This window comes from Tachypleus tridentatus, chromosome 8, assembly GCF_004210375.1.
Source record: "Tachypleus tridentatus isolate NWPU-2018 chromosome 8, ASM421037v1, whole genome shotgun sequence".
NCBI classification, from domain to species: Eukaryota; Metazoa; Arthropoda; class Merostomata; order Xiphosura; family Limulidae; genus Tachypleus; species Tachypleus tridentatus.
This window is the reverse complement of record NC_134832.1, coordinates 140,852,621-140,913,568: the sequence shown is the minus strand read 5'-3', so window position 1 is coordinate 140,913,568 and position 60,948 is coordinate 140,852,621. Positions and strand designations below refer to the sequence as shown.

Below are 60,948 nucleotides of genomic sequence, written 5' to 3'. Positions count from 1 at the left end.
GCTGTTTACACTTCATAAAACTTAACTTCAATGAAACATTAAGAGTAGTTCTTGGTATAGTACCATGTAGCTAGTTGATGGGTATTGTTATATGTTATTTCTCTCTGTTCACTTACTTTAAATGAGCTCTTTGTAACCGACTTAATATCTGACCATTTTTTTCCTACGATATACATTGATTACCAAGAAACGTGTTCGGAATAGAAACAAGACGTGAATCGGATATATACATATAAGTATCTATAAATCCTAACAGAAATCACAAACGTACGTACCTAGTCGGTTTCCTTTAAACTAAAGGTTGAAAACAATAGAGAACGTAAATCATCTGCTCGTTTTAGCACAAAACCACACACTATATTATGTGCTTTCGTGTATACCGCGGAGGAATCGAATCCTGGTTTTTAATCTTATAGGTACATAAACTCATCGCTGGACCAGAAGTTGGATACTAAAAAAATAAATGGTAAAGAGAAACTTCTAAGAAAAAGGCGTATATTGAAATTCAAACAAACATCTACACTAATTAAAAACTAATTTTAAGAAATAATACAAAGATCATATACTATTTTGTTTGAAATTCGCGCAAAGATACATGAGGGTTATCTGCACTAGCCGCCCCTAATTTAGTAGTGAAAGACTAGAGGGAAGGCAGCTAGTAATCACCACCACCTGACAACTCTTGAAACTACTTTTTGCCAACGAATAATAGGATTTACCGTTACATTATAACGCCCCAACGGCTGAAAGGACGCACATGTTTAGGCACGGCATGGCCAGGTAGTTAAGGCAATCGACTCGTAATCCGAGGCTCAAAAGTTCGAGTTCCCCTCAACCAAACAAATTCGACCTTTCAGCCGTGAGGGCGTTATAATGTGTGAATCAATCCCACTATTCGTTGGTAAAAGAGTAACCCAAGAGTTGGCGGTGGGTGTTGATGACCAGTAGCCTTCCCTCTAGTCTTACACTGATAAATTAGGGACGGCTAGCGCAGATAGCCCTCGTGTAGCTTTGCGTGAAATTCAAAACAAACAAACAAACATGTTTAGTGGAACGGGGTTTTAAACTCGCTACCCTCGAACTGCAAGTCGATTCCTAAACACGTGACTATATTAGGCTCAAATTCAGTCAAAAATATGATCTAAGTCATTCTGTACGTTCTTTGAATATTATACATGAATGGATCAATGGCTTCATTATGATTTTTACTAGAAAGAAACTATTCTATAAAACAAAGAGTCTTATAATAAACGCACGGCATGGCCAGGAAGGTTAAAGCGTGCGACTCATAATCTGAGGGTCGCGGGTTCGAATCCCGGTCGCACCAAACATGCTCGCCATTTCAGCCGTGGGGCGTTATAATGTGACGGTCAATCCCACTATTCGTTAGTAAAAGAGTAGCCCAAGAGTTGGTTGTGGGTGGTGATGACCAGTTGCCTTCCCTCTAGTCTTACACTGCTAAATTAGGGACGGCTAGCGCAGATAGCCCTCGCGTATCTTTGCGTGAAATTCAAAACAAACAAACAAACATGTTTAGTAGAACTGGGTTTTAAACTCGCTACCCTCGAACTGCAAGTCGATTCCTAAACACGTGACTATAATAGGCTCAAATTCAGTCAAAAATATGATCTAAGTCATTCTGTACGTAATTTGAATATTGTGGCCAGATAGGTTAAGACGTTCGACTCGCAATCCGAGGGTTGCGGGTTCTAATCCCGGTCGCACCAAACATGTTCGCCCTTTCAGCCGTGAGGGCGTTATAATGTGACGATCATTCCCACTATTCATTGGTGAAAGAGTAGCCCAAGAGTTGGCGGTGGGTGATGATGACTAGCTACCTTCCTTCTAGGCTTACACTGCTAAATTAGGGACGGCTAACGCAGATAGCCCTTGTGTAGCTTTGCGCGAAATTCAAAATCAAACCCTTATAATGAACCATATTTCTTTCTTAGTCTTAAACATTTTGTCACTTCAGTGTTCGATCGTCGTACTATTTTATTATCTCTTTACCAACTCATCAAATCACTGTTTGTCTCTTTAATAAATCATTTTACCTATCTTTATATTTTCACTGGTTCATCCTGCTACTTTTCACATATTTACTTACTCGGGTTGTATTTCTTTATCTCTTTAGAGGCTCATGTTATTGCCACTAATTTATCTTGCTTAAATTTCTTATTCTTTAACCAGCCACAATACATTTTCTACTTATTTATTAACATTACTTATCTACCTGTCTTTATCCAAATATCTCGCTATATTGTGACCATCTTACTGACTTATTTTCATGAGTGTCTTCTTTGAACTAATTCAGTTTGCTAAACTGTGCCAGTTTTAACATAGCTGAACAACTCTAGGTATCAATTTATAAATTACAAGCTATCACGCGAAATACTTGCTTTGCTTTCACCGAATCATCGTGGTATCACAAGATTTAGTGTTTTTACTCGGATCTCTAGTCAATAATTATTGAACAATTTCAGAGCAATTTTCACGACCTCACAAAATCAGTAACATACTTGCTACACAACATGGGAAATATAAATTCATATAGCACGAACAAATGAACATGTCTAACGATATGCAACATTCGTAAAATCAAACAATAATATATCCAAAATATACAGAAAAATCTTACCATTTCATACTAAAAAAACACAATACAGATAACAAATCAAAGAAACAAATATTGTTACAGAATGTAATCCCCACCTTGGTAACAAGCCATAAAATGAAATTAAAAAACATAGTTACTGTTTGTTTTGAATTTCGCGCAAAGCTACTCGAGGGCTATCTGCGCTAGCTATCTCTAATTTAGCAGTGTAAGACTAGAGGAGAGGCAGCTAGTCATCACCACCCACCGCCAACTCTTGGGATACTCTTTTCCCAACGAATAGTGGGATTGATTGTAACATTATAACGCCCCCACGGCTGAAAGGGCGAACATGTTTGGTGGTGACAGGGATTCAAACCCACGATCCCCCGATAACGAGTCGAGTACCTTAACCACCTGACCACGCCGGGTTATTATTTTTGAAAAAGGATAAACCGCAGGATTCAAATCTATAGATGATTTACTTTATAAGGTGGGCCAACGTTTTGGTCTCTAAGTTGAAGACGTAAAGCAGCCTGAAGATTGAAAGAGAAGCGCCATCTCATTCAAGAAAAGAAAAGATGCAGCCAATTAACTATTTCAGTTCAAAATTCAAGTTAAATCTTTCTGTTGTGTGCTTAGAATAAGAAAGACAAAAAGTGTTCAACCAATACCGCTGCTACTTATTGAAATTATAATTTATCTATGAAACAAGTTTCCACTGTTTTGTTAATTTATTTATTCTAATTTTATGAGAAGTAATTAGAGCATGGTTTGTTTGTTTGTTTCAGAGCTATTTGCTGTTTTCACTACGGAGGGAGAATCGGACCGCAGATTTTAGCATTGTAAGTTTGTAAGGTCACCGCTGTCCCACACCTAACGTATCGGAATGTAAAACACCATAGTTAAGTATTTGTGATATATGGAGACTACCAGAATATATGAAAAAATGTCATCTTGAAATAAATATTACTTACATATCTTTGCCTGGGTTTTGTAGAAGTAAAACTTACATTACAGTAAAGAAACACCGTTTATCAACCTTGACCTCTGTTCGTAAGTCTCACTTAAAGAAATTCATAAAAATAAAATAAACAGAGAAATATAAATTAGAAGAGCGAGATGCAGGTGCTCAAACCCACAACGTCCATCATCTTCGTATCACCCTTCACTGTCTGCAGACAGTTGTGGAAAGGTGACTACTCTCTAAAGTAAAAGAAGAAAAAAATGAAGCACAAAATGAAATAAGGTGCTGCCACTTAGGGATAAGTAAGATAAACTTACCTCTTTAGGTTGGCATTCCAATCTCCGTTATAGTAATAAAGCACTAACTAGTATACTTTACTTATTGTGCTACTAATTGGGTTTGAGAACCCACATCTCGCTCTCCTAATTTCTATTTCTTTTGATTATTTGATTTTTATGAATTTCGTCACGTGAAACCAGCAAACTGAAGGAGGTTGAGTTTGGTAAACGGTGTATCCCCACCGTAATGTAGGCCCTACATCTATAGGCACCTCTAAAACCTAGGACACATTTTATATCCCACATTATGGCTTGTACCATAAGGATTCTTTTAATTTATGCAACGTCTTTAATACAATTTTTGTTTAGGTTCGTTTTTGGTCATGCATAAATTTATATATATATATAAATTTGAACTAAACACGTCGAAACGCTAATATAATACTACTTAAAACGTTAATATAAGAATATTAAATATCAGTATAAAATTATTGAAATGCACCTACAACAAATTTAATATATTAATGATACTAAGATTCATAAATATACAAAATATCAATATTAACATAGCAGCTATTTGTTTGTTTTGAATCTTCGAATTGACCGCCACATTATAATACACCGGCATGGTCACGTGGGTTAAGGCGTTCGAAACCCCGTCACACCAAATATGCTCGCCCTTTCAGCCGTGAGGGCGTTATAATGTGTCAGTCAATCCCACTATTCGTTGGTAAAAAAGAGTAACCCAAGAGTTGGCGGTGAATGATGATGACCAGTTGCCTTCCCTCTAGTCTTACACTGCTAAATTAGGGAAGGCTAGCGCAGATAGCCCTCATGTAGCTTTGCGTGAAATTCAAAACAAACCAACTTCACTTCTTGGTGTAGTACTTGAATACATTCACTCCTTGAAGCGTAGTACTCGAATACTTTCACTCTTTAAAGTATATATATCTATATTTGTCAGGTGTATAAACATTCTTTACCAACAGAATAGTTCATCTATCCCTACAGCACACATTAATTAATGTATTGTCCAATAGTTGATTAAACGAACAAATACAATGAGTATAATGTTCACACGCTTCACTACTTTGTGTGTAGCCTTCCTTGTGACTCAGCGGTAAATCTGAGAGGTAATAACTCAGAGTTCAATCCCTGCTGTGGACACAGCACAGAGAGCACATTTCGTAGTTTTACTCTTTAAACAAAATTTATATTTGTTATTCTGAAGTTTATTTACCTTCGACAATAGAGGTGCTGACAATAAACTTTATTTTTTTCCGTATGAACATTTAAATTTTAGATTATCTTATCAAATATATACTTCATATGTGTATTCACCCTTGGAAGGACACTGTTTTATAAATTATATTAATTAACAATAATTACACCTCTAGCATATTTATTTTCAAGTGCTACATCTCTTTTTACCCAAGCAGTAAAGTTGAGTATGATTTTTATTTTGTTATGTTGCCCTTAGTTAAATAAGCATACTTAAACATTTTGATTATACAATAAAAGTTTGGGGATTACTTAAGTGAGTAATGAAGGAAACGTTAATATTAATGTACAACGTCTTCATAAAATTATGTACATTTATAATAGAGTTTCTTCATTACCGTCTTTAAACTTTGATTTATAAAAAGTAGATTTTTCGTTATTAAATGTAATTATACAATAATTTGAATATTATTTAACAGAAATATAACCTTCCTCCTACGATCGTTTAAATATCATTATAGTGACTTTGTAACCATTTTGTTAGCATCTTACTCAAAAGGCTCAGCGGTAAGGCAAAAATCGGGGTTAGATACACGCAGTGGACATGGCCCAAATAGTCATTGTGTAACGGCCCGGCAAGCAAGATTAGGGCACTCGACTCGTATTTTGAGGGTCGCGAGTTCGAATACCAGTCACACCAAACACGCTCGTTATTTCAGCCGTGGGAACGTTATAATATAACGGTAAATCCCACTATTAGTTAGCAAAGATGTAGTGTAGTGCAAGAGTTGGCGGTGCGTGGTGATGACTAACTGCCTTCCCTCTAGTCTTACACTGCTAAATTAGTGACGGCTAGCGCAGATAGCTCTCATGAAGCTTTACGCGAAATTCAAAAACAAAATAACTTTTCATATACGTTGTATGTCGCATTGTTGTTTATTGTCAGACGTCAGTAGTTTTATTGTTATTACTTACTTCTGATGGTTCGTCCAAAATTCTTCAATTTTATCGTCATATTTAGTTATTACAATTTAAAAGCCTTTGGCAGAAGTTTTTATTTATTGCTGTTTTATTGTATTTTGTGTAGTTCCTTCACATACGCTCAACTCTTCCATTTAGGTTGGATTGTTTCCTCATATTCTCTTGACTACTTATTTTTTGCATACCTTAAACGGGCTTTGCACTCTGACGTTATATTAAATTTTTTGTTTGCAGTTATTCCATAGAATCCATTCGAAGTACTTGTATGTATTTCTTACTCGTTTGATTTACTTTGACAAACGTAACAATACGTTGTTCTACACGTTTTCAGTTTGGTGAAATCCGACAATTTTTATTCCCGAAGATGTTTACGGAGTTAAGCCGGAAAAACGGTGCCAGACAAGAATAAACGTTACGAAAGGTTCACAGAGAAAATAAAGTATTAAAGACGAAACCTTAAAGGATGACTGACGTTTTGATGGTCTTTATTAGACTCAGGCATCAGAAGTTATACAACTCTCGAGCGAGAGACATTCATGATTAATATTTTACAAGAGTTTCCTTTTAAGAAAACAAAGGGTTGGAGGACATATAAAACATTTTAAGATCACGTAAAATCAAACGGTAAATCAACTGCTTTTATTCACCGTTTCCAACCAAAATTGAAAATATTTATGAGGATTCTCTGAACTAATCAGAATCAATATGTTGTAAACATTTCTAAAGAAGCTTTTTTTTATTATAAATATTCCTATTTTATAAATAAACATTTAACTACGTTCCTTTTGACCTTTTGTAGATGAATTGTCATTATTTTAATCTACAAAAGCATACTTCGTGACTGACGGTAACTATTGTTCTTCAAACAATAATACGAAAAAAAATGTAATTTTCTGTATAAATAATCGAATCCTGTTATTCTGCTTTCATATCTCCTTAAAATCCCACAACTTGTGAGAACAGTCTCAAACTTGAAAAGAGGAAATTAGTTTTCGTGCGTATCTGGCGTGTTTAAACATAAAACCCCAAAAGGCTCTGGCTTTGTTGGTATTTGTCTCACCAAAACAGTTTGAATTTATATGTGAATGCTGTTTGAAGTAAAAACAACAACAAATAAACTGGGTTTTATTATTGTATTTTTTAATCCTTTTTATGCTTTATTTGATTTCATGTACAGCTACTACGAACTCAAAATGATTTATTTTCTAAACACCTTCAATAACTCACTAAACTGTCGAATTTGTATTTTTGCTATGTACGTAAGTTGTACATGCATTTTTTACCAGTAGAAAGAGATCCTTGTGATGACATTTCTCAAAGTTTCTTTGCTCACCTAAAATTGCAAGAGCAGATAAGCTGTGTGTTACAATTTTAGAATTCGTAAAAACGAAATAAAAAATCTAAATTTATATCTTATCTGTCTTAGAGTTATTTTAACTACATCTTCTGAAATGAATCTGGTTCTAATACACTAGGATTTAAAAAGATAAATAAATATTTGTCTTTGTGCAAGTTTGACGGCTTATATTTCCAGACATCAGGGATCGATCATCAAATACAGCAAAGTGCCAGATTTTGTGTGAACGAAAAATGAAAAAAACACATTTCTCTTAATCCGGAGTTCGATTCCTCGCTATGAAAAGAGCGCAGTTATCCCAACAATAAAAACTAAGATTATAAAATTGTTTATTACTCAGATACAAATAGATTTTCGACTTTACTTAGTATTATTTAAATATGGACAATATAAATTTCATATTTCGCGCACTGAGAAATGTGTCATTTTGAACATGTGCTAGCCACTTTGTCAGAACCCTAGAACTTTTCACCACAATAATGCCATGAACTCGGTCGTGGTGTTGTAGATTTCTAAAAGTAACGAAAGTCGTTTTGTTCGATGTAGTCCATTCGTCGAGGAGTGTGGTTTCAAGTAGTTCATAAATATTAAAAGAGAATTAACGTGGTGAATTCAAGTCTGTTCTAGAAATTACCAGTCAAATTGACACTAGATGGCGCTGCTGGATAAAAAGGATGATGAAAGTGCTATCGAACGAATTTCGGACAATAGTCTTGCTTTGCCCTTCCAGAAGTAAAAGAAGTACAGCAGGGTGGACATGGTCAAGAACAACGTCCTGGGGTTTCTAACTCTTCCCCCTAGTGGCTCAGCATAAGTCAATGGGTTTATAATAACGCTAAAAATTGATGTTTGATACTGGCCATGGGCAGCGCACAGATAGTCCATAGTGTAGCTTTGTACTTAACTACAAACATACGAGACAAAATCGTCTAGCGAAGATTTGCATTTCTAAGAGAGTTAAATGATTTACCCCAAACATCACCCACAGCATTGCATCATGTACAAGAACTGGCTTTATCGTAAGCACAAACACTCTATTGCACATGCTTCCAGTCATTTAATGCCCCCTCCCTGCCCTCCATTTTTTACCTTAAGCACAATTGAAGTGTGCTTTCTTATGCTAACCTGAAAAACGTGACTTTTACTTGGTACGATTGAAGAACCTCTAATATTGCCAGATGTGGAAGGATTCGGTTTATTCGAACAAAACCTGATGTCTGTTGTAATTCACAAGCTTGTCTAATTTTCTTCGCGGTTAATCCTGGCCACTGCAATGTTTACAGTGAAAGATGACCCGGCATGGCCAAGTGGTTAAGGAACTCCGAGGGTTGCGGGTTCGAGTCCCCGTCACACCAAACATGCTCGCCCTTTCAGCCGTGGGGTCGTTATATGTGACGGTCATTCCCACTATTCTTTGGTAAAAGAGTAGCCTAAGAGTTGGCGGTGGGTGGTGATGACTAGTCTTACACTGCTTAATTACGGACGGCTAGTGCAGATAGCTTTCGTGTAGCTTTGCGCGAAATTCAAACAAAAAACAAACAAACAGTGAAAGATGTATTCTCTTCCTCTTGATAACTTATGTTACTGTCGTAGAATAGTAATCTTTGATAATGCCGTTCTCACTAGACAGGAACTGACTGTCATGTTACTTTAATGTGATGATACTGTCGCGTTGTGAAAAAAACTGGTTCTGTTTTCTTAATCTCTGATAATGTTAATGTTAATAATATGCAACCGCTTGAGTAAATTTGGACTATATGTGCTGTCGTCATCAGATAATGCGTGCGTACGTCAACAGCTAAGTCTTAAAAGTCAAGATGGCAGCCATCATGACAGAGGCCAATTGGGAAACTTTGAAACTTCATCTGTGAGCCCAATGTAAATGATATAGAAAACAAAATTATATAATGAAAATATCAGTTTTAAAAGGACTTCAACAATTAATTAGAATAAAACTTAAAATATAAACACGGACATTCAGACAATCGTGACGTCACCAAAGATTGTTTAATAAATTAATAGAGCATTTTAAACCGTTGTCATGGCAACTAGTCTATACGATCACCAGTCTAATTATAAGTTTGCGCCATTTTATTTTGTAACTAGACAGTAATTACTAACTAGATTTTACCTTATGCTTCGTTCCTCGACTCGACAGCAAGTCTGAGGGCGTTTCACACTGAAAATCGAGTTTCGATATTTGCGATGGGCAGAGTATATGTAGTTCACTGTGTAGCTTTGCGCTTACGAACAAACAAATAAACCCTACGTTATAGTGGTTGATTTGCTGCTGTCTATATAGAAGTCCTAGTGAGGTCCATTAATTTGTTGGAAAGACAAAGCAATTAATATAAAACCATTAAACGAGTTCATAATGGCTAATAAGCGGTGATTACAAATAGTTATATAAATGTTACTGAATTAAATTATAAATCGAAAGAACTGTCACAAATAATTATATAAATGTTACCGGCTTAAATTATGAAATTACTTTGCAATGGTTAGTAAGGAACTAAGCATCTGATGCAAACAGACTAAAGAGTACAGAACTAAATAAAAACAGCTTTAACGAACTTGTGAAGGAAAAGGTAATCCTAAATAGCCGCAGCATTTGAAATTCTTTTAAACATGATTAAAGTAAATTAACCTATGAGACGTCCCCCCGTTTTATTAAGTACTTTTTCGGGAGGACTAGCGTATACCAGGTTTGATTTTATTACTTATCAGGATCTCTGCCAGCTTACCCTCATATTAAAAGTGTTTGAAGCTGGATTAGAGTAAATTAATATATCATATCTTTGGCATCAACAGCTACATGAATAAAGAGTAGAGACCTGTAATTAGATCTCAAATCGGTCAAGAGATGACAAAGGCGTGTTTGTTTTTGTTTTGAATTTCGCGCAAAGCCACGCGAGGACTATCTGCGCTAGCCGTCCCTAATTTAGCAGTGTAAGACTAGAGGGAAGGCAGCTAGTCATCACCACCCTCCGCCAACAATTACGAGTCAAATGCCTTAACCACCTGACCATGGCGGGCCGACGGAGCTGTGAGCTAAAAGTTTGTACTTGAAACAAACAAAAAAAAAAGAGTCGTAGCCGTTCTATGAGCCGCTATTTTAAATATGATTCAAGATATAGCTATTTTTACTATTGGTAATAAATAATACATGGAAGATACAATATAACTGTTCTACAAATTCAACTGTTTTAAGTTATATTATACAGTTGGATTAAAAAAAACACTCGTATTTTAATGTAACAAGAAATACTTTTCATTACTATCAAATTCCCAGTTTTTAAACCTATATAAACAAGATGCGTTATTATTCAACATGATAAACAGATACAACCGATTACGTTAACAAGTAAGTCTGTTAACTTACTGCTGTACTAGCGGGGGACTACAGATAATAGAGCTGAACATTTTAAACTGTTTATAATATGATATGATTTAGTTCTGGTAAAACACAACAATTAAACACGTTGTTTAGTTTTATGCGAAACTGAATAAAACCTTGAAAGGAATTCACAGAATCAATGTTAGCCTAATATACATGTACTTAAGGATGATCAGTAAACTAAGGTTTGTATTGAAGGATGATCAGTTAACTGAGGTTTGTATTTAAGGATGATCAGTAAACTAAGGTTTGTATTGAAGGATGATCAGTTAACTGAGGTTTGTACTTAAGGATGATCAGTAAACTAAGGATTGTACTTAAGGATGATCAGTAAACTAAGGATTGTACTTAAGGATGATCAGTAAACTAAGGTTTGTATTTAAGGATGATCAGTAAACTAAGGTTTGTATTGAAGGATGATCAGTTAACTGAGGTTTGTACTTAAGGATGATCAGTAAACTAAGGTTTGTATTGAAGGATGATCAGTTAACTGAGGATTGTACTTAAGGATGATCAGTAAACTAAGGATTGTACTTAAGGATGATCAGTAAACTAAGGTTTGTGTTGAAGGATGATCAGTTAACTGAGGTTTGTACTTAAGGATGATCAGTAAACTAAGGTTAGTATTGAAGGATGATCAGTTAACTGAGGTTTGTACTTAAGGATGATCAGTTAACTGAGGTTTGTACTAAAGGGTGATCAGTTAACTGAAGTTTGTACTCAAGGATGATCAGTCAACTGAGGTTTGTACTCAAGGATGATCAGGTAACTGAGGTGTGTACTTAAGGGTGATCAGTTAACTGAGGTTTGTACTCAAGGATGATCAGTTAACTGAGGTTTGCATTCAAGGATGATCAGGTAACTGAGGTGTGTACTTAAGGGTGATCAGTTAACTGAGGTTTGTACTCAAGGATGATCAGTTAACTGAGGTTTGCATTCAAGGATGATCAGTCAACTGAGGTTTGTACTCAAGGATTATCAGTTAACTGAAGAACGTTCTTACATGTGCGAGATTCACTCGACTAATGTTATATGTTGCCGTTTTCTTACGCTCTTGTTACTGGTATGGATCAAAGATTTAGCTTTCTGAGAGGCAAAGTGTGTCTACTGCCATATAAAACGATTATCCAGTGACTTTCTCTAACAGATGTATCAGATCCTCTGAAGACTAAGCAGTATGTTCCAGTTATGACCTAACCTTATCGTTTAACACAAATCAGGTACACGGGGGGTCATATATATGGTTCTCCGTTTGAGTTGGAAGAAATCATGGAGAAGTCCCCCACCGCTCGTACTTGTGTCCTACATTGTACCACTGGCAAGCGTGACTTACTGTGAATCTGATGTTATGTGGTTCGCGCTCTGTTACCGCGATGTACATCGAATACTGTTACAGAGGGTGCATTATAAAAGTGAAGGTGACCTAGGAGTGCGTATTACTGACTATTCTGCTTGACTTGTAACCTGTCACTTTCAAATCATGGATGGCTAGAGCAGGTAGCCCTCGAGCAACTTTGTGCGAAATCCAATAAACAAATTGGATCCCAGATTAACATTTCTTTTCCACTCATGCGACCACTCTATTATAACTACGACCAGGAAGCCCAGTGTTAATTTTAACTCAATTTTAACAACTACGAGGAGTAAAAACAACAAACAGTATTGTTTTTATAAGTACAACGATTTTGTTATCCCTCTCGAATGTTAATAGACGATACAACATTTGCGTGACAACGTAGTTTCGTTCTTAACATGACGTGAGACAAGGTTGTATCGATTTATTTGCTGAGTGTGTCTCAGTGCCAGAAAAGTACGGCGTATTTAGCAAGGATATTTGTGGCTGATGATACCTTTGTATTTCGGTTCTCCGAATATTTCTTCTTTTTCGTGTTTAATTATGACTTTAATTTGATGTTTCCGCCGCCAGACTGGTAATTTATCACTTGTTTCCAGGTGTATTTCACGATACGAAACTGGAACAATGAAGGTGGCAGAGTTATCACTGAAACTATGGAACAATAAGGTTAGTTTCTATATTACGGACGTATGGATTTGTTGCTTATTACGATTTTATTTTATTCGCACGATGGTTAGAGTGCTTAAATTTTCACTTGGTCCTTTTTTGTTTTACGGTATTTCTTTGTCTGAATTTCTTTGGAATTTTTCACATAAATTACACAAGTACATATTAACATACAATAAATACACACACAACAGTCAGCTCCATGATTGACCTAAATCACCTTAATTGAGTAAAAAAGTAAGTAAAAATCACACCCACAATTAAGTGTCTACGGCAGCCATGACTAGAGAAAAAATAGCTCCCCAATATTGGTGTGTATTCTTAAAATATCACTACCGTTCACAACTCTTCCTCACACGTGGAAAACAACAACATGACTATCAATAAGAGTTCAGCATGACCAGTTGGTTAAGGTGCTCGACTCGTAATCCGATGATCGCGGGTTCGAATCCCCGTCACACCGAATATGCTCGTCTTTTCAACTGTGGGGGCTTTATAATGTTACGTTCAATCCTATTATTCGTTGGTAAAATAGTAACCCAAAAGTTGGCGGTGGGTGGTGATGACTAGCTGCCTTCTTTCTAGTCTTACACTGCTAAATTAGGGACAGCAAGCGCAGACAGACCTCGTATAGCTTTGCGCGAAATTCAAAATCAAACAATTAAATAAACTAAGTCAAAGAAATATTAATTATGAAATTGGTGACTTTATTGGCGACATATATACACTACATGGCCAAAAATACGTGGACACCCCTTCTAATTAGTGGGTCGGCTACTTCAGCCACACCCATTGCTAACAGTTTCATAAAATCAAGCATACAGCCATGCAATCTCCATAGACAAACGCTGGCAGTACAATGGGCCGTACTGAAAAGCTCAGTGACTTTCAACGTGACACTGTCATAGGATGCAACATTTACAACAAGCCAGTTCGTTAAATTTCTGCCCTGCTAGAGTTACCTCGGTCAACTGTATGTGCTGTTATTGTGAAGTGGTAACGTCTAGGAGCAACAACAGCTCAGCCACGAAGCAGTAGGCCACACAAGCTTACAGAACGGGACCACCGAGCGCTGAAGCGCGTAAAAATCGTCTGTCCACAATTGCAACACTCACTACCGAGTTCCAAACTGCCTCTGGAAGCAACGTCAGTACAAGAACTGTTCGTCGGGAGCTTCATGAAATGGATTTCCATGGCCGAGCAGCCGCACACAAACCTAAGATCACCATGTGCAATGCCAAGCGTCAGCTGTAGAGGTGCAAAGCACACTGCCGTTGGACTCTGGAGCAGTATAAACGCGTTCTCTGGAGTGATGAATCACGCTTCACTATTTGGCAGTCTGACGGACGAGTCTGGGTTTGGCGGATACCAGGAGAACACTACCTGCCTGAATGCATAGTACCAACTGTAAAGTTTTGTAGAGGAGGAATAATGGTCTGGGGCTGTTTTTCATGGTTTAGCTAGGTTCTTTAGTTCCATTGAAGGGAAATTTTAATGCTACAGCTTACAATGACATTCTAAAAAATTGTGTGCTTTCAACTTGGTGGCAATAGTTTGGGGAAGGCCGTTTTTTGTTTCAGCATGACAATGCCCCCAGGCAAAAAGCGAGGCCCATAAAGACATGGTTTGCCAAGGTTGGTGTGGGACAAAACCAGACTGGCCTGCACAAAGCTCTGACCTCAACCGCATCGATCACCTTCAGGATAAATTAGAACGCCGACTGTGAGCCAGGCCATCTCGCTCGACATCAGTGTCCGACCTCACTAATGACTCTTGTGGTTGAATAGGGGCGAATCCCCGCAGCCATATTTCAAAATCTAATAAAAAGCCTTCTCAGAAGAGTGGAGACTGTTATAGCAGTAAAGGGGGGAACAACTCCATATTAATGCCCATGGTTTGGGAAGGAGATGTTCAAGAAACACATATAGGTGTGATGGTCGGGTATGCGCATACTTTTGGCCATGTAGTGGATATATATGTATATATATACATAACTTTTGCAATTATTTACTCAGATTCACATATATATTTAAATAAACGTTCTGGCTGTAATAAGACATTACTTTGAAGTTTAATAAAGAGTTTGTTAGCAGACAAGGCTGCAGGCCAGTCAATTTTTATTTACCACATGTATTTTAAACTTAAACGACACTAGCGTCCTCACAGGAGCTAAACCAGGTCGGAAACTTAATTTTGAACTGTTAATTAGAAGGAATGCACTATTCTTCACCACATAACGGGATTAACTTCCATCTTTCAGCTTGGAATATTCAACATGCAGTTCGCGACGCTAACTACTAGGTGACACCCGGTCCCTCTACTGACAGATAGATCGAGTAAACCAGTACTAGGACGCCCTGTTTATATTTCACCAAGGCCATAATGAAGCATTACAATGTGTTGTTTATATTTTACCAAAGCTATAATGAACCATTACAATGTGCTGTTTATATTTTACCAAAGCTATAATGAACCATTACAATGTGCTGTTTATACTTTACTAAAGCATTACGGAATGTTGGTTCATATTGTACCAAAGCTATAATGAACCATTACAATGTGCTGTTTACATTTCACTAAGCTTTAAAGAGCTTTGATAAAACGGTCCAACGAACTTTTCATATTTTACAAAGATGTAATGTAACATAGCTCTTTACTTTAATATTTTACAAAGGCGTAATATAACTTTAATATTTTACTAAATTCTAATGAGGCATTACTGTATACTATTTATATTTTACCAACTTAAAACAAAGCATTACAATATTCTGCTTACTGTAAAGTTACATTACATTACGCTATTCACATTTTATCAAACTCTTTAACGTAGCATTAAAATGTAGTGTTCAAATTTTTTCAAGACATAATTAAACATTACAATACACCGTTTATAATTAATTAAAATTCAAAAAGGAAAGATTCTTAAATCCCACTATGAACAAGTATATTGTACTCCTAGCAGAGCTACTGAAGTTCTCAGGTTTGGTTTGCTTTTAATTTCACACAAAGCGACACGGGGCTGTCTGGGCTAGCGGTCCCTAATATACCAGTGTAAGACTAGAGGTAAGGGAGCTAGTCATCACCACCCACCGCCAACTCTTGGGCTACTCTTTTACCAATGAATAGTGGGATTGACCGTCACTTTACAATGCCCTCACGGTTGAGAGCGCGAGCATGTTTGGTGCGATAGGGGGATTCGAACCCACGGCCCTCAGATTACGAGTCGAGTGCCCTAAACACCTGGCCATGCTGGGGCAAGGTTGTTACTCACTGTCCTAAGTTTGAGCTATTGACTAAAGAGATGACGTCTGTCAGCGCCACCACCAAACATCGTCCACGCTAAGAGATTGACTCTCACTCCTATAACGCATCCCCGCTTCAAATTGCTGGTGGTAAGTATTGCGCAGATTCAAACCTGGCACATCAACTCTGAACTTCAGTGTTCTACCGCAGAGCTAACCTGTGTCTTGTTTGTTTGTTTTTCATTTCGCGTAAAGCTGCACGAGGGCTATGTGCGCTGATCGTCCCTAATTTAGCAGTGATTAGAGGGAAGGCAGCTAATCATCACTATCCACCCTCAACTCGTAGACTACTCTTTTACCAACGAGTAATGGCATTGCCTGAAAAATTATAACATCTCACGGTTGAAAGGTCGAGCACGTTTTAGTGTGACGGGGACTCGAACCTGTGACCTTCAGATTGCGAGTCAAGCGCCCTAACTACCTGTGCCTTAGAACGAAGAAACGTAATTAATAATAATAAAATAATGTGTTTGATCTTGTAAATTTAAATTATTTATAGATGTATCATTCGGCAAAATTCATTGTCATTTTTAGATGCGGTACCTTTGACATTACAGAAAAATCACAATTTACCTAATTATGAAGTTCCAGTATATCTTGGCGGTAGTTGGTGATGATTAGCTGTCTTCCCTCCAGTCTTATACTACAAAATTAGAGACGGCTAACGCAGGTAGCCCTCATGTAGCTTTGCGCCAAATTAAAAAACAAACAAACCAATATATCTAGGTAGGACTAATTAAACAAAAGGCAACCTAGGCCTAAATCACTATTTAGTTTATTTGTTATTTATTTGTTATTAACACTATATGTTATTTAGTTTTTAAAGATATGAATTTCTGTTAATTTTCTAATATTTGATTATCATTATAATTGTTTTGTTTTTGTTTGTTTTGAATTTCGCGCAAAGCTACACGAGGACTATCTGCGCTAGCCGTCCCTAATTTAGCAGTGTAAGACTAGAGAGAAGGCAGCTAGTCATCACCACCCACTGCCAACTCTTGAGCTACTCTTTTACCAACGAATAGTGGGATTGACCGCCACATTATAATGTCCACACGGCTGAAAAGGCGAGCACGTTTGGTGTGATGGAGATTCGAACCAGCGACCCTTATATTGCGAGCCAAGCACCCTAATCACGTGGCCAAATTAATGTTGTTTGTCTTGATAGATGGGTAACCTTTTGCCTGCACAACCTCATTACAAGTTTTAACCTCCCGACATATAAACCTCCTCTCTGGTCTCTCTTGAACGTAAACACTAATGTCTACTTTCAATGAGTGCCAAAAATTCAATGCATTGCAAGTATAAGTTAATAAAGTTTAAGTATCGGATAGAAGACGAGATTAACAGTTTCGTGGTATTTAGTCTTTAAGTAGGAAATGTTCCAGTATAAATTATTCGTTACTTTAAACAGATTGTTATTAATTAGCAGGCTAGAGACGAGGAATAAATTTGGTAAGTAGAATAAATATGTAAATTTAACTCGTGTCACAGAACGACGTACAATTCTCCTCAAAGCTGAATACCAAACACGCAAGTTTTGACAAAGATTTATTGTACGCACAGAGAAACATCCGTTTCAAAGATGTTCGAAGTTCAATTCAATCTTTTATCCGTCCAGTTTAACATAATTTGACTGTGACAACGCTAATAATAATTCTGTGCAAAGAAAGCCATTCTTTCCAGGTTATGATTCAAAACCTTTCCTCGTTCTGGTTACATTTGTTCGAAACATTTAGGAACAGAACGACTGTAATTTTCTTGTACAGAATATTGAATGTAAAACTGTTTAGTTTGCTTGACAGCCGCTCAAAAATTTCACAACAAAATATGTAGATTAGGCTAAGTCCAATTATGTTTTAAAATATCCATTAGTTTAGCAGTTGTAGAAACAAAGATAGCTTTTTTTTGTAGATTTTTGTCATTACAATAGAATTTTTTTAGTTATTTTGTGTTTCTAACCTCCCTATCTTTAACTGTGTTTCATCATTTTGTTTTAATTTTTGTTTTTCTTTCTTTTGTTCTCTGTTTTTCCTTCTTAAATCAACCAAAGACACTGAACTATATCGACCATCAAGAAAACGAATGTAAATTAGCATATAAATTATTAGGCCTAATTTTATTCAAAAAGCAGAGTGGGTTTATTTTGATAATTTTTTCTTAACATCGGCTTTTGTTTTTAGAGGGGGTGGTTTTATCAAAATACATACAGAAACTACACGATGCTAATATAGCATTACAAAACCTTTCAGTGTTAATAAGTGTCAATTTTTTTAAATAGTTTATCAAACGATCCAGAAAATGGCGAAAAAATAGCTTGTGTCACCTTCAGTCTATTTGCTTATTGTATCGCTATATACATGTAACATGATCTAAGCCTTGTGTAATATCCTTTTATATATACTAATGAAATAACCGTGACTGAATTCAGACGTAAACAATCCAATAACGCTTGTTTTCAAAGGAGTTTCCTATTTATGATTTATCCGTTTTCGATAAATACATGTGGTTGAAATTGAATTAACGTATACTTTTATATTACAAATGATTGTCCGGACCGATGGAGTTTCTACTGGTTAAGATGAGGACTCAGCATGGCCAGATGGTTAGGGCGCTCGACTCGTAATCTGAGTGTCGCGGGTTCGAATTCCCGTCACACCAAACATGTTCGTCCTGTCAGCCGTGAGAGTGTTATAATGTTACAGTCAATCCCACTATTCGTTGCTAAAAGAGTAGTCCAAGAGTTGTCGGTGGATAGTTAAGATTAGCTGCCTTTTCTCTAGTCTTTCACTGCTAAATTATGGACAGCTAGCGCAGGTGGCTCTAGTGGTGTTTTGCGTGAAATTCACGAAACAAATAAACAAACAAACTGGAGAAGATGATTTGATTTATGGTGTGATCTCCTCAAAAGTACGAATTATAGTAGACGTGTGATGAAGAATTACTAACAAATTATAACAAACGGCTTGTTATCATACCGCCTTAACGTTTGATGTTGGATTACCACGAATGTTTAGTTTATAAAAACAGAAGAAAAAAGGTGATATTTGAGTAAAGATGTGGTTCTCTTACGGTAATCCACGATATTGTGTGCTTGAGTTCGTATGAAGAATAACAGATTTATTTATTATATACGTAACACACACATAACGGGAAATAGAAAATATTGATTACTACGAAGCAGTCTAAGAATACAACACCACATTACGAGTGTTCCATAAGTGTTGCATCTAGCAAACCACAATGAAGATTATCATACGGGTATGACGTCTAATACAGAAGATATGTCAAGTAAACCACAACGATTCACAGATAAGAGTATTATACGGATATGACGTCTAACTAAACACAATCAGGTGGCATATGGATTTAACATTTAACCAAACACACTCGTTTATTAGGACTTTCGGATTGATTTGATGTCTAACCAAATGTTGACTTCTCAGAAATACCCTACTGGTGTAACACCTGATCAAAAATAATGATTTATTAGGAATACCTCACTGCTGTAACATATGACCACACATATGATAACGCCTGGTGGTTAGTTAGGGCGCTCCACTCGCAATTTATGGGTCACAGGTTCAAATCTCTGTCAATGAACATGCCTGCTCTTTTAGCTGTTGTGAATGTAAATCCCATTATCTGTTGACACAAGAGCAGCCCAAGTAATGGTTGGCGGGCTTGGTGTGAACTAGCTGCATTTAATCTAGGCTAACATTGTTAAATTAGAACAGATAGCCCATGAGTAGCTTTGCACGAAATTTAGACCAAACCACACACAATGATTTCTTAGGAATGTCTTGTTAATGTAACACATTACCAAACGAGATTTCTCAGGAGTACCACACTGGTATAACACCTGACTACACACATTAATTTCTCAGAAGTATCCTACTCATGTGACATCTTACCAAACATGTAATGTTGTTATGAGGACCTTATTCATGTGAAAACAAACCAAATATGTTGATTTATCACGAATGTCCTATTGACGAAACATTTAACACTTTGATATAGTGTAAATAAGTACTTTACTGTTCTTTGATAGACTGTTTAGAGAGAATTCATGATGAAACTTTGTAGAATGGACGGTAACTGCCTGTTGTGGAGACACAAGTGTAGAGGACGACGTTTCGAAAGTCTTCCGCCTTTCATCTTGAAGTTACCGTCCATTTCACAAAGTTTCATCAAGTACCTTACTGATTTAGCGTTTAGGTAGTGTCTTTCATGGTCCCCTATTATAAAGAATAACCTAATTAAACACATCGATTTATTAGGCACAATACCTTACAGGTCTGATTTACAACAAATACTTTGATTTACCAAAAGGCGAAACCAATGAATGTGATACGTCACCAAAAGAAACAATTGGTCGGATCTTACAGATGTGCGAGTAGAAAATTCACCACTCCCTCCCAAAAACACTACTCCGTTTAAAGTACCTCCACGTAGACAAATGATACCTGTTTAGGCTCACTGGTTCTCCATAAATAAAATATACAGATGTGACCCTTGAAAAATTTTATTGATCAAACAAAAACATTATAAACAACCCACAAAATGAATTCTATACGAGAAAACATACTTTACCGTATTGTACTTAAATAACCAGATAATTTGTTTCATTCGAAAGTTTATTCTGCGCTTATGGGACCAGATGAATAAACATAATCATCAGATGTCTTCTCTAGACATAACAGTTGACTAAACACGGATTTATTAGAAGGAACATTCTATGGGCTTAACAGATGACTAAATATTCTAGTTTAACACGAAGAGTATTTTACGAACCTAACAGTTCACTATACAGTGATATATCACATAGAGTGCCTGTACACATAACAGATGACTAAACATTCTGGTTTATTACGAAGAGTATTTTACGAACCTAACAGTCCACAATACACTGTTTATATTATATATGTACTTTAAAAGCACATCTGACCTAAAAAGCTAAACGCGTACAAGTTGGTGTTTAGTGTGTTGTTTGGTGCTTGGTTCTCATTAGGTGGTATTTGAAATGTAATATTTGCTTATCTCTTGTCTGTTCGCAGTCATTAAGTCCTCCAATGATAATTACGGGAATGGTACAAGCTAAGAACTATTTCTGACTTCGGGATAACGGACGAGGGAAACAAGGGTTACAAGCCGTTGTTAGAAACGGGGAAATGGAAACAAGGGTTAACAGCAATTGTTAGAAACGGGGAAATGGAAACAAAGGTTAACAGCCATTGTTAAAAACGGAGAAATGGAAACAAAGGTTACCAGCCATTGTTAGAAACGGGGAAATGGAAACAAAGGTTACCAGCCATTGTTAGAAACGGGAAAATTGAGCCTTTAGTGATTCTTGCTGAGGATGTCTTTTTTTATTGTTGTTTTAATCTACCTAACAATCACATGTAAACGGTAAGGGTTAGAGTTACAGTCAACCATGTCTACAGAAACATGAACAATGTCTGAAAATATCTAGAAACATCGAATTGTTGAAGTTATCGTTTAAATATTTTTAGGTTCTTGCCTGGTTCGGTCGAGTCATTTAACTACACATAATGATTCTAATGATAGATTCAAATATATCTTTAATTACAACAACTGTACAACGCATAGTAAAATAAGCTGAAAAAATGGTAACCCGACGTATAACATTGACTAAATTAACTTGTTATTTCTTTACTAGTTATCTACTCACTTGCCAGAAATTTGAAAAAAATTCCAATCATCTATCAGTACTAGAGTTTGGGTTTTTAATGACTGATCCTGACTGATTCTAGACGACATTTCGGACGGCGAGTATAAAGCTCAGGTAAGACTATATATTATTGGGTTTCTATGGAACGTAGAAACTGTACACTGGAGTTTCTTATAGAGTGTTTTGACTTTACTTTTTGAGGTAGGTAAAAGCTAGACTATGTCGTTACTTTGTGAAGAATACTTAACAATGAAGTTCTGCTTGTCATCTACTTGAAAAAGTGAAATAAGAAACAATAAGGATGAAAACTCGTTCGTAAACTACATCTGTTTGCAGTTTATTGTGTTTTTTAGTTTTTTACGTTAGTTTTTATTTCTTAATACAATGAATTAAAAATAATAATATAATCTTATGCCGTTTTAATTTTTATCTTATGTATTAATTAAAATTTTATGTCATTATAATTTATAAGCTCTGATTTGAAGTCGGGAAAACTTAATATACAGCTCCAAACTTCGAGTGCGAAGACTGATTGTTCCAGCTAGTGTCTGATTTATCTTTATTAAATACGTCTATGTGCATAAGAGAAGTCTGAATAGAATGACTTAATTCTAACATTCCGTTTAACTTGTCTGGACTAGACGCATTTGATAATCTGGTTTAAACTGGTTCTAGTTGTTAATTATACGGACAACCGTTGGAACTTCTAACCTGCCTTATTTAACTCGAATACGCTCATGAACAGAAAACAATGTCATAACTATCCAACTGTTTATTCTCATTGTCTTGTCTGTATTGAACATTAAAGGAAAGCCAGGTTTGCCTTGATTCGATTAGCTCAGAGATGGCACTTAGTTCATTCAGGTTTGCTTTTATCACGTCAGCGTCACGTGACACGTATTATAGACCTTTTGTTTGCGTTTGAAATATTTGAGAAACAATAACTTGTAAGCATTTTATTATTTTGTAAACAATCACAGAACATTCATACAGGAAAAAAACTAAGATAAAAATGTTAGATGTCTCTGAAGTCAACTGATTGCCTCTGTTGTCCACAGACACTTATAAATGACTGTTATTTTAACACACGTTGCTGATAAATAGTTGCAAAAATTTTGTGATATACATTTTTGATATGTGTGAACATATATGATCTAGTTGTACTTCTGTTCGATGGGTTACTTGTGATATACTCACAAGTAATGAAGTTCTTTGTTCCTCATCACTTATCAAGAGTATTGTGAGCTGCTCTTTGAGTTATTTAAAAGTAACTTGTAAGTTTCTCAAGACCAGTACAAGTAACTGAAGAGTACTGGTACTTGTAACGAACAGGAGTGTCCTACACCTGACCACACACATTAATTTCTCAGGAGTGCTACACTAATGTAACATCTTACCAAACTTGTAAAGTTGTCCTGAGGACCTTAATGACGTGATAACAAAGTAAAAGTGTTGATTCAGTAGAAGTTGTTCACTGCTACACTTAAAATATGTTGATTTGTCATAAACATCTTATTGACGAAACATTTAACCAAACACGTTAATATATTGTAAATAAGTACCTCATTGATTTGACCATCTTTCGTGGACCTCTATTATAAATAACAGCCTGACTAAACATATTTATTTATTAGGCAATATACTCTACAGGTCTAATAAATACTTTGATAACTGTACACGATAAGTAATAATTTTCAATGATTATTGTAAGTTACGCATGAATAACTTATACTTTCTCAGGGACTACTTACGATAAGTGCAAATTAAAAGTGAATTCTTAAAGGCATTGTTAGCCATTCATACTTTACTCACGTTTATTGTACCTTATTCATTTTTATCTCTAAGAACTCGTGTATTAAATACTCATGGATTATTTATTAAAAAAGTATAAACACCTGCAGACGGAATTTAAAATAATATGTCACTACACAACCGTTAACGTTGCATCAATTGATGTTTTAATACTGGCAGAACTTTATTTAATGGCGTTACGTTCTGTGATGCTAACTACGATAATAGCAAGAGTAAAGCAAAGTTGCTACTAGAAGAATACCGGACGAGGGACGCGTGGTGTTGGGGTGTATTCCTCTTATTAGTTACTTGGAACTTACTCATAAGTAGGAAGATAAATGTTTTGTTTGTTTTTGAATTTCGCGCAAAGCTACACGAGGGCTATCTGTGCTAAACGTCCCTAATTTAGTAGTGTAAGACTAGAGGGAAAGCAGCTAGTCATCACTACCCACCGCCAACTCTTGGGCTACTCTTTTACCAACGAATAGTGGGATTGACCGTCACTTTATAACGTCCCCACGGCTAAAATGGACGAGCATTTCGAGGATGTTTGATGCGACCGGAATTCGAACCGCGACCCTCGGATTACGGGTCGAACGCCTTAACACGCTTGGCCATTAAATGTTTTAGAAAACAACGGTCAGACGTTTAGACAACACTAATATTTGATTCATCTTTGCCGCTAACTGCTCTTGAATTCACATTATACATCACTGGTGCAATAATAACATCAAAATGGTGTGTAATGTTTTGAACACTTAGTAAAGCTAATATAGCACTGCGGTATAGTACTGAGAAATTTATGTTCCTTGCGCAGTGAACTGCAGGGTTAAAAGAGGTCTTGTCACCCTAAATGGAATCATGAATTACAGATTTTTTTTATTGTGTTATCATTCTTCATCATTCCAGTCCATTTGAGTCCGTAAGCAGTGGACCGATCAATCCTAATGTTCGTGTTGTGCTATTGTGGTCATTAGGCGGTACAGTTGCCTGGCCCATAGTCTTATCTAAATTGTTTAGAGTATGGTGACAGTGCGTGATAACATGGTCATTTTTTAGTTCATATTTTTACAATATCTTATAGTAAAACAATTTAACATCGTCAAACCTTTCTGCATTCTACATTTAAAACATCATATGATGTTCTAAATGTTTCGAGCAAAGTTACACAAAAAGCTGTCTGCGCATGACCGTTAAACTGATATACTACTGGGAAAGCAACTAGTAATTGTATTCACCTCAAGCCCTTGGGATACTCTTGTAGCCGAATAATAAGATTTTACTGTCACTCTTACAACGCAGCATGACATAAAAGTCATTGTTGGAATGTTTGTTTTGTTTTGAACTTCGCGTAAAGCTACAAAAGGGCTGTCTGCGCTAGCCATCCCTGATTTAGCAGTGTAATACCAGAGGGAAGGCTCCTAGTCATCACCACCCACCATCAATTCTTTGGGGTACTCTTTTACCAACGAATAGTGGGATTGACAATTACATTAAAACGCATCCACGGCTGAAAGGGCGAGCATGTTTGGTATGACTGGGATTCGAACCCGCTACCCTCAGATTATGAGTCAAGCACTCTAACTACTTGGCCATGCCGGGCCTCAAAGTACTGCTTATCACGTGCATCTATATATACTAATATTAAGCTAAAATGTTTGGTAACCTTTCAGTTATAACAATTCAAAATGTGTAATACAATTAAATTTTCGTCAACTACCCACCAACCTATCTGATTTCGTCAGTGGTATTAACCACCAAACAGAAAGTTTTAACAGAAGGTAGTAATCGTTGATTATTCATATAATTATTACTAGAAGTAACCAAAACAAAATAAATATTTTAATATGTACACAAGGCAAACCGTTGTGCGCAAACAACTAACAAGAAATGATCATTATCTATTGATTCTTCCTCGCCACAGCTGTGAGGTACCTGCTTCGAGACTGAATCAAATATTCGCAGTCGCAGTTAAACACCATGTCAGGTTGCAGCCTTCCTAAGGCTAGACTGCACTCCATATGCTCAATAAGATACAATCCGCTTACAGTAGCTCTTCCAAGAGGTACAAGTATCAAAAATATGTGGATCAATGTTATTTTAACAGATGAGCTTACAGTTAACTAGCCATGTTATTTTAATAGATGAAGTTACATCTAAGTGGCAATTTTGTTTTAATAAACAAAGCTACAGCTACCTGGACCAAGTTGTTTTAAAAGATGAGGTTACAGCTAACTGACAAAGTTATTTTAGTAGGTGAGGCTATAGCTAATTGACATATAATCATTTGGAAAGACAAATGAAATCATGTCGGCCCGGCATGGTCAGGAAGGTTAAAGCGTGCGACTCATAATCTGAGGGTCGCGGGTTCGAATCGCGGTCGCACCAAACATGCTCGCCATTTCAGCCGTGGGGCGTTATAATGTGACGGTCAATCCCACTATTCGTTAGTAAAAGAGTAGCCCAAGAGTTGGTGGTTGGTGGTGATGACTACCTGCTTTCTCTCTAGTCTTATACTGCTACATTAGGGACGGCTAGCGCAGATAGCCCTCGTGTAGCTTTGCGCGAAATTCAACAAACAAATCATGTCCCGTACAATTTTTATAGAAATAAAAGGATGGCGAGGTAACGAATAAGGTTTGGTGGTCACTTCAACATCGTGTAAAAAGGTCCCACTAATACTTCGGTAGTATTGTGATGAGTATCCACGCGGTAGACCAGGATTCGATTCTTCGCCGGGAAGATATTTTCCTTTCTTATAAACTTGCTTCTTTTCTTCTTATCACCGGCTTCTCTTCCTCGTGGCTATCGTTGTCATCATCATTACCATCAATAGCCCTGGACACCCACTCAGCCTCGACGCCCACCGGACATTCGCCAAATCTTGTAACAGACACCGACCATACCTATTTATATGCTAAAACATTCATTTCCTTAAATTCTCAACATATTCGCGAGGAAGAAGAGGCATGTTCTGAACAACCCAGTTGGGAAAGTGAAATACGGTTCCATAAAACTAAATATCTACCATAGTTTGTTTTCACACTAATACCGCACATTACAGCGACTTCATATTAAGACCGTTTCGACACATTCCTTGAAGAAGAGGTGAGGAAGGAGAGATTAATTAAATATAGTGGAATGTACACTCCCCATATACTTCAGTCACATTAGGCTTATATAGGATGCATTGCTTTCTTTCAACTGACTCCAGGCACTTAAATATACTTCGGAAAAAGGAATGGTTGAGGTCATTTCAGGGCCAAATGAACGTTTTTAATTTTAAGTTTGAAACTTCGGTGCACGACTATCCTGCTATTTGTGATAACCAACACTGTATTGAGGCCTGGCATGGCCAAGCGCGTAAGGCGTGCGACTCGTAATCCGAAGGTCGCGGGTTCGCGCCCGCGTCTCGCCAAACATGCTCGCCCTCCCAGCCGTGGGGGCGTTATAATGTGACGGTCAATCCCACTATTCGTTGGTAAAAGAGTAGTCCAAGAGTTGGCATTGGGTGGTGATGACTAGCTGCCTTCCCTCTAGTCTTACACTGCTAAATTAGGGACGGCTCAATGCAGTGGGCTAACAACCTACTCACTTAAATACCTGTTAAAGAATCCCCAAGCGATTGCGGCCCTATGTTCCTTGATGGAATCTAATGGTGATAACTAACTAACTAACACTGTATTGAAGTGAAAAGTTATGAAGTGTGATGATATAAAGCACCTCTACAAAAGTTCATTTGAGGTGTGAACAAAAACTGTTACTTCAGACTACATTACGGATATCAGGTGCCCGATTTGTGTGAAAAATTAACAGTGGTTTTACGTTACTATAGCTAAAATATTACAAACTGTAATGATTCTTTAATTATTTTGTGTGTTATATATATGTGGATAATGAAGTACATCATGTTTAGACATCTCATGAAGAACATCGATGTAATGCAGATATTTCGTATTAAGAACAGTCTCTGTTTGGGTCGGTGTGTTTTGAATTTCACGCAAGCTACACGAGGACTATTTGCGCTAGCCGTCCCTAATTTAGCAGTGTAAGACTAGAGTGAAGGCAGCTAGTCATCATCACCCACCGCCAACTCTTGGGCTACTCTTTTATCAACGAATAGTGGGATTGACCGTCACTTACAACGCCTCCGCGGTTGAAAGAGCGAGCATGTTTGGTGTAACGGGCAGTCACTGTTAAACACGTTCATTTTGTTACAGGAGTTCTAATTAAATTAAACTTCCAATTGTTTTAAAATTAAGATGGCCAATATTTTTATAATATTATTTGTTATTAATGTATACCTAATTAATGTTTACATACATATATATATATATATTCAAAGATTTACGTTTAATGGAGTATTAGAATTTGTATTCTAATATTATTTGTTAATTTTTAATAAACTAATATATTTATTTTTGTATAATTCATAAAAAGTATATAAAATAAAATTTACATTTGGTACAGTTTTAAATTTTGAAATGCTCCCCGATGACACAATGGAATGTCTGCGGACTCGCACTCTTAACAATCGACTCTCAATACCCGTGGTGAGCAAAGCACAGATAGCCCATTGTGTAGTTTTGCGCTTAATTTTAAAACAAAACACATTTTGAATTAAAATAAAATTGTGTGCAGTCCTCCTTATTTGTATCTGAGAAAAAATTATAACCCCATGTCTAGTTGTTACGTTCCAATATAATAACCTATATAACGGGGACCAATTTACGATTTTGTATTTTCAGTGGAATTTTCATTTTGTTATTTTTGCACATTTTCGAAGAGTAAGAATATAAAACTAAAGAAAATATACGGAGAGAGAAAAATCCTTAAGGATGTTTCTACGTTCGCTGTGATGACTTATTCTATTTTCATTTTTTCGTTCTGTTTTCATAGGAGACTAAGAAAATCTCCAGAGAAGGCTGAAATCAAAGGATTACAGAGAAGAAAATAAAACAACAACAACAACTGTGGAAATAAGAAAAAGTTTCAGCGTTTAGAAGGACGTTTTAGGCTTATGGAAATCGTTGTATTGTGAAAGAAACAAAACAAGAGAACTGCGAGACAAGAATGAACCCTGGAATTCTTGAAGCACTGTGGTTGCAACTTTCAAATATTTGGTTTCGTGCCAATTCACTTATAAAAATAGCCTAATCAGTGTTATACAAACACGCAAGTGAGTCACCAAAGTACTTGTGTCAGCAAATTCGATCAGTTAATTATAACGTTTTACAAATAAACTAATACTGCAGTTATAAACTTTGTTTTACCTAAATATGAAATATCTGAAATCCAATAAGATTGTAGTAAAAAACACGCACAGAGATTGGGTAAATTTAAATTATCGTCTCTATTCTCTCGGGAGGAAACAATGAATAATTAAACCAGAGTTTCCATAGTAATGCATCTGATTTCTTCATTCCTGGAAGGGTTATCCGATGAGTAAGCGATAAGTTTGTAGACCTCAAAACTAAAATGTAGGGTTTGATTCTTTACGATGAAAAGAGCATGACACTCCAAGGAGTAGATTTGCGCAAAAGCAAATAAACAAGCAAAATAAAATGAGCCTGAGGGTGTGCATTCAGCTCCTAGAGTGAAAATTGTGCAAAGCTAAAAGGGGACTTCATGCACTAACCATCCCTAATTTCAAAGTGATATGCAATAAGTTAACACCACACACCACCACCGCCAATTACTGGACTACTCATGATAAAAAAAAATAGTAAAATTGGTAGTTACATTATAATGCTTCCATGGTTGAGATGTCCAACATATTTAGTGACAGGATTCAATCTCATGGTTCGTAGATTTCGAACCTCAAAAGAAATCCGCACACCGTTATCTTGAATAAGTCCGAATATTATTTGCTCTCCACCTGTTCTCACATTTCCTTAGCAATTGAAAAAACTTTCTCTCGCAATATTCTACAGAAACTGGCAAGACGGAAATTTCGAACTTTAAGGTTGTTCTCGCCTTTTCTGTTGTAATAATTCACGAAACAAAAGTGTAGGTCCCGATGTTCGAGTCCTCTACTCTAGTTATGTACTCCGTCTGTATAAAAATATGGAACCTGAGATTATCTCTCTCTTTTAAGTTTGTTGCTCGTTTCTTCAGTAAAAAAAAACAAAAGATTTTAGCAAACATGCTATGTTCTAGTACAAACAATCTAAGGAATAGCGTTGGTTCTTTTGTAAAAAGAATCTAATGGCATATAATACTTATTTTAAAAATATAATGGCATATAATAGTTAATTAAAAATGCAATGGTATATGATAGTTAAATTAAATTGTTGTTCTTGTTTCGATGTTTTCTTTTGGAATTTCCCACAAAGCTACTCGAGAGCTATCTGCGCTAGCCGTTACTAATTTAGCAGTGTAAGAAGGCAGCTAGTCATCACACCCACCGCCAACTCTTTGGCTACTCTTTTATCAACGAATAGTAAGATTGACCGTCACATTATAACGTCCCCACGGCTGGGAGGGCGAAAATGTTTGGTGCGACCGGGATTCGAACCCGCGACCCTCGAATTACGAGTCAAACGCCTTAAAACGCTTGGTCATGCCGGGCCCTGTTGTTGTTTCGAATTAAGAACAAAGCTACACAGTGGGCTATCTGTGCTCTGCCCACCATGGGTATCGAAACCCGGTTATTAGCGTTGTACGTCCGCAGATATAGCGCTGAGCGACTGGGGGGCAATTCTAATGGCATACAACAGTTAATTAAAAAATATAATGCCTTATAATGGTTAATTAAAAATCTAACGACATGTGGTTAATTAAAATTCTAATGGCATATAATCGTCAATTAAAATCAAATGACATATGGTTACATTAAAAAATCTAATGATATATGGTTAATTAAAACAAATCTGATGGCATATGGTTACTTCAAAAAATCTTATGACACATAATTAATTAAATAAGTAAGGGCTTATAATGTTTTACTTATGAATGAATTCAATCAGCTGCATGGTTTTGTAGAGACATGTAACTCTTTCACTTACCCAGGAAATTAATTGATATGTCAAGGAGATTTTTGTTTCGTATGTAAATCTGATTTGATTTGCTTTATACCATACTATCAGTGAGAAAGATAAAAAGTTTGTAATTTAAAAGTGACAAGGCTTAAGGTTTAGATAAAACATACGATCGACCGTTGACAAAATAATACTTAGCCACCTGGTGAGGGACAGGAAAGATGCATTACAAAATACCTCACAACTTATTATTCGGTTAATTATTATGGGTGACATTTTAACTCTAGGGTAGCTCAATGTTAAGCTTGAGAAATTATAATCCTAAAATTCGGGGTTCTGTCCTCGCATTGCGCCAGCAATATTGCGTTTTTTTCTGTTTAACTACGACTAACAAATTTGTACCATGCATTCGTTCTTAAAATAATTAGTTCATTTTATTAGATGTGTTTTAGAACGGCTGCAGCACTAAATATAACACTGCATCGCCATTGCATTCCATATGGTCCGGCATGGCCAGAGAGTTAGAGGAGCTCGACTCGTAATCTTAGGATCACGGGTTCGAATTTCCGTCACACCAAATATGCTCGCCCTTTCAGGCGTAGAAGCATTATAAAGAGACGGTAAATCCCACTATTCGTTGGCAAAGGAGTAGCGCAAGAGTTGGCGGTGGGTGTGATGACTAGCTGCCTTCCTTCTAGTCTTACTCTGCTAAATTAGAGACGGCTACCGCAGATAGTTTTGCGCGAAATTCGAAAAAAAACAAACAACAAAACAAATGCAATCCATACATCTAGAGAAAATATTTCCTTGAAGATTGTTTGTTTTTGAATTTCGCACAAAGCTACACAAGGGCTATCTGTGCTAGCCGTCCCTAATTTAGCAGTGTAAGACTAGAGGGAAGGCCATCACCACCCACCGCCAACTCTTGGGCTACTCTTTTACCAACGAATAGTGGGATTGACCGTAACATTATAACGCCCCCACGGCTGAAAGGGCGATCACGTTTGGCGCGAAGGGGATGCGAACCCGCAACCCTCAGCTTACGAGTCGCACGCCTTAACACGCTTGGCCATGCCGGGCCACATTTCTTTGAAACAAACATTTACTAGAGCAAACGTAAGTCACGTCTTGAGGTAAGTTGTTAGTAATGTACTTAAGGTTGTACCAACGTTTTCACAGTAATGCATTTAATTCCTTTTTCCCCGATGGGTCCTCCGATGGGTAAGTGATAAGTTTACAGACTAACAATGCTGAAATGTGGGGTCTTTGATTCCCCACGGTGGAAAGAGCACGACACTCCAAAAGAGTAGATTTGCGCAAAAGCAAATAAATAAAGAAAATAAAATGAGCGTCAATGGGTTACATTCTGCCCCCTAGAGCCAAAATTGCACAATTTAATTGATAACATTATAGAAAATATATTTACAGCCGTTTTTATGCACACATGAAACCTGAGTTATTAAAAAATTGAAATGAATTAAATAAATAAAAAAACATTCGTTTAATTTTACACATGATTTATTTACAAAGTCATAAGAGTTTGTAAATGTTTTCCTGAACAGAACAATACACTGTTGGCTCATAGAAGGAAATCCGTAATAGTTTAAAATATAATAACACTTAAATATGTGTATTTTTTTATAGCAAAGCCACATCGGGTTATCTGCTGAGCCTATTGAGGGGAATCGAGCCCCTCTTTTTAGTGTTATAAATCCGTAGACTTACCGCTGTACTAGCGGGAGCGCTAGACCATGTCATAATAGTTTGACTACAAGTGTAATTCTGTCGTCGATTTTTCTAACTAATCTAAACGAAGGATATCATGACGTAACGTAATCGCCTACATATATATATATATTTATCATCTTCAAAAGACCACACTCTACTGATCTAAACACACTATTAGAGTCTTTCTGTCCTTTTGAACTGTAAAAACTTCTAGTTCGAAGACGATTTGTGTCTAGTTCGAAATAAAACTTATTTTTTTTAAAATCTGGCTGCAGAAGAAAAGATGTTTACGAACAGCTTCTGCTACACTTACATTTTGTTAAGCCTGAACTAAGCATGCTAAGCATGTTTTATCGTTTATCCATTTAAATTGAAGTATTACTGCGGGGAATTGGATGAGTTAGGCTTAAGTTACAATTTTGAACACTACTTTATTGAGTTTCGTTTCTGCTCGTTGCTCGTAAGTTTGGTTTGGTTTGTTTTGAGCTTCGCGCAAAGCTACACGAGAACTATCTGCGCTAGACGTCCCTAATTTAATAGTGTAACACTAGAGAGAAGGCAGCTAGTAATAAGCACCCACCGCCAACGTTTAGGCTACTCTTTTTACCAACGAATAGTGGGATTGATCGTCATATTATGACGCCCCCACGGCTGAAAGGGCAAGCATGTTTGGCGTGACGTGGATTCGAACCCGCGACCCTCGAATTATGAGTCAAGTGCCTTAACCACCTGGCCGTACCGGGCCTATTGCTCGTAAGTGACATGCATTTTGGACCAGCCGACTATCCATCCGGGGACCTTCCTGACCATACTTTGAGATTCACTGTATTAAACCATATCTGTTTAAGAAAGTGTTTGGATCAATCGATGAAAAAAAATGTAAAGATATTTAACAGCTTAAAGCGAGTTATATAAAAAAATACTTTTTTTAATAATCGTAAGAAAAAGTCGACCTGATTAGATTTTCAGTATGGTAAAAACATTGTTTTATCGTACATAAGTAAACATAGTGAAACTGTTTACGTTATTGTACTGTACGTCAGTAAACATAGAAAGTGTTTATGTTATTGTACTGTACGTAAGTAAACACAGTGGAACTGTTTGTGTTATTTTACGTAGGTAAACACAATGAAACTGTTAGTGTTGTTGCACTGTACGTAAGTAAACAGTGAAACTGTTTGTGTTATTGTACTGTACGTCAGTAAAAACAGTGAAACTGTTTATATTATTGTACTTTACGCAAGTAAAGACAGTGAAACTGTTTGTGTTATTGTATTCTACGTAAGTGAACACAGTGAAACTATTTGTGTTATTGTACTCGACGTAAGTAAACACAATGAAACTGTTTGTGTTATTTTATTCTATGTCAGTAAATACAGTGAAATTTCTTATTATTTTTCGAATCAAAGAAAAGATAAATTACATGCAATTTTAATTGTTTCTTAAAACATATCATGACGAAAGTTTTCAAAATCTCAAAACTTCAACTGTTTCTCAAAATCACATTCTAAAATATTTTGTTCTAGAATGTACATAAAAAGTAGAAAGTAATCCTGAAGTTTCAAACTATTTTATCTAGTTGTCTCCAATAAAACAAACCACACTACAGGTGCGTGGAACCAACGTATACGGTTCCCACTGAAAAAAGTAGTTCCACATTATTTAAGTAAACAAGTGTTTGATACAAGATTCGTGCGTCTTTTCAAATGTATAAGAAAACAGCAAGTACAATTCATCCCGAAGAAAACTGTGATACTTTGTTTTACACAGAGTAAATTTTCGAATATTAACATTGAAGTACACGGAGTAAAACAATTGTGAGGCAGTTAAAATCCTTCATGTTTAATTTATATTGAACTGATGTTATGACTATTCACCTGTAACTACCACTGTTAACAGTGTGTACAGGTAACATTACATCAAGTAATTTCCCCACTTTAAAGAAATGTAATTAATTCTGGACTTCATGACACATTAAAAGAATAAGCCATTTCCATTTATGAGGACGAATTAATATGTTTATTATGAGTAAATATTAATTTTACAGTGGATTGGTTTGTTTTGAATTTCGCGCAAAACTACACGAGGGCTACCTTCGCTAGCCGTCCCTAATTCAGCAGTGTAAGACTAGAAAAAAGGCAGCTAGTCATCACCACCCTCCGCCAACTCTTAGGCTACTCTTTTGACCAACGAATAGTGGGATTGACCGTTAAATTATGATGCCCCACGGCTGAAAGGGAGAGCATATTAGGTGTGACGAGGATTCGAACATGCAACCCTCGGATTACGAGTCGAGTGCCTTAACCACCTCGCCACGCCGAGCCGATTTTACAGTATAAACTTACACCAAAATAATTAATCTAATATTAAATATGATTATAAAAAAAGAAAATGAATTATAGTATTAGTTAGAGTCGACAATAATTATTGACAGAATTTTGTTTAACATATGAGAAGACAAATGTACAACATATTTATGAAGATAATGGAAGCCATAGAACCCAAACACAGCTCATTTTACAACATTAAAACTTTTCAAAACCATATAATTCAATTAGTCTTCGGAGACACAAACTGTTAAACATAAAGCTTGTTCGTTAAATAATAATAAAAAAATTCTTATCGCAATTCAAGTTTTGATATGTTTTATAAACATCAATTTCGTGTGGGAAATGACATCTACTCTGCATAAATAATGAAATCCTGAATATATAAAAACAATATTCTAATTATGTTTCGACATTTTTCACTATATAGCATTGTAATATGTCTTTATTTACTACAAAGGGTTTGGCGCCTGCAACGTGTCTTATTTTAATTACGACAACTTCGAGAACGATATTTATTTTTATCTTCTAGAAACGGCTTGATGGCTGTTGTTTATTTTGTACTCATGATAACAATATTTGGTTACCATATATGTTTATATATGTTTTTTTGACAAGAGTAATTGTTTTTTATAATTTAAAAACATTTCAGATTAACTGATCTGGTTTGTTTCAAATTTCGCGCAAAGGTTCTCGAGGGCTATGTGCGCAAGCTTCCCCATATTTAACAGTGATCGACCAGAGAGAAGGCAGCTAGTCAACATCACCCACCGCCAACTCTTGGGCTACTCTCTTACTAATACTGACCGTCACATTTTGACGCCCCCACAGCTGAAAAAGAGCGAACATGTTTGGTGGAATGTAGATCGAATTTGGGAGTCAAGCGCCCTAACCACCTGGCCATGCCGGGCCCATCCTGACTGAAATAACAAATACTCTGAGCTACCTTACTTTCATTGTGATTAATTCTTTGAATAACATATCAAGTATATTCATTGACATGAATAAAACTCTTGCTGAACATATTAATTTATCGAATGACAAAGAAGTTTTTAAAGATGATATTTTTACGCGTACTTTGGTGTTCTGCCTCTGAGATCATCACAAGGTGACAAAGGTTAGGTGACCACATGTTTATCTTTATCAACAATAAATTATTATATAAATAACTTTTCATGCTAAATGATTTGGTCTGTTTTAAATATCGCGCAAAGCTACTCAAGGAGTTTATGTGTTAGGTTTTACAAATGTAGTAGTTAGTGATAGACAAGAGGGAAGGCGGCTAGTCAACACCACCCACCACCAACTCTTGGGCTACTCTGTTATCAAACGAACAATGAGATTGACCGTCACATTACATAACTTTACAGCTTAAAGTGTAAGCATGTTCGGAGATCGGAAATCGAACTCCCTATCCGAAGATTGCGAGTCGAGCTCTTTTGCCAACAGGCCAGGCCTCTTTAGATTAATGGATACTAAGGTAACAATGATACCTTAGTATCTACATGTCAGTATCAGTAATACGATTCAGATTAATATGTTTTTTAAACATTCAGCCAGTTATTTTTATACCAGTAAAAAAAAACAACTTAGTTTTAAGAAAAACTAAATAGTTTACATTAAACTAATTGAAAGTTAGTTAATTTGTAAATTCTAAAACTGATTGTGGTGTCTTCAACGCACTCTCCAGAAGTCATAATGGTGTGTATCTCACTTATTTATAACTTAAATTTATCAAGTTAACGTATTATAGAACCACGTGATGGTGTCCTCTGACACGTGGTCACTTTTCTTACCAGTGCTTCAATAAAGAAAGAGCAAAGCTAAAGAGCAAAGCTAAAGAGCTACTATCAGAACAGATCCGTTATCGTAAGAAACTGCTCCGCACTTAAGGGCTGAGGTTGCGTTATAAGAGTAATAGTTAGATCAGAGTAGCCCAAGATGTGAATGTTGTTTATCAGCTGCTTTCTCTCTGATGTGTCTGTTCAAAATTACAGCAGGCTAAGAGCAGGTAGCCTTTTAATTAGCATCTTGCTAAAACGTGCTAACGAAACTACCAAGTAATGGCCACTAAACGTTGTACTTAGGTGAACCTTCAAGTAATGGCCACTAAACGTTGTACTTAGGTGAACCTTCAAGTAATGGCCACTAAAGGTTGTACTTAGGTGAACCTTTGTGGTTAACAACTAAAATCCGTTTCTCAACCGTAGGATTCTCAATAGATAAATTAGCTACGAAAGAATTACGTAACTGTAATCAATGGATAAATAAACGATGAAATAATCATATAATTGTATTCACGCTTGTGTGCTAGTCTCTTAACCCTGTTTTCTAGCCTGGTGTTACTGTATTCATACTTTTCAACTTGATTTGGTTATCAATGGTGCATATCCATTGAAGGGGTCTACGTTTGTTGCTCTTTCCCAAGCTATCTTGGCTATACGTAATTAGGTTTACAGGCTGAACTGTATGGATTATCTAAATATCATAGATCCTCTAAGACTCATAGTGTCCATGTGAAACTCTCCGTTACCATCTGTATCTTGGCTACTCGAAAAGCTACTTTACCCTCTCTTCATCAAAATCTTTTCATACCTAAACACCACCTACAACTTTCTCAATAGGTGAAAATGATCTACAACTGAATTAGAACATTGTCCTATTTACTCTTGATGTCATATCTACATACCCTTTACTTCCACAGAATAAAGTAAAAGCTACATTATGAGTCTTATTAGATCAGCTACACTTTCTACTGCCATTGATAACCCTATAGAACTCATTGAAAATTCTCTCATATTTCTTTTCAACAACAGTTACTTTGAATTTAATTCAGATCTCTATAAACAAACCAGAGGCATCACCATGGACAACAATACTACTGTTGTTTTGGCTTTTATCTTATTACATTTCTTTAAATTATTAGATGTTACTTAGTGGAATGTTAAAACTAACCTTGAACCAATTAGATGGTTACAGATACATTGACGACATTTTCGATATATGGAACATGGACTCCATTTTATTTAGGTACTCGTTGAATTCCTCAATAATCAACACCACAACTTAAAGCTCACACTTACCCATACTGATAACATCCAAAAGTCTATACCCTTTCTTAATGCCATGGTATCTACTGAAAACAGTAAACTTATTACTACCATATATTCCAAACCAAGTGTCAAACCATTTATTCTACAATATAACTCACGCTATGCTCCAGCTACCAATGGGGTGTCATTATTAGTCAGCTTCACCACCCACCAAATCGGGGATCATTATTGGTCAACTTAACCAGCTCCCAAATCCAAAACTTAACCAGTCAGATGTCAATACTGGTTAACTTGATAAGCTACCAAATCGGATATCATTACTTGTCAGCTTAACCAGTTACCAAATCGGGTGTGGTGTCATTATTGGTCAACTTAATAGGATTGAAGACATAAGCCAGAATGAAACTTCAAAAGCTACTGTTGTCCAATGACTATCCGCATAGTTACATTACTAAAACATTACACAATTTTGACACACAAGATTTTAACAAATGGCAACTGAAAACGAACCACTTCGTCAAAACACTATCTCATGGATAACACTGTCACATGGATCATGTCCTTAGTGGATAAACCTTTAATCATTTTAGTGATGCGATCAGAAGATCTGGTTGGAATATCAAGATCGTAGAAAAACACGGTAAAAAACTGGTTCAATGTTCAATAACAACAATCCATGAAAATAAAATTTGTTAAGCCCAAAAAATTAGTAAGATTTTACACACATAGGAACACGAAATGACATTTACTCATTGTTTAACTACACATGTTAGTGAATCCTACCATCCAATACGTGACTGTTTTGTACTGTTTTCAATTTACTCATTGTTTAACTACACATGTTAGTGAATCCTACCATCCAATACGTGACTGTTTTGTACTGTTTTCAAGGAACACATTTGTGTTACTGCAGGTCTTGAGAGCAAAGAAGCCACACCTGAACATTACATGAACACCAACGTACACATTATAACACCTTCTGGGTTAAAAGTTTAGAGATTTGTGACAACTTTCTCGAGAGAAAAACTATGTAATCTGATTTAGTCCAAACGCCTGATCCCTGTGGTACCATTATTATTTCATGTAAAATTTGTTATAGATTTCACAATTTGCAACACTAGCCCTTTAAACAATGCTCTTAGTAAGCTTCACCGTTCCATTATATTGTTGTAGTTCACCGTTCTACTATAATCAAGTTAAGTAGAGCTATAAAAGTGTTCTAAAAATTAACAGTTTTATAAAAAAAAAACAAATAATTAACGAAGAACAAACACAAATTTGCAAAAATATGAAGTTTATTACCCGACAAGTTTCGACGTCCACATGCGTCATTTTCAAGGATTGGATTGGGTTTGTTTTGAATTTCGCGCAAAGCTATACGAGGGCTATCTGCGCTAGCCGTCCCTAATTTAGCAGTGTAAGACTAAAGGAAAGGAAACTAGTCATCATCACCCACCGCCAACTCTTGGGCTACTCTTTTACCAACGAAGAGTGAATTGATTGTAACATTATAACGCCCTCACGGCTGAAAGGGCGAGCATGTTTGGTGTGACGGAAAATGTTGTTTTATATCGGCCTTTTCTCATTAAATTAAATGTACCTATAAAAAACTTAAATGTTTTTCAACTATTCTGTAAAAACGAACCCAGATCGCACCATCTTTAGCCTTTTTACAGTGCTAAAGGCTTATAGCGCTAAAAACGGGTTTCAATACCCATAGTGGGCAGAGCACAACTAGCTCGTGATGTAGCTTTGTGCTTAACAAATGAACAAACGAAAGTAAATAAATTGAAACTATAAACTTCTATGGCATAAGAAACTCGTTCACAAGTCAATTTCTGGCAGTAAGTGTGTGATGGGATCGAATGAGGTACGCATGTGTTTTACAAATTGCTGGAAGTGAGGTGACAATATTAGGAAAATTTTTAAAGTAGGTAGTTGGTCATGTGAGTTCTTTAGAAGTGAAAATACCAATAAAGTAACTCCAATTTCAAATGAATGATTACATGCCATCAAATTTACTAGAATAAACTCCAAGTATTCAAATACAAATATAATAACAATATAGTTAACTATAGTAGTATTGAAAGTTCTAACTGGTGCCCATCATTTCAATTTCACTGTCCTGCATTTATATTGAAATTGACAATGATTCCTCCAAATAAGTAGTGCAGAAATCCATTTTGCCTGTATTGTTCAAAACTGATTCGAAAAACCATACCACAAGCTTCATCTGTTTTCCTGACCAGCCCCACTACTGGAACAGAATCTGACAGAACGTATTTGCAAAGAATGTGGACATCGTATTTGCCACCGTAATGCTGTGGCGACAGCTGTGAATTCAATTACAGGTAACCTATTGACGTATGGATAACAACCAAACAACACGACCTTCCAGTAGATTAGATTGCCACCACAGTCCTGTGGTGACATTTATGAATCCAATTACAAAATACCTTTCGACAAGTGCATAACAATTAAAAAAGACACTTTCCTGGAGCTTAGGGAGTCTATGCCACATGCTATATTATCGCAGGTAGACATAAGTATTTCAGTCTGATATTAAGTGTAGGTTCTAATAAAGCGGATATTCTAAACTTTAAACCTTGAAACAGACCACTGACAACTTTGAGACAAAATAGGTTATCAGTTATATAAAAACTAACTTATTGTTTATTAAATGAGGACCAGGCATTAGTACTAGTACATAAGATATATATATACTTCAAATAAGTTTCTATAGCACATCTATACTTTGTAATCAAACATGACAGTAATCTTGAAACTCATAATGGTTAACTTAAATTATAACATCAACTGAATATCCTCGTTGCTATTCGTATGTGATATGTTACGAGTTTCGGTTACCTGTTCATTTATTAGTTGTTAGACATACATTTGCAAAAATACTGTATCATTCCTGTACTCATTGCGAATATCGAACCCTGAATTTTAACGCTGCAAGCCTTCAAACTTCTCTTTGAGCCATCCAGGGAAGTTTCATCTCATAAGAGTATTCAGGTGAGATAACCACCAATGTATTATACTAAGAAGGTAGCTTCAATTTCAAAGGAATGTTTACATGCCATCGTATTAACCGTAAAATTCAAATATTCAAACTGTTTGTTTGTTTTGAATTTCACGCAAAGCTACACAGGGCTATCTGCGCCAGCCTCCCTAATTTAGCAGTGTAAGACTAGATGAAAGGCAGCTAATCATTACCACTCACCGCCAATTCTTGGTCTACTCTTTTACCAGCGAATAGTGGGATTGACGGTCACATTATAACGTTCTCACGGCTTAAAGACCGAGCATGTTTGGTGAGATAGGGATTCGAACCTGCGACCTTTGGAATACGAGTCGAGTGCCTTAACCACCTGGCTATGCCGAGCCTCATTTTCAAGGATATGCTGTGTTTGTACAGCGACATCAAGCGGGTTTTGCTTTCTCGGTCTAAGTTCTTCATACGTTTGTCGTTAAAAAAAATGTTTTCCATAATTGACTCACTTCAGAGACCATAATATTGCTTATGAACTTGTCTGCGTTCTTGTTTGTTTGTTTCTATGGAATTAAGCCCAAAGCTACACAATGAATTATATGCAGGGCCGGATTATTTATTAGGCACAGTGCCTAGAGCCTACGAAAACTATGGTTCCATAATTTTTTCTCCTTAAAAGTTAATCTTTGGTTTAACTTATATAGCTGGTAGTGCCTACGGACAGAAGGCGCCTAAACCCTACGATCGTTGTGATACCACAGACATACCACTGTACCACTGAGGGGTCTAGATTCGTGTGTACCACAGACATACCACTGTACCACTGAGGGGTCTAGATTCGTGTGTACTGCAACAGCCTCTGTAATATTTCTTTGGTTAAAATATTTAGGTTCTGCAATGAGTTTCGTTTCTGTCTGGGTGATCACAAGAGCGACGATGGCTGATTTCATTAAGTGATCATTTGGGTGATGAGCGACGATGGCTGATTTTATTTCTTTCCAAACGACGGAAATGATCTTCAGGTACTTTTATTTTTACATTCAATGACCGTTTAGTTTGACCTATATATATACTTTGTTGCACGAGCGGTTAAACACAAGGAACGTATAACTCAGATGTTATCACTCAGTACAATATCAGATGGGAAACGTACACAATATTGGACAACAGTTGTAAACGAAAAAAACACACTTAAGAAAACATTAATGAAATTCTAAAATCTATACAAGATCTGGTCGCATCAAAAGGAGACAAGGATGGAAGAATTATTATTATTGACAAAATCCAGTGTTACGAAGAAGTACTTTAACTACTGTCTGGTGGTTAAAAAACAGATTTAAAAATTGATTCTACAAAAAGGATCACATAAGAGGTAAACACTACAATAAAGGATCACATAAGAGGTAAACACTACAATAAAGGATCACATAAGAGGTAAACACTACTATAAAGGACATGAAGTTTTTATCTGAAGAAGAAATTAAAAAAAACAATACTATCCAACACCATCACCCCAAGTCGTTATTGTTCATTCAGTTTGTACGAAAAAAAGAATACCTTTAACACCCAACAGTCCATCTTGCCAAATGCTTAGCCAAAATATTGTCATTTTTACAAGACTTTCATTGGTGCGTTGTATAGAACTCCAAGGATCTTATTTCAAAGATAAAAAAACACCAACCTCAAAGACAGATACGTGGTATCATTTGATGTAAGAGGTTTGTTCACGAGAATTTTATTAATGGTACATGTTTTATGAAAACAACTTAACCTTTAGTGTAAAAAGAATAAATCATTAGCATTTTACACTTACGTCTCAGAAACTCCTGTTTTTAATTCAACAACGAACATCATCAACAGAATCAAGGACTTAGTCCTCTGTAACCTCTTATCTATAACATCTTCATGGAATACTTTATCAACAAGTTGTTTAACTAATTGTTACTAAAACCATAATCCTGCACGTGATCTGTGAATGACCATTTTGCTGTTTCACTCCACAACAACTGCGGGTTAAGATAACTTCATGAATTATTAAATTCCATTGGCAACCTCGCACTTCTATACAGTTCACTCACTAAGCCTAAAGTGATAATAATATGACCTTCCTTGATGTTTGAATCAGAAGAAATTCCGATGACGTAGTTGAAACAGACGTTTATTGATAAAATTTTGTTTGTGAATTTCGCGCAAAGTTACTCGAGGGCTATCTGCACTAGCCGTCCCTAATTTAGCAGTGTAAGACAAGAGGGAAGGCAGCTAGTCATCATCACCACCCATCGCCAACTATTGGGCTACTCTTTTAACAACAAATAGTGGAATTGACCCTAACTTTATAACGCCCCACGACTGAACGGGCGAGCATGTTTAGTGTGAGGGGGATTCAAACCCGCGACCCTCAGATTACGAGTCAAACACATTAACCCACCTCACCATGTCGGTCCTTTATTGATAAAAGAAACGATGTGAGTTTATTACCCACAAAAGACCACACCATGCAAACAAACAAAATATTGGCGTTTACAATACATTAATTTGGCATATGACTAACTGATTCAAGCCAATCACAAAACAACGCAATGTATTGCGTCCATCACGGGTATCAAAACCCGGTTTCTGTGCGTTTCAAGTCTGGAGACATACTGTGCTACTGGGGAGGGTATTTGGCACATGTTCAATACCTGCTCTAACTAGAAACAAATCGAACAATAAATAACTTACAAAATAAACTAAAACTTTTACAAATAAAGCCAAGGTAATAAATAACCTGTATAAATAACAAACTATCTGTGTTCACCTTATTACCCTGGTCCGGCATGGCCAAGCGCGTTAAGGCGTGCGACTCGTAATCTGAGGGTCGCGGGTTCGCATCCCCTTCGCGCCAAACATGCTCGCCCTTTCAGCCGTGTGGGCATTATAATGTGACGGTCAATCCCACTATTCGTTGGTAAAAGAGTAGCCCAAGAGTTGGCGGTGGGTGGTGATGACTAGCTGCCTTCCCTCTAGTCTTACACTGCTAAATTATGGACGGCGAGCACAGATAGCCCTCGAGTAGCTTTGCGCGAAATAAAAAAAAAACAAAAAAACACACCTTATTACCCGGAACTCTCAAACAAAATAAATACGTTATCGAACAACAACCAAACCAGCCTTCAAACCTAATTGAAAACTTTGAAGTAAACTAAATGGATAAAAACACACTCAATATTTTCCAGAAACAAGGAATATATTCAATCCAGTGTTCAACCAACAAAGTGCAGCTCTTGTGCACCAAAATGACCACATAATTAAATTAAAAAAACGAAACTGCAGAACCTAAATATTTTCCCCAGAGAAATATTACAGAAGCTATTTCAATAGACAAATAATGCAGACAAACTCATAAACGATGACATGGGCTTTCAACTGACTCAATTTTTCAGTGGAATATACATGAAGAAATCAGACCGAGAAGCAACACTCGCTAGGTGTCGTTGTACACACACATGTGGCACGTCGAAACTAGCCGGGGTACTTATCTTCATAGGCCCGGCGTAGCCAGATGGGTTAAGGCGTTCGAGTCGTAATCCGAGGGTCGCGGGTTCGAATCTCCGTCGCACCAAACATGCTCGCCCTTTCAGCCGTGGGGGCGTTATAATGTGACGGTCAATCCCACTATTCGTTAGTAAAAGAGTAGCCCATGAGTTGGCGGTGGGTAGTGATGACTAACTGCCTTACCTCTAGCCTAACACTGCTAAATTAGGGATGGCTAGCGCAGATAGCCCTCGTGTAGCTCTGCGCGAAATCCAAAAAAACAAACAAGCATCTTCATATTTTCTTTACTTAATTTATGCTTATGGAGAATAAGTGAATCTTTACAACCATTCCATCGTGTTATTGTAGTTTAATATTACTTTCGTTTACTACTGTAAGTTAAAATCAGTTATGTAACCGTACTTACGTGAAAGAGGTAGGATTGATGTAACCGTGTTCTTGTGAAAGTAGGCGTCATGTAATTGTATTATTATAATATTGTTAAGAAGTGATTAACTGTTTCTGATAAAATAAGGAGTCCAATAAAAATGACAGCGTGATCCAATTGTTCTTTTGATGTTTGTTTGTTTTCGAATTTTGCGCAAAGCTACACTAGGGCTATCTGCGCTAGCCGTCCCTAATTTAGCAGTGTAAAACTAGAGAGAAAGCAGCTAGTCATCACCACCCACCGCCGATTCTTGGACTACTCTTTTACCAACGAATAGTGGGATTGACCGAAACTTTATAACGCCCTCACGGTTAAAAGGACGAGCATGTTTGGTGAGATCGAGATTCGAACCCGCGACCCTCAGATTACGAGTCGAACGCCTTAACCCACCTGGCCTTCAGGTCTTTTGAAAGAAGTGTAATCTAACCGCATTCTTGTCAAAAATATAAGGCACATATGATTGTAGTCGCATGATAGGGGATATATATATATATATCTGTATCCAAGTGAACACAAAAATACAAAACAGATCGTGTTCATGTGTCCAAGGAAACGGGAGAAACACTTGACTGTAGCTAAGGTAGCACGTAACAATTAGTGTAACTCACTGTAATTAGTAAATAAGCTACATCAGCTAAAGGAATGTTAGACCACCTTCATGCACGATAGTACCCATATCAACACACACAACGTGAGTTTGAATGTATCGACGATGTTAACATAAGCTTTATGTAATTCAGGTGAACTGCAGAAAGTTTCATAAACGTCATTTACTTGTCCTATCAGCATAGATTAGCATACGGGTAAACATTGTGATAAGGCTTAAACGTCATAGTCGATCATCTAGGACATATGCGATATGACTTCTTGTTACGATAAATATATATATTGGTTTGTTATAAGTTATAAACAAGCCGAAATAAAAACAAGTGCACTAATTTAAAATATCCAATGGTACAAGATATAATGTGGGATTACAAGATGTACCCTGGGTTTTGGAAAATAAGGAAATAAGGTACTACCATTTACGGGTAAATAAGTTGAAAATTTACCTTTTAAATTAACATTCCAACCCCTAATATGGTAGAAAGGCACTAACTGACAACACAGTGAACGAACTATACCAGGATGACGCGTCCTATTATTTTTCTTATTTTTATTACAATTCATTATTTTTTTACTTGAAACAGCAGTCACTTTCCCACAACAGTCTGTAGGCAGTGAAGGGTAATATAGATGTGGGACGTTGTGGGCTTGAGCACCCACATCTCACTTTCCTATTTACTATATCGATATCTATTGCTACTCTTTTATTTCTCATATGAGACTGGAGAATGGTGGTTAAACTGATAGACGGTGTATCCCCACCTCAATGTGGGTTCTACTTCCGCAGTCACCTCCAAAACCTAGGGTACATTTCATAATCCCACATTATAGTTTGTACTCTGGAATCTTTTCAATTAGTGCAGCGTTTTCTGTTCAATTTTTTTTGTCTCGGCTTGTTCTTAAGTTATAAAAAACTAATATAAGTAGTCAGAGTTTGGATTTTCTGTTTTTAACGCAGTCCTTCATTGTAATTTTGCTCAGCTAACTTCATTAAAATGTATTTATTTCCACTAATATATATACGTATATATGCTAATTCGATTATTCTTGTTTAAGCATGCATATTAAAAAACAAATATATCTTAATAGACATAACTGTTTACTTACCCGTCAACTCTCACTGAAAATGTCGACCTCGATTTGTGTGGAACGTTTTGTTTATGACAAACTTCGACTTTTAGAAGATACTGGAAACTGCGAAAAGAGTTGTCCAGTTTCGTTCGTTATCCGCTGATTTTGTGCAGAATAACTAATAACGCGTTCTTAATGTTTTACTTCGTTAACAAAATGACGTTTCAGACATAAAAATCGTAAATTCTTGCAAAAAGTTGAAATAAATGCTCTTTAGATGGAGCCACCTCGCGTAACAAACAACTGAAAAATGTACTGAGAAAGCGCACGAATCTAGATAGCGTTTTGTAAGCCTCATTACGATGTGGTTTATATCATCAAATACGTTTAAATTAATCACCATTACATAATTCGAACCTATTCTGGTTGAAAATAAATCTAAATTATTATTATTTTCTTTTGAAAGAGATGAAAATAGAAAGACAAAGAAAAGAAATAGATAAATTAAGATAAAAAAATAGAGAAGTAATCGAATGAAAATGGTGTGTGTGTTTTGTGTTTTTCTTATAACAAAGCCACATCAGGCTATCTGCTGAGCCCACCGAGGGGAATCGAAACCCTGATTTTAGCGTTGTAAATCCGTAGACTTCTTGCTGTATTAGCGGGGGGGGGGTGTTGTGAAGATTTCATTAACTACCATGTGGTAAATGATTGCGTATTATGAACACCACTTTCATTGTTGTGCACAGGTCATGCTTTAGTTTAGATATGATTAAGGGCAAAGATACAAAAACGTATCTCTGTACTGTGCCAACCACACGTATCAAAACCCGAATTTTAGCACCATGCGACTGCATACCTTTCAGCCACTAAGAAAGAACATTTAACGCCATCTGTAATTATATAAAATTATAAAAAAAAATATTTTATGACAAAAAAAGATCATATATAGAAACCTTTTATTTCATTCGGAATGCCAAAGAAAATATATACAATTTCTAGTTCAAATATTCGAGTTGCAATGTACAACTAGCGATCTCATAAGTCGAATATCTTACATGGTAGATTACTGTGAAACGTCAGTATGAATTTCAACCTGTGCAGACACTTGTACTTAAATAACTTGGTTGAAGAATTAATATTTATTAATTTGAATAATATAGAGTTATGGTTATTCAGTAGTTAATAACTTAAGGTTTCTCTCTGCGAATAATAAAATATATTCCACTGTTTTTAAAGAGTTTGATAATTACGCTTTTAAATATTACTACTAGATGACAGCACTGTGATATAAATTTCTGCTAGTTTATTGTTGAGCGTAAAGCTACATCAGGCTATCTGCTGAGTCCACCGAGGCAAATCGAACCCCTGATTTTATCGTTGTAAATCCATAGACTTACCGCTATACCAGCGGGGGACATTGTGCTTTGCCAACAGCAAATATCGAAACCAGATTTCTTTAGCATTACAATCCGTCAGGTTGATTGCTGACCCACTCATGGGGCCATAATATACACAATATATCTATATATAAGTTGTGTGTTTTGATAAGGTGAATACAAATCCAGTAATTCCAACACTAGAATCTCAGATTTTGATAAATCTGTAAACAATGTTCAAAATTCTACAGAAAACATAATGTATTACAATACTTGGAAAAACACTGAAAAAATGCGAAACGAATAAAGGATAACACTGTAGTTTAGCGAATAAAAACTAACTCAAATAATATCATTGTTGTCTAGTTTTGAGAACAATAATATTAACTCAGGTAATTGTTGTTCACTTTTTGAATGATAATGTAAATTAGTACATCTTCATTTTTCGTGCGGTTATTTGTTGTTATTATTTTTTTTATGTAGATGACTCTGTAATGTATAGATTCCCCGATGTGGACAGACGATAGATATCCCATTGTGGAAATAACTTTGTGCTAAAAACAACTTCAATGGTAGAATTTTCTATTTGCCAGTGGCCGAACGTACTCGCTAAGGGGTAACCTCAGTGGCACAGCGGTATTTCTGAGGACTTACATCGTTAGAAATCGGGTTTCACTACCAGTAGCGGGCAAAGTACAGATTGCCCATGGTTTATCTTTCTGCTTACTTACAAACAGATAAATAATCCATGTGTTTTTACTTTACCATGCGTGTGGTAATGTAGTAAGAAAACAAGCATATAAATAAATATACAATTTTCATAATTTAAACAAGACTAGTTGGATATATACGAAAGTGCACGTTGTCATTGTCATCTACTAACTCGAATTCTTAGTAGTTTCTTAATGATTTTTATCATCACTAGATGGCGAGTGTATGCTTAAAGTTACCAAAGCAAACTGTTAATATTTTTAGCACGATATTGTAATGCGCATATTAATTACAATAAAAAGTGTTAACTTAAAATACGTTTAAAGCACTGTAGTAATCATGTATTCATGTCGGGTTTTACTTCTTTCTTGGATAAAGGCTCTCTTTGAATTTGTTCCATATTTAATTCAATACCTCCAACACTCCTGTTACTAAGTGATCAGCTTACCTTCAGGTTCGATCCTCAAACTTAGCATAGCATAGATAGCCCATTGTGCAACATTGTACTCAGCACCGAATCCACACTAAATACGTTGTTTAAATACCATTATTACAGTTACGTATCAAACAAAAGCTTTCTGTTATCCGCTTAACTAATAGTGTTAAGCTTCCAGATAGTGAAAGAGAACAACAAGAACATTACATCATGAAAAATTGTGATTGATTGACATATGACTTTACCACTGAATCGGTCAACCAATTAAAAAACAACTTACATTTGATTGGCTTTAAATATGAAACGTTGGCACACAAGAAGTGCCTTTTGCTGTCAAAAGTTTTTGATTTATGTACTTTGTTCAAACGTAAACTACAAAGCACAATACAGAGAGCAAAAGCTTATTTTTTAGAACAGAAAACTTTAATGTTCGAAAAATAAAACACTCACAATCCAGAAGATAAAAAATAGAACGCGTATTTTTATCGCTGTGTACATCGGTGGAGACTATTTTTTTCATATGATGTCGGATATGACAATAAAATCGCAAAGTAAAGATCTAAAAGAGACTTCTTTCCATATATCAGCAGCGTCTCCATTAGATACATTTTTTTTCACGAAAACAAATTTTACTGAGATCTTCTAGGCTCATAGCTCGAAAGAAATGTGAGGATCGTAGTTCCACGTGGTACTAGGCATCACGTGCGTGAGAAAAGATAAAACTGGTGCGCCATCGTGTTGAAGAGTAAAAACATAAAGCGAGTCATTCGTGATGACGCGAAATCCACTTCAAGTAAAAATGTGTCAGGTGAAGATTACCTTAGAAGGTCGTCGTTCTTTACTTTATTTTAATGAACGTTTTAGTACCCATATCAGCCATCTTGAGATACATAAAGTGAGTCAGTCAACTTCTTGTAATACAAACGTTGTGTGCGTTATCTTCAGGTATGTAGGATTGGGTCATTTCCTCCATCTATCTATCTGTCCGTCTATCTATCTAATATGAAAGCACTCTGTACTTTTTGGCGTTATTCCAATATATTTCGACCTCTACATAATAAATGGGTGAATTTGTCACACTGTCTATTCGCAAATAAGGCCCTTTTGTAACTATAGAAACACGGGTTTTAATTAAGATATTTGTCTATCATTAAAAGGCAAAACGTGTCCAAATAGTTAGCATACCCAGCTATGGATCTGCTGGTTCACGTTTACTCACATAATTGGCCAGGTATGACCAGGTGATCAAGACATTTGACTCCTTATCTGAGGGTCGCGGGTTCGAATCCTGGTCGCACCAAACATGCTCGCCCTTTTAGCCGTAGAGGACATTATAATCTGACAGTCAATCCCACTATTCATTGTTAATGAGTAGTCCAAGAATTGGCGGTGGGTGGTGATGGCTAGCTGCCTTCCCTCTAGTCTTACACTACTAAACTAGTGACGGCTAGCACAGATAATTGTCGTGTAACTTTTGCGCGAAAGTTCAAAACAAATAAACACTCCATTTTTATGTATATATATATATATATATATATATATACACTCCTGGCAAAGATCTCTGATGGTGATCTTTAGTCAACTCTGACTCTCGAAATTTGATAAAGAGATAAAAAGCGTAGAATTAAAATCCATACACTGAAATTAATACACTGCTGGCCAAAATCTTAAGGCCAATGAACATTAAGATAAAATATGTATTTTGCGTTTTTTAGATTCAACCACTTATTTGATTAAAGCTTTGAAAAATTAAAATAAGAAAACAAAAATATTTTTTAGCATTTAATAGAGAAAATGTGAACACTATGAAATTAGCCTAAATACTAGCTGGTCAAAAGTTTAAGGCCATACTGAAACGAAGTGTTAATTGGTAAACACGTAACGAAATTTAGTCATTTGTGTTCAAGCATTAGCATTGTCAACATCTCCCACTGACATCTCCTGTGTTACATTGGGTAAAAACATGAAAAGGCTAAAAAGTTGACAGAGTTTTAACGTGGCAGAATTGTCGAGCTGAAAAAGCAAGATCTCTCTCAACGTGTCATCACTGGTGAGATTGGGTGTAGTAAAACTGCTGTTGAAAATTTCTTAAAAGACCCTGAGGGATACGGAACGAGAATTTCAAGTGGTCGGCCCAAGAATATTTCGCCTGCGTTGAGCAGGAGGATTCGACGGGTTGTCCGGCAAGACACCAGCCGATCGTCGAACCAGATTAAGGCCCTTACGGAGGCAGAATGCAGCTCAAGAACAATAAGACAGCATCTACAAGAGAAAGGCTTTAAAAACCGTAAACGTCTTCAAAGGCCACGCCTCCTTCCACACCACGAAACAGCTCGGTTAAATTTTGCTGAAAAGCAACAAACATGGGACGTAGAAAAATGGAAGAAAAGTGGTTTTGTTTTCTTGTGAGAAACAATTTAACCTGGATGGTTTAGATGGCTTCAAACGTTACTCGCACGATAATGATATCCCACCGGAGACATTTTGTATACAACACAGTGAAGGAGGTTCCATCATAATCTGGGGTGCATTCTCCTTCCATGGAACAATGGAACTTCATGTTATACAGGGGCGTCAAACAGCAGCTGGCTACATTGGCATGTTGGAGAGAGCATCCTTATTGACTGAAGGCCCTCGCTTGTGTGGAAATGACTGAATCTATCAGCAGGACAACGCTGCAATCCACAATACCCGCAGGACAAAGGACTTTTTCATGGCGAATAACGTGATTGTTTTGAACCACCCAGCGTATTCGCCCGAACTGAACCCCATTGAAAATGTTTGGGGGTGGCAAGGGAAGTCTATAGAAATGGACGTTAATTCCAAACATTGCATGATCTTCGTGAAGCCATCTTCACCACTTGGAATAACATTCCAGCTAGCCTTCTACAAACACTTATATCGACCATGCCAAAGCGAATGTTTGAAGTTATTCGCAATGACGGCCGTGCAACTCACTACTGAGACCTCTTGTTGGGCATTTCATACCTTGTTTAGGACTTCTTTTTGGTATGGCCTTAAACTTTTGACTAGCTAGTATTTAGGCTAATTTCATAGTGTTCACATTTTCCATATTAAATGCTAAAAAAAGTTTTTTTTTTTTTTTCCTTTTCTTATTTTCATCTTTCAAGCTCTACTTGAATAAGTGGTTGAGTCTAACAACGCAAAATGCATATTTTTTCTTTATGTTTATTGGCCTTAAAATTTTGGCCAGCAGTGTATATATCTCAACACTCAATAGAGCCATAGGTAAATTATAAGAGTAACTGTCAAATCGCAATATTCTTCTGACAGGAGTTACTAAAATTTACTGCCTTTCTTCTTGTCTATCATTTCAAAATTATGGATTGTCCAACAGAAAGACTTTAAGTGTATTTACGAAAATTTCTAATATTAGGGTTTGTGTACGGGTCGGATTCTTTACAGTAGGTGCCTGTAACTTGTTGGCATAAATTTCAACAATAGAGAAACAGTACACAGTCCATTTCGTTTACTATATCATTTTTTTTTAAATCAAATGTATATCCAAATGTTCGTTACACTGTTAATTATCACAGCTGTATCCAAACCTTTAAGTAATTGTCTCTTTTTCGTCAAAGTTCAAAAAAGTTGGTTCGGTTACTTTAAAACACAGCTTGATAAGACAAATTATTTCTTCTCTACTTTGTTATTACGATAAAATTTGTAACAAATTCACTTGAGAAATCGCCACTATATGCTTTTAATGATGAAACTCACAATCATGCATCCCAGATTTAGCTATTGAGTCCCATTATAGAACAGCGGTAAATCTTCAGATTTACAACGTTAAAATTAGAAGTTTGTTTCCTCTCGATGCACATCGCAGATAGCCCGATGTGGCTTTCCTATGAGAAGACAGATACTCACAAACTAAATTAAAAGCTACACTTTTGACGCGTATTTGTACCCCAATAGAGGTCGAGAGCATTCCACACGGTACTAAATATTATAATCCAATAACTCTCAATTAAAACAACGAGAAAAACTCAGATGATCTATTAACATGACGCAATAATATAACAATCACCAATTCATAACTGTTCAGCTACAAAACGTACGAGTCGTCAGCAAACTTATGATAAATTAACGCTTTATAAAATCAACTAAACTTAACACTTGCTCTGTATAAACTATTTCAATAATAACTCTCGCATCACATTTAACTACAACAGTCGTGTGTACCTAACATTCGAAAAATGTTGTTAATATTTTCGAGTTCTGTTGTTATTGTTCAACTGTCCCTAATTTTGTAATGATAAACTAGAGGAATGACAGCTGGTCAAAACCACACAACGCCAAAACTTAAGCTACTCTTTCGCCAACGGATAGTAGAATTGATCATTACATTATAACGTCCCATGCCTAAAAGGGCGAACATGTTCGGTGATGGAAATCCGAACACGCTATCCAAGCCTCCGTTCACGACCCAAGCTCCTTACCCATCAACAACATCCATTATTACAACATAAAACAATGGAATAGAAAATTGAGTTTTTAACAGAGACTTTTAGAATGAACAAAGAGATTCCGTTACACGCTCAGACCACTTACATGGATTCAGATGTTTAAATAAAGTTATTTAGGTGGTATCTAATAACGGAAGATTTAAAATATGGATAAAAAAAAACGAAATGAAATTTTCTGTAATGAAGATGCAGTTTTGCAAGAGTGTTTATTTTCGATGTTTCGTTTTGTTTGTTTGGAATTAAGCACGAGGCTATACAATGGACTGACTACCTGTGCTCTGCCCGCCACAGGTATCGAAACCCGGTTTTACAATGGACTGACTACCTGTGCTCTGCCCGCCACAGGTATCGAAACCCGGTTTTTAGAATTAAGCACGAGGCTATACAATGGACTGACTACCTGTGCTCTGCCCGCCACAGGTATCGAAACCCGGTTTTTAGAATTAAGCACGAGGCTATACAATGGACTGACTACCTGTGCTCTGCCCGCCACAGGTATCGAAACCCGATTTTTAGCGGTATGAGTCCGCAAACATACCGTTGTGTCACTGAGAGGCGTTGTTTCATTCGCTTCTCTTCTTCTTTGTGGGTATGTGGGTATGTTGAATTTTAGATACTCAGGAGGGTCAGGTGCACAAGACCTCTTCCTCCATCCCTAGCTTCCATGTAGGCTACTATTAAGAATTTGTTGTTGTTGTAGTGCTTTTGGGCCAGTGTATTCCACAGTACTCCAGCCCTTTTCACGGCAGTGTCCATGTCTTGTCTTGATTTGCGGTTTTTTATTTTTTTTAATCTATTTAAAATATATTTAACGGAAAAAGAGAAAGAGAGAAAAAATACAAAAAGTATGAATGTTATACTAGTTTTAAACGTCTAGTGAATGGTGGCCAGCTTGATTTATATTTCTAAAATATATATTCATAGGAGAGAGGTACTTAGGACTATGTTCATCATGTACGTAGTATCTGTCGAGATCACACAATAAATAAATTTTATGTCAATTTTTATTAAACTAATTTAGTGCATTATGCAAGAGTCTTACAGATATTGTTTCTGTGTTTGTATACTTGTGCATTAATGTTTTGAAGAACTACGTGGTATTTTATAGGCTGAAGAGGTTGTTCGTTTGTTTGTTTTGAATTTCGCGCAAAGCTACACGAGGGCTATCTGCGCTAGCCGTCCCTAGCGCCAACTCTTGGGCTACTCTTATACTAACGAATAGTGATATTGACCGTCACATTATAACGCCTCTACGTCTGAAAGGCGAGCATGTTTGGTATGAGAGGGATTCAAATTCGTGACCCTTAGATTACGAATCGATCGTCCTAGCCACCTAGCCATGCTGGGCTCTCATTGAATCGAAGTTTCGCTCGTACGTTTCGTCTACTTGAAACTTTCGCCATAGTGTCCTTACCAAAATTTTGGGGAAGTAATTAACATTAACTTATCTCGTGATTCACGATGTGCTTCTTAGGAAGTTGACAAAACAGATAATATTTTCTGCCTTTCACGTATATAACAATTCGCTTCTTTATGGTGGAATATGTAAGTCTTCCTTTAAAGAATCCGACGTCAATAGAGAGAGACTACTGTTATTATAAACCAATGAACATAACAATAAACTAAGGCAGTTAGGGACACTATAGGAAGCTTATGTCAGTAAACACATTGAAGAGCACAACGTGTATTCGTTTATGGTTAATTTTGCAGTTAAACCGGTAATTAACGGACAAGGAGTTAAACAATGAATTTTACTATTTCTATACTATTGTCAAGCCCCAACATAATTTCGTATTGCAGGATGCAATGTTCTAACACATTGGATTGTCTTCCTGGATATGGAACAACTTCGAAATATTTCAAAAGGTTTCTTGTTCGATTGTAAGTCCATTCGTTTAGGAAGATATTCTAGTATACAGATGTTGACAGAGAATTATGATTTTAAGCTCAACTTATAGATGTTTAGTGAGGTTTAACTTTGAATGGAATGGCCATGAAAGGCGACTGACATCACTGTTTACACTAGTTTCGACTATATTATTTTCCTGGAAAAGCTCTTGTTCATGAAGGTTGAAATGCAGCATTTTGAGAGTAGAATTAGTGGTGTTGTCTTTATAAAAGAATAAAAGGGTCAAACACTTGCTACATAAACATTTCCCACACACTACACCACCTCTTGCAGCTTGCAACGTTAAATTAACACAAATAGACTCAAGATTTCATGTGGTTTACTTGAAGCACAGAAGACAGCAGTTCTTCAGATGTAATAACCTGAGTATGATATTTTCTTTAAAACCATCTTTCATTCTGTATTAGGGACAGACTAACGAACTTTTAAACAAATAGATAATACAGAAGATCAAACAAAATGCGCAGAAGTTAATAGATAAGAAACATGAAATGCATAAGAGGAGATCATAAAATTATAGTCTTAATGAGAGAAAGACATGGATTTTAACAACCAGGCAAAATATAGAGAGATAGTGCCGTCACATCCTGATATGTGTAATGCTCCTTGAGAGTAAACACGCAGTGCTGGATAAACTTTGTTCATTTATGTTTAACGCGTGTCTTATCAGAGATAGTTTCTATATTAAATGCTTGCTGGCAGATAAGGCACAAAGTGTTCCCTGTGGTAGTTTCCTTTTCCAACATTCCTTTGATTTTCAAACTTTTCCAAAAAATTTTATATATTTTTTTTTATCTCGCAAGGATTACCCGTTTTTAACGTGTAGAAACCTTGTATCTCTCCGACCTGCTGTAGGCATTGATTTTACAGTATAACGGTATATAGGCACCGTTTTTTTCAATAAACACACACTGTTTGTCCAACAGTTGAAATGAAAGAAATGTCATGTGTTTATTGCAATGCAAACTAATCAAGACGAAAAAAAGGTCTCTTTTAAAAGTGCTCTAAAAGTAATATCAGAAGTTTCATGTGATAAGAAACGATACAACTTTTGTTGTTGTTTCCAGAGTTTTAAAATATGTCATCGACAATATGCATGTAGTGTGGTGGTTTCTTGTATTTTAGGAAAAGATGGCCAGGTTAAGGTTTGTCTGTGAAAATATAGTGAACAAAAGTGTTCGTCTGGTTAAACTTTTATAACCCAACACTTTCAGTTGTGCATAAACAGTTTAAATACAATCTCAACATACCTTTCAAAATAAATATTAACAAAATTAATTCGCGTATCACATCCTCTTGGTCAGAATACATTTGAAAGACACCTGCTTTGAGAATAAGCTATCGAACAATTCTAGAAAGTTATGAAATGTTTTTTTTTAGATTAAAGAGGTGGAAGAAGTAGAAAGAAAATTGCTGGAACATTCGATAGCAAATGAAAAACAATTTCATAAATTGTCGATAGAATAACATAAAATTATTTTCAAAATTAGTGGTAGTTTGGTTTGAATTTCGCGCAAAGCTACACGAGGGATATCTACGCTAGCTGTCCCTAATTTATCAGTGAAAGACTAGATGGAAGGCAGCTAGTCAACGAAAGATGGGATTCACTGCACATTATAACAGTCCCCACGGCTGAAAGAGAGAGCATGATCGCGAGTCATGAACCATAACCATTTGACCATACCGAGCCTAACAGTAGTAGTAGAGGTTTGTGACATCTAGAAGAAAGGTCACGTGACTAAAAGATACGTATTTATTATATCTCAAGATAAAAAGCTAAAGAAACACGATATTTAGAACTTTTAACAAAGTAAGATAAAGTCTTGGAACTAATTTACCTGATTAGTACCCCTATAGAGGTAGAAGGGAAACAGATTGATGACATCAAGTGACTCCTACAGAAAGGGGACAGACTGATGACATCAAGTGACTCCTACATAAAGGGGACAGACTGATGACATCAAGTGACTCCTACAGAAAGGGGACAGACTGATGACATCAAGTAACTCCTACAGAAAGGGGACAGACTGATGACATCAAGTAACTCCTACAGAAGGGGACAGACTGATGACATCAAGTGACTCCTACAGAGTGGAAGGGGACAGACTGATGACATCAAGTGACTCCTACAGAAAGGGGACAGACTGATGACATCAAGTGAGTCCTACAGAAAGGGGACAGACTGATGACATCAAGTAACTCCTACAGAAAGGGGACAGGCTGATGACATCAAGTGACTCCTACAGAGTGGAAAGGGGACAGACTAGTGACATCAAGTGACTCCTACATAAATGGGACAGACTGATGACATCAAGTGACTCCTACATAAATGGGACAGACTGTGACATCAAGTGACTCCTACAGAAAGGGGACAGACTGATGACCTTTCAGATCACAATATGATTATTCTTGGAACGGGTTCCATCTTTTGATTTTTTTATGTATAATTTTGTATTTGGTTTCAAAAGAAGAACAAGAAACACTCAGCAGTAGAAATATTTGTTTTGTTATTTTTCAAAATTCACACGAAGCCACACGAGAAAGATCTATTTTGACCATCCACAATTTTGAAGAGATAGAGCAAAGGGAAGGCAGCTAGTCAACATCGATTGTCACCAACTCTTAAACAATTCTTTACAAACTAATAGTGGGATTGAATGTAACATTATAATGACTTCGCGACTAAAAGGGCAAATATATTAGGGGACGGGATGAGGAAACCTCAGGTTATGAACCGAGTTTCCTAACCAACAGGACATGCCAAGCTCAGTAGTAGAAATAAACTGGTATTTGGAAATAGGTTTGGTTTGTTTTGAATTTCGCACAAAGCTACACAAGGGCTATCTGCGCTAGCCGTCCCTAATTTAGCAGTGTAAGACTAGAAGGAAGGTAGTTAGTCATCACCACCCACCGCCAACGTTTGAGCTACTCTTTTATCAATGAATAGTTGGATTAGCCATCACATTATATCTCTCTCACGGCTAAAAGTGCGAGTATCTTTGGTGTGACGGGTATACGAACCAACGACCCTCAGATTACGAGTCCAGTGCCTTAACCACCTAGCCATTTGGAAATAGGAGTAGTAAAGAACATGTGTTTTTGTTTTTCTTATAGTATCAGGATATCTGTTAAGCCCACCGAGGGAAATCACACCCCTGATTTTAGCGTTGTAAATCCGTAGACTTACAGCTGTATTAGCGGGGGACAGTAAAGAACAAAGAAGTATCTCGGTAGACAACAATAGAATCTCTTCTCATAACAACAATGACAAAGATCATAAAAAATTTTCATATCAAAATTTTTCCAATGAGTCAGAATTTTGTAATTATTATTTTGTAATTACTACTCTCAAAAGCTGGAAAATAATTAAAAATCAAAACAACTGTAGTCTGAAAACAGGTAAAATAATTAAAAGCATTCTAGTCTAAAAAGTGGGGCCCAGCAAGGTTAGATGGTTATGGCACTTGACTCGTAATCCGAGGATCGCGGGTTCGAATCCCCATCACACCAAATATGCTCGCCCTTTCAGCCGTCATGGCGTTATAATGTGATGGTCAACCCCACTATTCGTTAGTGAAAAAGTAGCCCAAAAGTTGGCGGTGGGTGGTGGTGAGTAATTGCCTTCCCTCTAGTTTTACACTACTAAATTAGGGACGACTAGCGCAGATAGCCTTCGTGCAGCCGTGTGCGAAATTCAAAACAAATAAACCAACTAAAAAGTGGTAAAGTAATTAAAAACCATCCATTCTGAAAAGTTGTAAAATATTAAAGAAACAACATCACGATGTGAAAGGTGGTAAAACAAGTAAAAACACCAATGAAAACAAACATCCCAGTTTGAAAGAATGCAACATAAACTTTCAGTTTAAAGTTTCAAAGTTTGAAGTACAATCAAATGTTTGTCAGTAATTCTTGTTCACAAAGGTTTTCCTAACAATTTTAGTTTACTTGTTTGTTTAGTTTGTTCTTGAATTTTGAGCGAAGCTATACGAGAGCTATCTGCGCTAGTCGTCCCTAATTTAACAGTGTAAGACTAGAGGGAAGGCAACTAGTCATCACCACTTTCCGCTAACTACACTAGACGATAATATGCAATAGTGGAATTGACTGTCCAATTATAACGCACCCACAGCTGGAAGGAAGAGCATGTTTGGTGTGACCAGGAATTTGGCCTACTTACAGAGCAAACATGTTTGATTGAATGGTGTTACTATAATTTTGTATTTTACTGGGCGTATTTTACTTACCTTGAGAATTTTCCAGTGGATTTCGCATTCATAATTTCACTTATTAATACGAAGAAATTTTGTTAAGATTATTTATACGTTAACGATCATTTACGTGTCAAAGAGTACGATTAAAATGTACATTCAAACAAGATATAAGTATTGTAAGTTTATTTGCGTCTTTTACTGCGATATGTAATAAAATAAAATATAGATATCCAATAATAATAAGAGTGTGTGTGTTTTCTTATACGAAAGGCACATCGGGCCATCTGCTGAGCCCACCGCAGGGAATCGAACCCGTGATTTTAGTGTTGTAGACATACAGCTGTACTAACAGAGAACTTACCCATTGAAGAATTAGTTGTTATTGTATTTGTTTGTTTGTTTTGAATTTCGCGCAAAGCTACATGAGGGCTATCTGTCCCTAATTTAGCAATGTGAGACTAGAGGGAAGGCAGCCAGTCATCACCACTCAACTCCAGATCTTAGGCCACTCTTTCACCAGCGAATAGTGGGATTGATCATCACATTATAACGTCCCCACAGCTGAAAGGGCGAGCATGTTTGGTGCAACAGGAATTCGAACCTGCGACCCTCAGATTACGAGTCGAACGCCTTAACCCACTTGGCCATGCTGGGCCAAAAGTAAGAATCACGAGGGGTTTTTGTACTTATTCATTTAATGTCTCAATAACATACGACATTATTTGTATAATAGAATTTTTAGGATTATATAAGGTTTAAAGAACTAAAAGGAAATAAATTGTGTACACTAAAATATCAAACAATTAATCTTAACTGTACATTTTCAACAAAACGGTTCAGAAGATAATATTTAAATACAACACGTGAAATAGCGTTTTCAAATTGTGCTATTAATATTAAACATGCAGTTATTCATCGATGCGATAATCATAATTGCGAAGAAAATAATTAGTAGTTTCAGATTAATTATTTAATGCCTTTTAGTTACGCTAGAGGGTGTCAAGATTCATCACACTTGGATGCAGAAAGAATACTAATTGAGGATGCGCGTTTAGCGTATCTATTTCCAGCCACCAATATCTTCCGGTAAACAATGAACTAGAATGTAAATTGTAATTTATCCAGTTAGTAATGGTTGTGTTGAATTAACATGTTTGCAGAGGTAGTTAATAATCGTTTGTTTTAAATTCTGTTATTTTGCGGAATGTTAAATTTCTCGTTTACTTTGTACAACTGTCTTTGTTCTGAAGCCACTGGGAATCGTTTCAGCTCAATACTAAAGTTCTAGTTTTCTTTCAAACTTCTTCCCCAAAAGAAAACAAAAACGGTCTTGTTGCCGTTAACCGATAATAGTTTTCTCACGTGTTTTGAGACAACGAAACAATGTCCATTTGTCTGAAATCGAATGTCATTATTCGTACCAAAGAAGACTTCTAAAACTTCTACAAAAGCGATAATTATAGTAATTTAACTTGAAAAAAATAAC

The 60,948-nt window shown here is 36.4% G+C and overlaps 1 long non-coding RNA gene across 1 annotated transcript; it reads left to right on the top strand.

Annotated features, from left to right (window-relative positions):
• The first annotated feature begins 12,689 nt into the window (after positions 1-12,689).
• LOC143224297 (uncharacterized) lies at positions 12,690-28,812 on the top strand. Its single transcript, XR_013013321.1, has 3 exons — positions 12,690-12,817; positions 21,800-21,925; positions 28,502-28,812. It is a non-coding gene; the product is annotated as an uncharacterized LOC143224297 (long non-coding RNA).
• The last annotated feature ends 32,136 nt before the right edge of the window (positions 28,813-60,948 follow it).